General features: G+C 41.7%; 2 pseudogenes; both read right to left on the bottom strand.

The window, feature by feature from the left end:
- Positions 1-26,208: 26,208 nt before the first annotated feature.
- Gm8584 lies at positions 26,209-51,035 on the bottom strand (annotated as a pseudogene).
- Gm8582 (predicted gene 8582) lies at positions 58,655-63,133 on the bottom strand (annotated as a pseudogene).

The raw sequence follows: 72,089 nt of genomic DNA, 5'->3' as shown, positions 1-72,089 counted from the left end.
CTGTGAAGGTTATATTTTTTCATACGGAGAAAAGCAGTCTTTAAGTCTTTATGAAGAACAATGAACTTGACAAGCATAGTAAAACAGAGACTACATATAGATTTAGTTCCCTGATCCCAGATGTTGCAGAGGGTAGCCTGAATCTGCCTTTCTTTTTTTTTTTTTTTTTTTTTTTTTTTTGGTTTTTCAAGACAGGGTTTCTCTGTATAGCCCTGGCTGTCCTGGAGCTCACTTTGTAGACCACGCTGGCCTCAAACTCAGAAATCCCCTTGTCTCTGCCTCCAGAGTGCTGGGATTAAAGGCATGCGCCACCTGAATCTGCCTTTTGAAAAGTGTGGTGTGCTTGTTTAAAAAAAAAATCGTTTAAAAATTGAAGTAGTCCACTTCCTGTCTCTATAATGACAATGGCTATGATGGCAATGAGGACAAAATGCAGATAACTAATTCATACAGAGAGTAAGTTTGTTTGGGCTCATGGAATATAGGTTTTGTGTTTATTGATTGCCCATACTATTTTTGTTCCCGGTGGCAATATAGCATTCCTGGCAGGAATTATGTGACAGAGAATAAAAACTGCTTAGCTCTGGAGCCAAGGAACAAACAGAAAAAGAGGAAGGGTCCCTCCTTTCCAGTAATCCACTTGAGAGCATCCCTCCATAACCTAAAGCCTCATGCTTGGTCATACCTACCAAAGGTTCCATTAATTCTCAGTAGTATTCTTCTGGGGCAAAGCCAATTCCATGGTCAAAAGAAGGTGCACTCTGTCTCCAAATCACAATTTTCATAAGTAGTGTGGTAGTCAAGCCGTTCTCAAAGTTAGAGACCTAAGATTTGGAAAAATATACATTGTTCTTAATTAGCATATTCCTATAATGCTCACTTCAGTCACTTATCACTTAAAATTTATTTATCATTATTAGTATCTGTGTGTGTGCCCACATAAAAGCATGCATGCCATGGCATAGATAGAAATGTTATATAGGATAATTTTAACACAGCAACATGTCTGCTCTGGCAATGTATCACATCTAAAGACCTTCTAAGGTCTGTGTGATCTGGCTAGAATGCAAACATACCACATGCCACTGTGATGGTTTGTATATTCTTGGACCAGGGAGTGGCACCATCTGGAGGTGTGGCCTTGTTGGAATATGTGTGACCTGGTTGAAAAAGGTGTGTCACTGTGGGTGTGGCCAGTTGCGTGGAAGTCAGTCTTCCACTAGCAGCCTTTGGATGAAGATGTAGAACTCTCAGATCTGCCTGTGCCATGCCTGCCTGGATACTGCCATGCTCCCACCTTGATGATAATGGACAGCAGTAAAACCCTAACTAATACAGAAATTGGTACCAGCAGAGTGGGGTATTCCTGTGACAACATGACCATGTTTGGGGGAGGACTGTGGAAGGATTTTGGAACTTTGGGCCAGAAGATCCATTTGTTGCTAAGAGCTCTGTCAGATGTTGTGTATGAGCTTGGAAGATAATGTTGAGAACAGTGCAGAAGATGGAGGTCTGGCTTGTGAAATTTCAGAGGCGAAATTGAAGACTCTTTTCAGGGCCATTGCTATTTTGATTGGAAAGATTCTGTAGTTCTGGTTAGCTGGGGCTGAAGAATCAGCTGTGATTAACAAGATACCACAACTACTAAAGTGAAACTTTTGCATTACTGGGACTATTGATGCTGGTTAGCTGGAGCTAAGAAATTAGCGGTCATTAAGAAGAGACCAGCATCATTGAGGTGACATCTTCTGGGAAGTGTTTTCTGAGAGCACAAAGAGGCTGTGTTCCAGAGATAGCCAAAGTTGTACCTCATGCAGCAGCAGGACTTGGTAATGGGTAAGAGTCACCCAGGTGGTACTGGTTTTGAAGGCATGAAAGGGTCATGCAGAGCAGCTGAGGCTCAGCACTGTGATAAGCCATGGAAGGCAACTGGTGAAGGTGCAGCCTCAGTTGCAATTGATGGCTCAGGACAGAAGGGGTCATGCAAAGGAGTTGAGGCTTGGCACCATGAAGAGAGCCTATAAGAGGCTGTTGGTGAAGCCTAGTTACAGTGGAAGACAGCAGTGTTTTGGAGATGCCAGTACCACGAGATGACCACCAAGAATAGCAGCAGCAGTGGAGTATAGGCAGCTGGAGCCTAGAAGATAATATGTGTGCTACAAAGGGCAAGGCTGTGAGTTGGATCCCAGACACTGGACAGTTCGAGTTTGATTTTGCTTTTCATTGTGACTGTGCCCTGATGCTTTTCCCTCTTGAAGGAAGTATTTTAGTGGAACCCACGGTTAAGAGATTTTTAATTGTAAAGACTTTGGATTTTAAGAGAGATTAAAATTTTAAGAATTTGCAAAGACTGTGGGTCTTTTAAAGTTATTTAGATCTTGGGGATGAATAAGAAACTAAGGGTTGAAGCTTACCAGTGATGTGTTTGTGTATCAAGTTGACAAGGGGTCAATTGTCCTGGCTAGTTTTGTGTGTCAACTTGACAGGCTGGAGTTATCACAAAGAAAGGAGCCTCAGTTGGGAAAATGCCCCCATGAGATCCAGCTGTAAGGCATTTTCTCAATTACTGATCAAGGGGGGCAGTCCCCTTGTGGGTGGTGCCATCTCTGGGCTGGTAGTCTTGGTTCTATAAGACTGAGCAAGCCAGGGGAAGCAAGCCAGTAAAGAACATCCCTCCATGGCCTCTGCATCAGCACCTGCTTCCTGACCTGCTTGAGTTCCAGTTCTGACTTCCTTGGTGATGAACAGCAATGTGGAAGTGTAAGCTGAATAAACCCTTTCCTCCCCAACTTGCTTCTTGGTCATGATGTTTGTGCAGGAATAGAAACCCTAAGATACACCACAAACACCTCCTTATTACATACCTTTAATCTCAAACAATAACATCTAATTGAAGGGCAAAGTGTTGATTCAGAGAAAGATTTGACAGAATCTTTATCCAAGATAGGATATATCCAACTCTCATAAGAACAGACAGGAAAGAGAGGCTAATTAGGAGCAGGGCCAGGAGAAAGAGATAGTTCAGCTTGGTGCCGTTCAGTTGAATGCAGCTGAGCCCAGTTCAGTTCAGAGCAGTTCAGTTTGTGCTGTCAGAAGAGTTTTTTCCAAGTAGAGCAACTCAGTCAGAAGACAAGAGAAACCGGATTGAATCAGTCAGCTTGGAGAGGAGTTTGAGCCAGAACAGCTGAGTTGAACCATCCAGCCAGAGTTCAGAAAGAACTAAAAAGCGTGAGTTTATTCAGCAGTATGTCTCAGAGGCTAGAATACTTTAGGCCTAGTTTTGCAGATGGAGGCTGGAAGCTGAAGCCTTCAAGGCCCAGGTTTACAGAGGATTAGGTTGTATGGAAGCTAGAAACTTCCAGACCCAGGCCTAGGGATAGACAGAAATGCTCTGGGTTCAGCCCAAGCTATGTGTTCATAAAGCTTGAGTACAGCTCTCATCTCATCTCTTCCTCTGATGAAATAAAACCAATATCTATAAGTCAGATGACAACTTTAGGAGTCATTGTCACTTTCCACCTCACCTTACTGAGGCAAGGCTTGTCTTCTTGTGTCTGATGCATTGTTTGTGAGGCAAATTCCAGAGTAACTGGCCAACAAGCTTACAGGCAATTCTATTTCTGCCTCCTATCTTTCCCTGGAAATTATGGAGTCGCAGAAACATGCCATTTCAGCTGGCTTTTTATTTGAGTTCTGGAACAAGGGATGGGATTGGATTGAGTGTGGATTGTTAATTCTGTGCAATAAGTGCTTTTACCTGGTAAGACATACCCCAAGCCTTATTTCAGACATGGTGTCAGATATCTGCACTTATTGCCTAAAAACAGCCCTTTGCATAGTTAATTGGACATTCCATGCAGTAAATGTTTTTGCATATATATATATGAAAATTTCAACTTGCCATTACTTCTAAGATTATATTATTTGCCATTAAGAATTATTCTAAAAAACTCTTTAATTTTAACTAGTGTTGATTCTTCAGGATCCAAAAAGAAATATTAATTCAGCACCTGCTCCATTAGCTAGCTGTCACACCCTAAAACTGTGTGACTGTAAAGGGGCTGACCTCACACAATAACCATTCCTTAACCCTCAATACATCATCAAGATCCATTGCACTCAATTTTATTTTGGTCATATTTATTACTATTCATAAAGATATTTCAGGCCCTTTTCCTTCCAGGGGCCAAGAGAATATATGTTCAATTTTTTTAATAGACCAAAAATCTAGTGAATATTATAATCACCTTATACTTCTCTTGGGTCCTTTTTCAGTCTACATTGCACTATAAAATTTTAGTACTCTTATTTTTTCCAACTTGCAATTTCAGTATACTAAGAATGACGTTTTTAGTTTGGAGCTAAGAAAGGATGGACCATCAAGAGACTACCCCACCAGAGGATCCATCCCATAATTAGCCACCAAACCCAGACACTATTGCATATGCCAGAAAGATTTTGCTGAAGGGACCTTGTTATAGCTATCTCTTGTGAGGCTATGCCAGTGCCTGGCAAATACAGAAGTGGATGCTCACAGTCATCTATAGGATGGAACACAGGGCCCCCAATGGAGGAGTTAGAGAAAGTACCCAAGGAGCTGAAGGGGTCTGCAACCTATAGGTAGAACAACAATATGAACTAACCAGTACCCCAGAGCTTGTGTCTCTAGCTGCATATGTAGTAGAATATGGCCTAGTTGGCCATCACTGGGAAGAGAGGCCCCTAGGTCTTGCAAACTTTATATGGCCCAGTACAGGGGAACACCAGGGCCAAGAAGTGGGAGTGGGTGGGTAGGGGAGCAGGGTAGGAGGAGGGTATAGGGGACTTTTGGGTGAGCATTTGAAATGTAAATGAAGAAAATATCTAATAAAAAATTGAAAAAAATGACTTTTTTATTATTCATTTCCAACAATGGTTAAAAAAAAGATGAAAATAAGGCAATGTAATCATGATAGACTCATCTGGAAGAAGAAAACTAAGAAAGCATTCTGTTGCATCAACTTTGCTTTTCTTGCAGTGTTTCCCAAAGTATTATATTAACTAAAAACAGGAAATGAAGTTCTGGAGAGATGGCTGCTCTTCTAGAGGACCCAGGTTCAGTTCCCTGCATCCACATGACAGATCACAACCCCCTAGAGTTTAACTCTAGGTAATTGTATGTTATATGACACCCTTTCCTCTGACCTCCCTAGGCTTCAGTCAGACATATGGTACACAGTCATCCATTCAGACAAAAACCCATACACATAAAATACAGCAACAACCGTAAAAATAAATGAAAATAGGGATTAAAAGGAGTTTGGAGACATTGTCTTTTTAAAGCTTTTGCTTAGCATAGGGATTTAAAGTTTGCCATTTTGTGTGCATTGTAGCAAAGAAAAGGCCACTGCTGGAGGAAAACAATCTTGTAGGAGCAGTGCAAGAGGACACAGCAGCTCTGGAGGCACCAGTGATGCTGACATAGTTGGTCAGAGACGCTCAACCTCAGGCGTGACTCCTTAAATAAGGTATTGTGGATGAAATCAGTCCCACAAACAGGTCCTTCACACCTAAGAATGAAAAGAACATATGTCTCACCACTTGATTAGCCATTCAACAGAAAAGGCATCACCAAGTAACATCTTTGATGTGATCCTAAATCTTCCCGTTCTTGCCCAAAGGATGTTGAGTACATTGTGCATTGCCTTAAATTTTATTCGGTAGTTTTTAGAGAAAATGAATGTTGAAGACAAGTGTGTTTACACAGGAAATTGAAAGATAAGCAGCACGGAAATGAAAACAATCGGAAGTTCTTTACGTACTTAACATTTGAGGGTCAGAGGACCACACCAATCAGAATGGCTAAGATCAAAAACTCAAGTGACGGCAGATGCTAGCAAGGATATGGAGAAAGAGGAACACTCCTTCATTGCTGATGGGACTGCAAATTAGTACAACCGCTCTGGAAATCAATCAGGTTCCCCAGAAAATTGGAAATAGTTCTACCTGAAGACCCAGCTATATCTCTCCTGTGCATATTCTCCAACGATACTCTGCCATACCACAAGGACTTGTGCATAGCAGCCTTATTTATGATAGCTAGAAACTGGAAGCAACCTATATGTCTCTCAACTGAAGAATGGATATAGAAAATGCAGTTAATTTACACAGTGGAATAATATTCAGCTATTAAAAAATAAGGACATCATGAATTTTGCAGGCAAATGGACAGAACTAGAAAATATCATCCTGAGTAAGGTATCTCAGACCCGAAAGGACATGCATGGAATGTACTCACTGATCAGTGGGTATTAGCCCAGAAGTACATGATACAATACCCATGATATACCCCACAGACCATAAGAAGTTTAACAAGAAGGAAGGCCCAAGTGAGGATGCTTCAATCCCACCTCGAAAGAATAACAAAATATTCACAGGAGGCAGAGAGAGGGAGAGACCTCGGTAGGAGAGGAGAGGGAAGAGGAAAGGGGGAGCAGACTGAGGTTTGGGGGAGATAGGGTCAGAAGAATAAACGGAAATAAAATCCTGTTGGGGATGGGGGCCAGGAGAAACCTCTAGAAAGTCCCAGACACGGGGGATATAAGAGGCCCCCAGGACTCAATGGGAGTGACCTCAACTGAAATGACAAACAGTGGGGAGATAGAATCAGAAGAGACCATTTCCAGTAGATAGACAGGGTCTCCAGTGCAGGGAAGGGGCTACCCACCAACCTTTAAAATTTTGATCCAGAATTGTTCCTGTCTAAAAGAACTGCAGAAACAAAAACGGATCGGAGACTGAAGGAAAGGCCATCCAATGACCGGTCCAACTTGAAAACCATCTCATGGATGGGCACCAAACCCTGATACTATTACTGATGCTATGGTGTGCTTGCAGACAGGAGCCTAGCATGGCTGCTCTCTGAGAGGCTCTACCAGCAGCTGACTGAGACAGATGCAGATACTTACAGCCAACCATTGGACTGAGGTCTGGGACCCCTATGGAAGAGATAGGGGAAGGATTGAAGGAGATGAATGGGATTGCAACCCTATAGGAAGACCAATGTTCTCAACTAACCAGGACCCCTGGGAGCTCCCAGAGACCAAGCCACCAACTAAAGCTCTGTTCTGAGGCCCCAGCACAAATGTAGCAGAGGACTGCCTTGTCGGGCTTCAGTGGGAGAGGATGAATCTAAATCCTAGGGACAACATTTAGGATGTAAATAATAAAATAAATAATTGAAAATTAATAAAATTTATTTATATATTTATGTTTGTTTGTTTAGTGTGTGTACATGTGTTCATAACTGCATGTCATGGTGCACATTTAAAGGTCAGAGGACCAGTTGTGGAATCACATCTTTTTCTACCATGTATGCTCTGAGGAGAGAACTACTCTCAGGCTTCACAGGAAGTGCCTTTCCTAGTGAGCCATCTCTCCTTCCCATAGTCTTACATTTTAAAGACTGCTGCTTTTAACCATTGTGGTTTGATCCCCCAAGGCATGTGTTGAAGGACTGGCTCCTAGTGAACCAAAGCGGTTGTGAGTGTAGTGAGGCATTTCTCTACTAGTGATCCTTGGAGCTGTGCCCTTGATAGGGATATGGAGACCTCAGGCGTGAGTCTTTCTTTCTTCCCAGTAACCAGGAGGTGAGCTGTACCATGTTACATATGGATAGCCTGGGAAAAGATCGAGACTCAAATTTCAAAATATGTTTTCTTCTGACTATGTATTTCTTGTGCACCATCATAAAGATGAAAAAATGTAAACATGTAAAAAGTCAGGATTGTGTGTTCATGTGAATGCATGTGCATGTGTCTGTGCATGTGTGCTTGTATGTGTATGTGCATGTGTGCATATGTGCATGTATATGCATGCGTGTGTATGTACATGTGTGTGTACATGTGTGAGTGTTTATGTGTGTGTGTGTGTGTGCATGTGCGCATACATAGTGTAAGACTAGAAGGATTCTTCTGAGATCTGTGATTATTCCTAGGGAGCAGGGATGGCAGCGATGCTCATTTTTAAAAATTTCCAACATTTCATATCTCTTTATGTGTTTTTACAGGAAGGTGATAAACATACCTTTTTTTTTTTTTTTTTGTGAGACAGGGTTTCTCTGTATATCCCTGGCTGTCTGAACGCACTTTGTAGACCAGGCTGTCCTTGAATTCAGAAATCCACCTCCCTCTGCCTCCCGAGTGCTGGGATTAAAGACGTGCACCACCACACCAGGCAACACACCTGTATTTAAAACATTTTTGTAGATAGAGCATATCTGCTCCGGGTTTTATTTTATAAGCTGGTGTCTACCTTTCATGTCTCCACAACTGCCTTGCGTGTTATACTGAGTTTGCAATACATAAAATTTTATTTTAGGGCCAAATGTGTTTCTAGACTCTTGGCATGCAATTATCATTCTCTGTTTAGAGCACAGAAAGATAAAAAAGTTATAATTGTTTTTAATTATGATCTAAGTTTTTGGTAGTGATGGTCTCACACTGTGTACTCTTTTCTGGGAAGAAGAGAACAAATTTCTACCCACACTAGATAAAACACTGAAGATACACCAAAACCCAGTTTTACTCAAAGGCACCATCATAAACCAATGGATTTTACTGGGGTTGGTTACAGAAGCAAGGTGACTCAATGACCATTACTTCATTGAAAAGTTTGCTTTTCTTTTCTTTCTTTTTTCTTTTGTTAAATTAATTAATTAATTTTTTTACACTCCATATTTTATCCCCACCATCCACCTTCTTACCACTCCACATCCCACATCTCCTCCCCACCCCCTATCTCCACATTGATGTTCCCACCCCCACCCCACCTGACTTCTAAACTCCCTGAGGCCTCTAGTCTCTTGAGGGTTAGGTGCATCATCTCTGAATGAACACAGACCTGACAGTCCTCTGCTGTATGTCTGTCGGGGGCCTCATATCAGCTGGTATATGCTGTCTGTTTGGAGGTCCAGTGTTTGAGAGATCTCCGGAATCCAGATTAATTAAGACTGCTGGTTCTTCTACAGGGTTGTCTTTCTCCTCAGCTTCTTTCAGCCTTCCATAATTCAACAGCAGGGATCAGCTGCTTCTGTCCATTGGTTTGGTCAAATATCTGCATCTGACTCTTTCAGCTGCAAGCTTGCTTTTCAATGCATCCATGGATTCATCTCCCTGCCCTTGTTGACGTCCAGCCCACTGTCCATATGTGTATGTCCAGCTCCCCTTGACCCTCCAAAGTAGATTTTACTGCTTATATAACTTTGGGACTGGTGGAGCATAGCCTTTAAAAAAATTATGACTTTCCTGAGCCTTGTAAGTGTCTTATATTATCTGGGCCTTGTATGTTTCTTTTATTGCATTTTATGAATTTCACTTACTTCCTCCATGTAAGAGGTAATGTTTTAATTTGAGGAGATAGTTTCATAACCAAGAGAGATGCACTCATGGGATGGGAAACCTTTGGACCAATCATTTCAACAAGGAGAAGAACAAAACAAAGCCTGGAGAGTATCTACATTGGCCAAATAAAACAGAGTAATAAAATTGATTAGCCACCAACGTCATGATATCATATCTTATCAACTGAATGATTTAAAACTGTCTCAAAGATTCTCAAATCATGAAAACTTAAAGGCTTTTCCTGTATTTGTTGCTGTGTGTAGGTCTAAGTGCCTACATCTTTCCCACGCCCAGTCTTACTGCAGACAACCTGGTTATAGGAAAAAAACAAAGTTGAATTTCAAATTAATTTCTGTAGACATCCAACTATCGGAATACAACAAGGATAGATACAATAAAATTGCACACATCCAGAATGATTCTCGTCTTGCGCGCGCGTGCGCATGTGTGTGTTTTCATTTCTACGTGATAGCACTTGATTGACTCTTTGCAAGAAACAGTGAATGAATTTCCCGGGCTTCCGAGGTCCACACAGTCCGCCACATACTAAAACAATCATTCTAGGTGGAGACTTTGGTCTGTTAGCTTTACAAAGAGGGCATCCGGGAAATGAGACAGTTCCCAGAAGGGTGACCAGCTCTCACGTGTTGAGGGCACCTCCTTTTGTTCCCCAGCTGCTTCCACCCACCATCTCACTTGAGAGACCTAGCAAGAGTTTGTGCCCAGGCAGGCCAAGCAGAGGTGCGGGAACATAAAACACATTCCAGCTATCCGCATCTGGGCGAGCAGCTGCCAGGCACAGTCAGCGTGTGGCCGCCGGGACCACCGAGGCAGAGCCCACACCAGTACCGCCTTCGGAGAGCTGGCTGCATACAGGCTTGGCTCTGCAGGCTCCATCTGGTCTCCGGCCGCCCCCACCCCCACCCCCCGCCCCCACTCCCGGAGCACCAGTCTTATCTAAAAGTTTGGGAAGAGTGTCCAGGGTGTTGGCATCCTTTTGTGGGGCAAGTGCGTGGTGTGCAGCTTTGGCACTCGGGATCTCAGGAGATGGGGTGGCCCGGTGGGGAGAGTACTTCACATACCGCGGTGACTATGACTCAGGGAGAAGGAAAACCCCAGAATTACCACAAAGCCATCCAAATCCAGGCTTGGCCTCACCAGTCAGCTAAGAGCGATTCTGTTTCATCTGGTTTCAGGGCGGGTGTTTGTGTCTGTGTATACGTATGCATATTTCTGAGAATGAATTCTTCTCCCGGTTTTCTTCTTTGCAAATAGATTGGGGTTTGGAGGCAGGGAGCTTGTAGTGCCTATTAGAACTTCAAGAGTTTGGTTTTCACAGGACAGTGCTTCAGAAAGGAGTCCCTGAAATTATCTGGTAGCCGCTTCTCAGCGACATTTTCTGTGGATTCACTTTAACATTTCAGTCCTTTTGAAAGCTACTATGGTTAAATTAACCAAAATCTAAATTTTAAAAAAAGTTCCTAGATTCTTCCAGGCCTACTTCACATCATCAAATCAGGCCCCGCTGAAGGTCCCATTAAAATGGCAGCTCCCACTGAGAGAGAGACAAAAGCCCCTCACTGAATGGGGATGCTGGAAGAGTGATGGACTCTCAGAACTGATTTATTTATTTATTTATTTAAAATCCATCCAAAAAAAAAAAAGTTACCTCTGCATCGACTGTGAGATAGTATTTATTTAGCTCTCCACACTGTGGGAAATGGAGGCTGTCTCCCTTATAAGGACACCAGCCTTTCTTCAGAGAGGAGAGAAATAGGAAGCTGTAACATGGCTGAACAAATTCCTCCTTGCAACAGAAATCGTGGGATGTTTCAGACGTGAACACCTTAATTTTGGTGTGGTCTGGGACAAATTAATGACTCAAATCCCACCTCACACCAGAGGCTGCTTCTAAGGAAGGGGGTGGGATGAACACATTCATGTTCCTCAAAGTTCTGGACAACACTATCTCCATTAAATTTAAATGTGGCTCCCTCTTCCCCTCCCTCCACAAGAAAGTGATTTAAAAAGAAATGGGGACACCAAGAACAAACTAAAATATATCCAAACAGCTTAGCTGTGTGCCAAGAAGGCTCAACACATGACTCTGTGATATCCTAGGCTACATGAATGGTGTTTTTTTGTTTGTTTCTTTCTTTTGTTTTGTTTTATGTGACAAACTAAAATATCCTAGGATAATCACCTGACGTCTTTGATTTGAGGCTAACTATGTTAGCATGTTCAGTGTTCCCCAGTGCTTCCCATGCAGTCCCAACAGCTGCTATTTCAATTATGCAGGCCTAAGGACTCACAAGAAAGTATTGTCTGATGTTCCAGATGATGGCCTGCACTGTCATCTTAATCTACGAACAAGCCCGGCCCAGGGGGGATGCTTAGTTTGTAGCAGGGAAGGTCAATTACATTCTCATTAAATTGAACACTGATGGCATCCTGTGGAGGATTAAAGGTCTTGGCTGTTATGAAATTGCCTAATTATCACTACTACATTCGGAAGCAGAAGCTACTGTCAAAGTTGGGAACATACTTGTGATTTAAGAAGCACGTGCATGCTGCTCTGAAGGCCCTAGTGGGAAAGATGACTTTCCAGTGATCAATACTAGAAATAAGTTTTTGTTGGCCTTAAAACACAACCTATGATTATTCTTCTGCTGACTTAACGTCCATAACCATAGTGGGTTTGGTAACCATTAAAACACTATTACCTTCCTTCAGCCACTGTTCATCTGGAGAAGTCCCTCCGTTCCCCCAAAACAAACAAGCAAACAAACACAAAAAGCAAGTTGTTAGGCACTTTGAGACAGGTGTCCCTTTTGAGAGGCCAAAGGCTACCCAACCACTTTGGGAGGAACCCAGGACCCAGGTTCATTCCCCCCCTGACTGCAGACCACTGTATGATGCTGTTATCTCCAGAGTCTGTACTGCCTTGGCAATCGGTCTCATGACATTCTAATCTATTTTACTGATCTAAAGCTTTTAAAAGTTGATTTAAAACTTTATTTATTCAGTTGCACATGCATGGCTTAAACACCACCAAATGCATCCTGGAGTTGGACATGAGACGTGACATCCCTGAGCAGTAAATTCCTTGAATGAGTGCATTTTCTCCCCCTGTGGGTGTCTCTTTCTTGGCCATTGTCTGTCTTCTTTTCATGCCTGTCAGGTGGTGGCCATGACTGTGCAGTTATAAAGGTCAGTGGTCCAGCAGAGAGGTCAGGCCCCACAGAAGGCGTGCTGATGAAGCCTTAGAATGCACACTGAATATGTTAGTTAACTCTCTATCTCACTCCCAGGGCAGGCTACAGTTGTTTCCTGTGTGGTATGGCGTTCACCCAGAACTCTAAGGTATGGACCACTCCAGCCAGGCGTCTCCTAACCACAGCCTACAGAGTCAACACCTCTAGCTCCCCATACCACTGAATTCTTCATTTGATTAGTTCAGTCCTCACCAAAATGAAAGAAAATGTTTTTCTCTCATTTTCATAAGTGACATGGAAGGTTTTTAGGGATTATTTATCATGTAGACAGCAAACCACACCACCCCAGCTGGCTTAGTTGGTAAAGTACTTGTTGGGCCAGCATGAGAACTTGAGTTTGATTCCCAGAACCCATCTAAGGATGTGAGAGATGGAACAATGAGCCTGTAATCCCAGTGTTGGAAGGCAGAGACAAGCACATCCCTGTGGTTTACTTGCCAGCCAGCCTAGGCTAATCAGCTATCAAAGAACAGTAAAAGATGCCCTCTGAAGTAACAAAAGAAACAAACAAACAAAGCAATGTGGCTGGCACCTGAGGAACAACACTTGAGGCAGACCTCTTGCCTCCATCGATATACCCATGTACACATAGGCATCCTTACAAAGAAAAATAAGTATGAGCCTTGGTTCCTACTTCACCCCATATCAGTATACAAAGACTAATCAGATGATTCTGGACTTCATGGTAGAGAAGAGAGAGGAGGGAGGGGCCAGCAGGCAAGGCTGGCACAATCGAAATCCTAATCTTGAAAGTATACTGTAGTCCTGGGTGCAAGGAACTGCCTGGTCCAGGCTGATTTTAGCATCCTGCCTCCCTTAATGTTTGTTAATATTTATTTTTAAAGACAAAGTAGTAGATTCCAGAACATCCCCTGCTAACTCTTTTCAGTACTCTCTTTTCTTCAAGATTCTATCTTTGAACTTCAAGGTTGGATTTATTCATATATATGTATATATATGTATGTGTATATGTATATAAAGCATACTCATCTTTAGGACAACTGAATTAAAACTGGAAAAAGGAAAGAAAACAAACAGACTTGAACACTGAAGCAACCTCAAACATCTCTTTATTTTGATGATATATTTTTGTGAAGAAAATAAATAAATGATCAGGAATGTATATAACTAAATGAAATCAAGAAAAAATGACAGTATGCATTTTAAAAGAATTATAAATTATCAGTGCTTGGAATGGGGCTAAGGAAAGTGCTGAAATATAAAAAAAAGGAAATAATGTAGATTGTACCATTGTAAATTTTCACAAGTAGTTATGCTTTACATGAACAGGATTATTATGGATGAGTGTTAAGAAGGTCAGAGCCTGGCCTTCCGGTCTTTGCTCGAGAGTGTGGAAAGAGATACGGCAACCATAGGTCACTAGTCAACAGACCCCAAAACTTGTAAATTTGATGCAAAATGATCATCCAGAGACTGTTCCACCCGGGGATCCATCCCATAAACAACCACCAAACCAGACACTATTACAGATACCAACAAGATTTTGCTAACAAGGGCCTGTTATAGCTGTCTCCTGAGAGGCTTTGCCACTGCCTGACAAATACAGAACTGGATGCACACAGTCATCCATTGTACTGAGCACAGGGTCCTCAATGAAGGAGCTAGAGAAAGCACCCAAGGAGCTGAAGGGGTTTGCAGCCCGATAGGAGGAACAACAATATGAACTAACCAGTACCCCCAGGACTCTCTGGGACTAAGCCACCAATCAAAGAAAACACATGGTGGGACTTGTGTCTCTAGCTGCATACGGAACAGAGGATGGCCTAGTTGGCTATCAATGGGAGGAGAGGCCCTTGGTCTTGGGAAGGTTCTATGCCCCAGTATAGGGTGGAATACCAGGACCAGGAGGCGGGAGTGGGTGGGTTGGGGAGCAGGGGGAGGGAGGAGGGGATAGGGGATTTTTCAGAGGGGAAACTAGGAAAGGGGACAACATTTGAAATATAAATAAAATATCTAGTAAAAAAAAAAGTAGGCTTTGCCTTTCAGCTTCCTCTGCAGTTCTATGTGAAGATTGGTAAATCAGTTTTTACTTGTTTTTACCTGAGATTGCTTGCTCCTCTCTGACTGGGAGTCTCAGATGCACACCCCAGGATGCTAGCGTGGTACAGTCCATATCTGCAGATGGCCTTCATCCTCACTGCAAGCCTGGCCTAAAGGAAATGGGATTATGCTTCACCAGCGGGATTTGGAATAGGAGCAACTTCCTGACTGATGGTTTCCTCCCATAGAATCTTTAAAATTAGACTTGCTTCCTATTTGTCAATTTTTCTTTCTTTCTTTCTTTCTCTCTTCCTTTCTTTCTCTCTTCCTCTCTTTCTTTCTTTCTTTCTTCCTTCCTTCCTTTCTTTCTTTCTTTTTTCAATGGAATAAAAATACACAGGATAGATTTTTTTCAAGACTCTTTCTCCCCATGAATTTATATGCCTGCGTTGTTAAGAGGAGACAGCTTATTACACATCCAAATTTCAAATTAGAGACAACTTAGAATACTTCAATTCTTTTCCGTAACAATTTAGCGGACAGCAAATGCCTTGTTCTTATCTCTTAAAGGACCCAAAAGTGCTTTAGCAAACTAAAGAAATAACAAGAAATACGTTTATGGAACAATAAATTATTGTCCATAAATAATATTATTTTCTCATTAGCAGCTTTTTGAGAGAAACCCTGAAGGACCCCAAACTGAATTTGTAAAGCAAGTCTTTACAGTGCTTACTGAAGATTGACACTCTATGATGCTGACAAATGAAGAAAAATATCAAGTATCACTGCCATCTAGTGGCCACTTTGGGTCACCGCCACCATTTGAAGCAGCACTGAACCTCACTCAGCTCTCACCAGAATGGTTAAGTTGCCCAGGAAGGGTTGAGAGTCAGTTCACTCTTCCTGTTTTAAAAGCCAATCAGAGGTTACTAGTGAGAGCCAATGAGAGACTAGCAAACAGATGCTAGTGTTTAAGACCTTTCACTTTTCATTTCCTAATTGAATTTCATCTTGGTGACAGAATGTGATCGGAGTGGTAAATCGCTTGAGAGCTTATTGAGACTTCCTTTGGAAGTAAACGTGTGGTACGTTTTTGTCACAGTTCTGTGAGCACTTGATGAACATACTATCTTTCTTTTTTCTACTCGTGTGCTTGCTTAAATTTCCATCTTATATGGCAAGTTTAAGTATTAACTGGGTTGCTCCACTTTTTCATAAGCTACGTTTATTCCTGACATCGTTTTCTTCTGACCCAGATGATATATACTTGTCCTCTCTAACTTTTATTCATCTCTTCTTATTGCACCGACATTTATTTTTGCCCCTGTATTTAAAGTGATCGCCCCTGCCTTCAGGCCTTATTTTATCCACTACCAATTTCCCTACTATCGATTGTTTCAGGAAGGAATTTGTCTGGCCTCTGTCTCTCTGTTTCTGTCTAACTTGCACATGGGTGCACACACAAGTGAAGCTTGCCATTTTGACTAGACTGGCTGGCCAGGGAGCCCTTGGCATCCACTGTGTCTCTTCCCCCCGGGAACTGGGAATCAGTCATCATCACCGATGCAATGGTAAGCCCGTGCCTGCCTTTAGCGTTGTGTTACCGTTGGGTTTGACGTTCCTGTTGTCTTATGCACGTCAGGTGGATCATTCTTAGTTCCACATAGTATTCCACTCGTGTGTGTGTGTGTGTGTGTGTGTGTGTGTGTGTGTGTGTGTGTGTTTGTATTTTAAAGAACTTGTTTTTTCTTATGTGCCCCTGTGTGCATTTGCCACATGTGAGCACCTGTAACACGGAGTTCAGAGAAGGGTGTCAGGCTCCTCAGAGCTGGACTTAGTTGTGAGCCAGCCATGTGGGTGCTGGGAACTGAACTCAGGTCCTCTGGAAGAACAGCAAACATTCTTAACTGCTGAGCCATTTCTTCAGGCAGGTCCACATATTATGCCTTTTGAGTATGTGAAGTCTACTCATTCTCTTGTCAAGAGATACTTACTTCTTACTTCAAGCGAGGTTGGACACCACTCATCCGTTCCTTGGTGTACTCTCAAGTGAGAACTTCCCAAGAAAATTTCATTGATCTTCCCTAACATCATCTTGGAAGACAGGGCATGCACAAACACTGACAATTAGAATATCTCAAAGTTTCAGTTTGAATTTGAAGTGGCAAGTTATGTCCTTTTCTCTTATAAATACTATCATTTTAAGATGCAATCACTCAACTATCTAGGCAGGGTGATGAGGGCTCCCACTAACTGGAAGAAACATGAACACACACCTTCAGGGGAGTCTGAAATATTACATTCTTCCCTTTCCCCCTTAGACTCACGTTTCTGCACTTTGATCCTAATTCTTTTAAGCAATAATAGTATGTGTGTTTATTTGTGTGGCAGGAGGCCATGGGCACGCCACGACACTGCGAGGAGGTCAGAGACCTTTCAGGAGCCGCTTCTTCCTTTGTAGCATGTGGATCCTAGGTGTCCAGCTCTGGTGCCAGACATGCTGACAAGCATGGTAACTTGCTGAACATCCCTCGCACCTTCTTAATGAATTATATTTTAACACATGAAAATAGTTTCTCAGTCTCGTTATAGTTCTATAACAAAGTATAAATGAAAAAAAGTAAAACCCCCTCCACTCTGCAGCAACCCAAAGTCCTGAATGTTCAACTGTCTTAGCCTGGATTGAGTTTGGAGGATTATTGGTGCTACTATGTGTTAAATGAATTGAAAATTCTAGCTTGTTCATATAAAAGATGCACAGTCTGGGTATTTGATTTACAAGCTGTGAGCCTAGATTGGGCAGGTTTTGGAGCTATTTTAACTTACATCCCGGTCACATGTCCCCTTTCCTTGCTGTTTCTCCTGGCCACGTGCTCATGGTCAGTCTCCTTTCGTGGCAGCTCCCTCCTCCTTCAGTCTTCTGTTTTCTCTCACTCCTGTTTTTATTTGTAGCCCTGAGCCAAGTAACTGGAAAAAACCCACCTACCTCTATCTACTGCCAATCACAGGCTTTAGCTTTTTATTGACCGATTAACTTGGGGAGAGAGGTTACATAGCATCCCTTGATGTGAGAATCTCCTCATGGGGGCCACCAGATCTTGGGGTGTAAACTTTAGCATTTGAGTACAAGTAGCACCAGACCAACCCCCTACAACTATGAAACTGAGCAAAGCCATGCGGTTATTTTCATGAACATTTATTAGATATTTAAAATTTGGAAACATGTCAGGATGAAGTATATGTGAGCGGCCATTTGGACACCCATGTGGTCAGTGCTATGAAGAGGGGAGCATGGACCCATTTCACTTCTGCTGCTCCTAGGAACTCCTGTTTGCAAGACTGGTGGGTGGACAGCACCGGTCTCACTATGTTTTGTCAATGATTTGAGCTCATGATAAGTAACACTGTTAAAATGTAATGTGTCATGTGACTTGAAGTGCTCTGAAGAAAGCACCCATCATTCTCTGGGACCAATCATTGTGCGGATGCTGCAGCTTGTACTAGAGATTCACCCACTGCAAGAACAATTTAATGTCATAAAAGTTCTGCCAACGATTAATATGATTAGGATTATTTTCCGTTTTACTATCAGCAAATATTTAGATGGTTTCTGGGGAAATTATATGAAATTATATTTCATATAATTCCTGAGACAAAGAGCAAATGGAGAATTGCACCTGCTGTGCTTTGACTAGTGAGAAGACACACAGCCAGAGCGCACAGGGAGCCTCAGAGCAGCTTTGCCAGTGGCAACTTTGGATAGAGTGCCGCTGTTTCACGTCTTAGAGACGTTGCCACAAAGGCACAGCGTTAACTAGCCCACCCACTGCACGTGACAACCTGAATTTTAACTCACAAAGTCTTTGTTAGCTAAATGAAAAAGTCTTGGAAAAAAGGAGCTGTATGTCTAAAACTCAAGTAAACACGTCGACACCAATTTCCAGGCGTGTTGTAAACAGCAGTGAAAGCATCAACAGGGATTCTAGAAACCGGCAGGAAAAGGCTGCGCGAGAAGGGTCACGTGACACAGCTCTACCCTTACAGCCATAATACAATAAATAAAAGGAAAGCAGAGTGGTCACAGTCTTTACTTATTCTGAAACAACAAAATGTAAAATGTGCTTTGTGTGAAACAGGAGTAAGAGAGGACATGGGACTTCATTGGACAGAAAGCTGTGAAGAGCTGGAGAGACGGCTTAGTAAGTAGTTTGTGTAGCTCTTGCAGAGAACCTTGGTTAGGTTTCCAGCACACGCTGGGTGGCCCACAACTACCTCTAGCTTCCTGATTCAGACGTCTCTGGCCTTCACAGACATATGCACTTGTGAGCTCTTCCTCCTATCCCCCGCATACACAGAATTAAAAATAATAAGAACAATTATTTAAAATGTGTGCGACTGTTACCCACTCCGTATGTGTGTGTTGGATGCTGGCTTAACTTCCGGAAGCCTGCAAAACTCAGAATAACTTCAGTAATTTTAGTGAGCATCATAGCCAAAGGTCTCATATTTAGGAGAAAGGGAATATATGTTTGTTGTAAACAAATTAGATTATAATCCAGGGAAAATAAACACAATTCACATTTATAAGTGACAGTATCTTATATATCTTATATAATTGTTGCTATATAAGACCATTATAATTGGCATAGAATTGTTTGAGCCATAAGGTATTTTAGATTATAGATTGTTATGTGTAATATTAAAAATCAATCCACACTATTGCCTGCTAGGCACCGGCCAGTAATCTCCGTCTGTTCCCAGACCAGTACCGAGATGGCATGTTTTCCTTTTGCTAAAGCCTGTCCCAGGCAAGCTGGCTCTGCCTATCCAGAGCTCCGAAATCACTCTCCCCTCACTCTCCCCCCACCCCTTTCTGGCTGCTGACAAACACCCTCAGCACTCTCAAATTTCTGCAGCTAGTTGAGGGTGCACTCTTGCCAAGCTCCCATGCCCCGCCCCCCACCCCCACCCCCAGCTCAGTTGAATCGCCTCAAAATGGAAAACACCAGACAATCTTAGTTTAGACTCAACAGATAACCCAATTACTGGCCGTGGAATCTAGCATCTTAAATTCACCAACTATTCTATGTTAGAAATCTTCCAGTGACAGATCCTGGTGGATTCTGCCCCCAGATCTAACAGTCCCTGGCCTACATTGTGCCTGTTTTGCTCCCACTCTCCAAACAGAAGTCACGTCTTCCTGCCTTCTCTATTCCTCTCCCAGACCCAGAAGGCCCGCCTCCTTCTCGCCCAGGGGTTGGCTTCTTATAGTCTTTATCATTTAATCAATTAGGGGAAAATTCTGCTACAATAGATCACTGGTTAATTATTTAAAAGGAAATCAATATATCAAATTGGCCCTATATTTGATAACCCGAAGGTTTTAAACATAGGGTCAGGCATTGTAGTAATAGACAGAGGCATGTCTTTGTATCAGTCAGTACTTTGTGCATGTGTGTGTCTGTATGTGTGTCTGTGTGTGAGTGTGTGTATCTGTATGTGAGTGTGACTGTATGTGAGCCTGTGTGTGTGAGTTTCTGAATATGTGAATGAGACCTGCCTAGTCCATATAAAGTTACTGGAACATGTGTGATTTGGGGGCTGACCCCGAGTGCCACCTCAGCTTAGCTGAGGACTCCACTTTGTCACCCTGTTGAATGCCAGCTGACCTGCATCCAGGGTGTTGCCAGTTACTATGAAGGGAAATGGTCCCTGGAAGTGTTTGCTCTGAGAATTCAGTGCTCTGCTCACTGAGGCGGGGGAGGGGTTGTTGGTGAATGGGAGGAGGCAAAGGGCAAACTGAGAGCCTTTGTGTGATCAGTGGGCGTTTCCCCACCTGTCACTTTTAGGAGTGAATAGATAGAAGGTTCAAAGTTGTATTTTTTCCTTCATGCCTTTGTATGCCCTGTGTGTTGACACATCTTTCAAAACCATAAATGATATCTGGAAGAGTTTTATGCTCAAGGTGTATTGAGGAAGAGCAATAGCTGGGCTACAGCACCTACTTTTCCTCTTTAAGGGCGAGTGCTGAATGCTTGTGTCTTTATCCCAGGTTTGCTACCTGTGGGCCATGAGCTGCTGCTTTGCAGCTTTGAGTATCTTTTTCCAATCTAGTGGGTGTAATCTATGTCTCCACAATATTCAGATTTGTATTTTCTTCTCAGCTACTGAGTTTCACCATTTCTCTATATATATTAATTGGTTATTCAGGCCCCCTTTTCATAAATTGTTTATCTCTTTTGTCTTTATTTTTGTCTTTTCTTTATATTTCAAAATTGTAATAGAATCAGTACTGGACACTGGTTCCCAAGCTCTGGCCTTCATCTAGACTTTCCCCACCAGGCTCTGGAGTCTTTTATTTTGCAAACTCAGCATCCTCACTTTGGTATCTAATACACATCACACCACTTCTGCCCAGAATTATAATTCTTGCCCTTCCTTTCACGACACACCCATCGGTGGTCTTCACACCTCAGTTACTAGTGGCCACAGCAGCCTTGGTTTTGGAACATAATTGAGTATATTTGTAGAAGAGATAAGGTAGTGGGAACTCGGAATCGATGGGACATTGAATGTAACAGTGAGGACTTACTCGAGTCAGTTGCAAAGCTTTTGAGGATGAATATTGCAGGATAACTCGAGGTCACATAAATCCCCTGGAATACATGGAGAATAGGCAAAAATGAAACAAGAATGGAAGCAAATCTTAAGGAGAGGAACAGCGCAGGAGTGGAGCTGCTTGCAGCAGTGGGTTGCTGGGAAGGGACTTGAGTATAGATGGACACTGGAAAGAGCATTTATTAGAGCAAGTCTTTGCTCTCCATTTAATCTTCTCTGGAAACGTCTCACAGATGAAGTGCAGGATAAGATGCAGGATATAAAAACATATGATGGATATTATAGATGAATTTATGGTTTGACAGACTGGTAGAGTAGAATTGTCAAGATTTGTGGAACTGTGAAACGAACACATTTGGAAACACTCAGAAATTAAGTTTGGGTGCAACAGAGGTTTGTGATACTTACTGGACTTTTTTTTAGTGACATTAAAGAACAAATGCAGAGGAAATAGTCAGAATGCAGAAACAAAGATGTGTCATAAGCACTTAGATTGCTTGACAGTCAAGAAATAAGTAATGAGTATAAGTAACAAAGAGAAGAGCTAAAACTCAGCTCTTGACACAGTTAAAAGATTTGAACTCAGGATTTGGGAGGGTTGGTTTGTTGGTCTTAGTATGAAAGACACAACATATGTCTGCATACACTTACCATCATTTTGGATATATAGGATTTGAAAATGTCACTCTATCATTATATGTAGATAAAGGTAGGGCAGAATCATAAAAATAAATGAAGAATAGATGTCAGTGCTGTTGGAAAAAATAAAGTGTGAAATGTTTTAGAAACCTCAATAGGGCAAGTATGTTGGGAAGTGGGCATGGACCTACCTTCAGTGCTATGGAGAAGAAACTTCCAGTACTGTTTTCAGTGGGGTGGTGCTGTAGATGATTACACACGAGAATTAAAGGAACAAAGTCAGAGAAAATGACCATGTTTTGAAGCAAAAGGGATCATTAAGGGGAGGGGAGACATGGAAATGGTGTTTTAATGGAAGATGTCATGATGAGTTTCTGTTTAAACATTTATAACATTTCAAATTATATAATACACATGTTTATATTATACTTATACGTGTGTACTTTAAAAATAATTGTGAAGATAACACTTACCTAACAATTAGTCAAATGTATTTTAATATCAAAAAACTTGAGGGGCTGTTCTTTCCAATTATGAGTTACCGCTGTGGTTGATCATGAAATAAGTAAAATCACATTAAAATGCAATTAATTGGCTGGGTAAAAAAAATTAAACAGAATAATGCTTAGTATTGGCACAGATATAGAGCATCTGAAAGCTATACAGTTGCAAATGGTGAGAAAACTGCCTAGCATGAAGTTGCTGGCTTGCAGCTAGTTCCTAATCTGCTATGTCATCATTGTCATAAAACAAGAATCCACATGTCACGGTTAATTTTGAATGTCAATTTGACTGGATTAAGAACCACAGAGGACATTAATGAGGCATACCTGTGGGTGTATCTGTGAAGGCTTCTCCAGAGAAGATTAAATTCGGGGTGAAGACTGATGTGGGCAGCAGCACACCCAGGCTGATCATGAATGGAAGGGGAAATATTCCTCTTATCTCCCTGATCTCTCCAGGAGTGAGCAAATTCCTGTGGCCACAGGCAAATGTTGCTCCTGTCACCACACTGAAAAAAAAAAAAAAAATGACATGACTGCCTGGAGGTATGGTGGAAGTGAAGATTTATTGTAGATATGAGGAAGAGCCCAGCCAGAGGCTTCTGGAAGGGTCCAGACTGAACTGGGCCATGACAGGAAATGGGAAGGGGGAGAGAGGAACAAGGAGTCAAGAAACCAGCCAAATGGCTGGGTTATAGAAGGAAGGAAGACTCTGGGATCAGAGATTGGAGATGTTAAGAGTAGTGGGTGAGTAGAGGGCGAGTCTGTGCTGAGGAGCCAGTGCAATGGGTACTGGTGGTCAGTCTCTGCTTTGGTAAGTTAAATAGGCATCTCAGTTAGTCATTTGTTTATTTGAGACCTAATGCATGCCTTCCCACATAAAGGATTCTTTCTTCAATCTAGAACATGGGCCAGCATGAATCCTTTCCTTTAGGTGGCCTGGTTCTTGTCAGGCATTTGTCATTGCAACACTAGGAACTACTACACACTGAAACAGGCGAGCATCTGATGGCCTGATGAATCTGATCCCGTGGTTCATCTTTCAGCTTGGGCTCTCCAGGAAGCACTGCACCTCTGATGGAAGGTTTAGTAGGGAGAATACTGGTGATCAACACTGTGGAAGAGAGATGCTGAAGGAGGTAAAGCTGAAATTCAGGGTTGACAAAGCCTCAGCTAACCACACAGGAATTTCTGAAACCACAATTGTAAGGGTCCATGATTCACTGAAGAATAATACCCCAGACTTAAATAGTATTTAAAGGCAAAGAGTTGTTGTTGTTGTTGTTGTTGTTTTTTCTGCAGAAGTCCAGCATGCTGGGGTCTCCCACTACCAAGATAGACAGAAAACCAAGTAAGCTCACAGGCCAGATTTAAAGTACATTGAAAGATTTCCAGGGAAGGTGATCTTTTTTTTTTTTTTGCTTCATCTCTAGGGACATTCCAGAACCAGTGGAGGATGGAAACTGTTGCTGGGGGAGGTCTGGAAACTGTTGCCAAGTAAGTAGCTGAGGAAGTCTGGAAGTTTGTTGCTGACCCATTGTCTTTGCCTCAGGCCAAGTGACTGGCAGCTCCTAAGGCCTGGGCTTGTCTAGACTTGCCCAGTTCTTAGAAACAGAGCTTTAAGTCTAGTCTCCTGAACTTCCAATTTGAAGCCTGTCATGGGGTCAGTCTAGCTTTCTCAAATGATTCTTCAGGGTTGCTCTGACTTGTTTTCAGTCCCTACTGGGAGTTTGAACACTATACCATAGCATCAACTATAGCCTACCTTGAGAAACTTGGAAATACACATAAACACACACATAATCATGGGCTAGTTCTCTGAAAGTAAAAGGAGCCATGTTCAAATCTTCAAGTTGTTGACATATTTTGCCAGGAGAACATTGGCTGAGTTTTGAAGGAAGAGTAAAGGTTAAAATGTCAAACTCTACACCATCAAGGAAGATGAATAAGGTGTGCAATGGGGTATGAGACAGCCAAACAGAACTGATAAAAGATAACCAATCAGGCACTGAGGAGCAAGGTCCATGTCAGCAGACTGGCTGGCTGGCTTCCATGAATCTCTCCTGGGGAATGTATGCTAGATACCATTGTCCTTATGCCTATCTTTACTTGTAAAGCAGCTGTGTAATAGAATTAATTGTAAATAAACATGGCTACTGACAAAAAGTTTCCACCTAGGATACCACCCCATAGGAAGGAACTAGGTTGTAATAACCAAGAAAAACTTCATGTTGTGTCTGTGATAAAGTTAAAACTCTGTCACGGTAAAGCAGGGAGCTGCTTATGTAAATGTGAGACGGAAGGGGACTTAAGTCTAAGCACTTGGGGTACCAGGTAGAAATGTCAGTAAGTGACTAAAATCTAACAGATAATTACGATCAATAGCTATAAAGCACAAGTCAGAAATGGACAAGGGTGGACTTCAACTACCAACCACCCTTGTCTGGGTGGGAAACATATGAATAATGTATGATCATCTCTGGTTGGGCCAAGGGGACATTTATAATGTATTGACAGGTTATTGTTTTAGCCCATGATAGCCCAGAGAAGTAAACAATCTCAACCGAGATCAATTTAGCCTTTGTCCTCTGTCATGATGCTGCTAAAAATGAATGAATGGATGGGGTATGAATGGGGTGAATAAATAAATAAGAAAGACAAAGGAATTTGATGTTTGTCTGTTTGTTTGAGAATCCTTCTTATTTCTGGTATTTTATAAGTTTAGTATCTTACATGTACTCAAACTCTAACTTTTCTACAATTCTTATTTCTTAATAAATCTTTCTCTCATAATTCCATGAGAATCCACAATTTAAATTTTTATAAGTGTAAGACAATTAACTTTGAGTCATTGTCCCAAGACAACTTTGGTTATCCATGAATATTCAGCATCCTAGGACCTTGGGTCATATACAAATGGATCATGAAAGGGACTATAACCCTGAAAACCCTGCATTCAAAATCTAGGCATGGACCTTCCAGGCCGCTAAAGGAAGAAATCCTTTTAAAAACCTGTAGAGGAATGGTAGTTGGGACCCCAAAAATTCTACTAGAGCATTCCTACACCTGATAAACAACTTCAGCAAAGTGGCCAGACATAAAATTAACTCAAACAAATCAGCAGCCTTCCTTTATACAAATGATAAACTGGCTGAGAAAGAAAATAGGGAAACAACATCCTTCACAATAATCACAAATAATATAAAATATCTTGGTGTGATTCTAAACAAACAAGTGAAAGATCTATATGACAAGAACAAGTCTCTGAAGCCCAAAATTGTAGAAGATCTCAGAAAATGGAAAGATCTTCCATGTTCATGGATTGGCAGGATTAATGTAGTAAAAATGGCCATTTTACCAAAAGCAATCTACAGATTCAATGCAATCTCCATCAAAATCCCAACACAATTCTTCAAAGACATGGGATTCATCTGGAAAGGCAAAAAGCCCAGAATAGCAAAAACATTTCTTAACAATAAAAGAATACTGGACCACCAACTAGGCAGCATATACCAGGTGATATGAAGTCCCAAACACATACACAGCAGAGAACTGCTGGGTCTGGGTTCAGTCAGAGAAGGTACACTTGGGTACCCTCAAGAAACTAGAGGCCCAGGGAGTGGAGAGGTGTGGTGGAGTAGGGATTGAACAGGGTTGGGGACATGCTAATGGAAATGGCAGGTGGGGTTGGGGAGGAGATGTGGGATGTGGAACAGTCAGAGGGTGGACCAAGAAGGGAATAAAATCTAGAGTGTAAAAAAATAAATAAATAAAATAAAATAGAGTCCATAGTTACAAATCAATTTTTTTATTCATAAGAAAAAAGGCTTTAAATACAGTTAATATAAACAGTGAAAAGCATTAGCAAAAATGAAAAGTAAGAACAAGAACATATAACATCCCAATAACATAACAAAATGAAAAACAACGAAAAGCACAACTTCAACCAAATGTTAACAGAAAATTATGTGAAGCAGCATTCTCTTGCTGCACATTTAACAGCCTGTTTCTCTTCTAGGACACTTGGTGGCAGGGCAGTCACCTCAGTCCTCTCTCAAGGGGTGTTGCCAGAACAGGAAAGGGAATAACACCCTGAATCAGCTGGCTCACTGGCTTCCTGCTATTCACACTGAGGAATGAACTATATGGAGGAAGATTCATCCAAGGAAGATTGTGGATGCTGGGGATGGTGCTGAGCAGGGGCCTCCTGGGGTGGCAACTCATTCTGCAGGATGCTCTCTTCTGCTTTGGCCAATCCCAGCTCTCTTGCAGTTTCTGAGGGAGAGGAAGGCAGTTACTGAGACATGGTGGGCTTGGTGGGGACCTAAATGTCACCTCAACTAGACTATCAACTCTGATCTTTTAACTAACCATTTCTGTTATGTCTGCAGGCAGGGCAAAGTATCCAGCAACACTCATAAAACAAGAGCTGACAAGCTGCCACTCAGATTTCTAACCGTGCAAACCAAGAACTGGGCAATGGAATGAGACCTCTTTGGGTTGCAGGAAGAAAGCAGAAGGCCACATGCCACCCAGGTTGATGACATTTTGAAGCACTCATTTGATATTTGCATTTGGCTTTTATCTCTGCAAGGTGCTTCCCACCTGGGAGTTCACATGACTCCTGCATGACTCCTGTCACAGGACCTAGAGCTTTCTCAAGATCTGCATAGCATCCCATCTATCATGAGGACATGCAGAATTATGACATGTTTTTCATCTGCTACCCTTACTGGACTGCAGCTTCAAGCAGAGCAGCAAGGTATACTTGCCAATAATTCAGTGTCTCATAAGATGCTAACTTCTCAGAATACTTGTGCATAGACAGAGCAATAGATAACTACATTCCATGAGATAGGTGGCTGCTTGGGAGCATGGATTAGAAAGGTGGTGGTGGGAAGCAAGAATGATGCAATAGGCAAATGGTGTCAGAAAGTATTAACCTGATTGAGCTGCTTGCCCCTACCTGATGTTCTTGTGTCTCGAGGTTGCTGGTCTCCTCCTGTTCATCTTTACCACTCAGGTTCAAGTCCACCAAATATTGATGAATGAGGGCCCAATCAGCCTGTACTTCCTTGCTTTTCTGCTTCAGTGTGACCAACTTCTTCATAAGACACTTCTCCATCAGGAGCCAGCTGTGCAAGTTGCTGGAAACACCCTCTGTGTAGTAAGATCCTGCAGCCTCCTCCTCCCATTCCTATGTACAGGCCCATTAAGTTCACCAGGACCCTGGTTTCTATGAAAACCAAATACAATCCATTTCAATACATGCATGACAGCTGCACAAACAGAAAACAGCCATTTCAGGGAAGAAGAAATTATAGCTGCAGCCCAAATACCAATAAGGGTCCATGTTTCTCCAAAAGAAAGAGAGATCTCCAAATATCCATGACAGCCCAATGCATTGGGGCAACATCAATTAGTAGAAGACAAGTACCCTTAAGGAAGATGAGTAGAACAAAGGGAGGTCATTCTATCCTTGTGTTTCATCACACTCAGCTGTTAAACCCTGACTGAGCCCGAGAGCCCCAGAGTCCCAGTACTGCATAATAACCCTCTCATGGTCTGAATCACTTTTCTATCTAGAGGCTCCTGAGGATGCCTGGACAACACTGGAAGGGGTAACAGTCTCTTAGAGACTTAGGAAACCTGAATCTAAAAGATCCAATGCACACTGATGGCTAAAAAGCAGGAGGGATAGAATCAGACCCGCAGACTCTCCAGTCCAGAAACAAAGGAAGGCAGAAATTGCCATTCTACAACCAGTAGCCTCACAACCAGTGGCCTCACAACCAATGAGTGACCGGTCCTCACTGAGAAAATTTAATCTCCTTCTCGGGCTCCTGGAAGTTCCCTCAGTCTCAGTGTTCTCCATCTCTAAGCTGTGCAGAAATGACATAACCTCCTTCTCCTTTAACTTCAGTTTTTCATAGAGCAGATCTAGCCTGAGGTAGGGCCTGGCCCCAGGAAGACAGAACTCCATGAACAGGGGCTTTTAGGAACACAAAAACTCAGGCAGGGTCCTGGACTACCCCAGCCATGGAAAACACACTCTGCATTCTACATACTGGGATCTTCTTCAGCTTTGGGAACTTGCCATCCTGGCCCCAGGACAGCAGAAGCTAGGCATCCAGATGGAGGGTCCCCTGGCTCCCTGTGTTCACACAGTAGGGCTGGAAGAGCAGACTAACCAGTTATGTTCTCAAGAGCTTAGGCTACAAGTCTTTGCCCACCAGACACCTGTGATTATATTTTTTCTGTTTTCACAACAGGAATTCTAAATCCTGGATAAGTAACACTGCAGTGGCAGACCTTACACATAATCCTGGAGATGAGACCAGCCAGCACCACAGCTTTATAATCTTCCCAAGGTATACAAATGTATGGACAATTGTGACCACATAGGCAAAGAACAGTGTTGAATTATGTGGGGGCTCCAAGACCTTAGCACTAACATCATCTTGAAACTCTTATACAGGTAAATCCTCAGGCCAAAACACAGACCCCTAGATTCCAAAGTGTGGATGGGAACATAAACATGTAAAACATAAGCACATGCATGTGCACGTGGGCACAGAGACACACAAGAAAGAGAAAAAGAAACAGTGCCAGAGAATGAGAAAGAGAGACAGAGTCAGAAACAGAGAGAGCACAATGAGATGTAGAAGAAATGCATGCAACATTAATGTGGCAGAGTATAAGGCACACAGACAAAGAGGAACAGGCATGAGCCTCAGGCCTTCTAGTCAAGCACTGAGAAGAACAATGTGGGACCAGACACCTCCAGCTGCTACCAGGAGCTTCCAGCACCCAATCACCTGCCAGGCAAGTACAAACATTCACCGTAAACTCACATCACCTAGAACCTCACAAAACCACATTCTGTCAAGGGTTTTTCAAGTGCATGCTGGGAATTTACTCCCCACTGCCTCTATCCCTGAGTTATTTAGTCAGACCCCAAGTTCAGCTTTTCAATTGGAGTGAACCGAAGACTCCACTTCCCATCTCACTCCTGACAAAACTTCAGGTTCTACCTCTCCTCTAAGAAGCATTTACAGATATGAGGTTGAACACAGGGACATTGTGGAGGTACAGCTTCCTAGATCCCACTACCTTAAAAGGATGAGGGTGACACTGTAGACCCCAGACTGACACCACAGGGTTTGGAGCAATGCATACCTCTTGTTCATGGATCCCTCTGTGAGGGAGGTCAGGCAATCTCTCAGTTTGTTTCTCTCCTGAGTAATGAGCTACAGCTCTGTGGTCAGCCTCTCCTCTTCCTTCTGGGCTGGCTTTTTGCTTAGGACAGTTGCAGGAAATGATGTCTGTCTGCCAGCCTCTGTAGGTAGAAGAACACAAGTGAACGTACTTGGTGAGAATGCATAGAGTGTAGACAGAACACCCTGAGGCCCAACCAGAAAGAGAACATGCCAGGAACCCAGTGACACCACCAAGAGCTTGGTCCTGGCTTGAGATGCCTCCTCAGTGGATCTCAGTTCCACCATCCCTCTAGAGAGACCAGAAGATGTAGGCAGCCAGGTCTTTCCTCTGCCTCCCTATGTATTCTGCCTCCCTATGATGACCACAGAGATGTCTTCTCTTGGCTTATTAACACCTGAACAATGTGCCATTTGGCTTCAGAGCCCTCAAGCCTGTGGTTTTAGAAGTCAGATCATGAATTCAATGTCCACAATACTTGGGTGCTCTGGAGATACTCAGATCTTTAACCCTGTCACTCAAGGCCCATGTCTTTGGATTAAAAAGTAATGCAGGGGGAGCACATGGTCAACACACTGATCAATTCTCCTTACTTAAAGACCAAACACCCAGATTTGGTAATAGGATCCAGTTTCTGTCTGGGTGTATGTAGTCTCCCCTCCCCTAGCCTGAAACCTGCTTTCTCGGGATGGAGCTTCCTGCTCATTCGTTTTGCCACGCCCACTGCTGGAACCTGAGGAGCCACACACGTTCACCTTTCTACTGGACCAGATATTATTCGGCGGGAATCGGGTCCCCTCCCCCTTCCTTTATAACTAGTGTCGCAACAATAAAATTTGAGCCTTGATCAGAGTAACTGTCTTGGCTACATTCTTTTCTCTCGCCACCTAGCTCCTCTTCTCTTCCAGGTTTCCAAAATGCCTTTCCAGGCTAGAACCCAGGTTGTGGTCTGCTGGCCGGACACAACAGGTGTATCAACTCTGACAGGTGTATGGTGATAGTAAAGAAGTGCCTGTCACCCACAACAGCTGATAATGAAAGTTAAGGTTCACATTGTCAGGGAGAGGAGGTCAGAGGAGTTCTGAGAACATGAGGTCATGGCCTAGAGGACAATTCTCTCCCTAGTACTACTGTCAGATAGCCACTGAAGCTAAAAGAAGCCATGAGAGTGAAGTTCAGTAATGCCCTGATCTAAACTGGCATAGGATAGACACTAGGTGACTCCTGATTATCTCATTATGTCCCTATGTAACATCCACGATCCCCAATAAAAGTAAAAACTTGAAGTTCACAGCATAACAGCTTTAACCTTGCCAACTCCTGCCTTAGGGGATGGAGAGAGTAATGTTCTGAAATCCTTGATGTTCAAGAATTGTGATAATCATGGAATTTTTTTCGAGACCCAGAGTCTCCAGTTCCACATTACTAGAAAGGCCAGCTCAGGCCACCCCTACCAGGGAGCTCAACATCCACTTCTCAGGACTTACTCCACATTCCCCAAGTCCACCTCCTTCGTCCTTCATTACTCTCAGATGGAAGGCCAGCATCCTTCCTCCTCCCTCTGGTCTCTCTCCCACCCACACTGGCTCTCCCAGAAAGTTTGCTGAGTCAGACAAACATGTCCATGGACGTATTCTCTAGCCACTGACTGAGAAACCTCAGTGTACTTGTTACTACAAGACTGGTGACATCACAGGGGATGCCAAGAACTCTCCAAGAAGGGACTGCTGATGTCAGGGGGTACAGCCTTTGCCTTCCTGCTAATATTCCTCCTTGTAGTGACAGGAAGCTGAGGTGCCCTTTCCTGGAGACTCTCCTGGGGCATAGCCATCCAACACCTCCTCCTTCCAAAGCTAGAGTTTGCTGAAGGCTTGATTGACAACACCAAAGTCATTCCTATGTATGGAACTGAGTGTTTCCTTTCCAAACCTAGCCCAGAAATGTCTCATTCCTACCTCAAATTTTCTTTCCACAGGAATATGAGCCATTAACTACTGCTGACAAATCACAGCAGGATGAATGTGGATGAGGAAAGATCTCCTGCCTTATCATGTGTATAGGTGCTTAAAAGCACATCCAGGCACAGCCTGCAGGGCAGGTTGTAATGTGCTTGTGGATTAGGGGTTACAGTCATAGAAGCCATGTGCTTAGCATTTGAAAGTTGCTCCAAGATCCTTTAGGAGAGAGATATGCAGCCATCATGGTGCTGACAAAAGTGTGGAGATCTGTTGACATAGGACACCGAAATAGTGGAGGCATCAATGAAAAAGACCTTGGGCTGAGAGTGGGGCTCTCCTCTGTGCACCAAACACACCAAAGCAAGATTGCTTACAGGGCTTTGTGATATAACTATGAGATTATGTCTGAAAAAAAGAATATAGTGAAGAGGTGTGGGGTAGTGTGATGCAGGCAGATGATGTAGGACAATACTACAGACATATTTCAATTGATAGTCTAAGGGACTAGCATGTAGTTCTGATTTCTGAGTAGCCTCCAAACCACCCAAACACCTATCTAGGCCAATCAGGAATGGTTTATTGAATATACACCCTAATACTGATTGATCAGAACCATAGCTTAGAATTAGGGGCAAATTCACGGCCCCAAACATATGTCTTTGTTAACATGTAAAGGAAAGAATGTACAAAAACACAAGTAGCTCATATGAAGGTACAGGAAGTGCTGTCCAGTGGTTAGCTCTGATGGAGGTAATTTTAGATATAAGTGTGCATATTAATAATTAATTTGATTGGTACTATGTAAAGCTTTCTGGAATTCGTTAAGATTAGCAAATGTCATACAGAACATACAACATAACAGGATGTGATCAACATGACCTTGTCCTGAGTCAAAGTTTTTGTTTTTGTTTTTGTTTTTTCCTGTATCAATGATTGGCAGGTATATTACAGCAACAACATGAAGTAGTTGGCAGGCATGGAACTAAATGGTTACATCTATACTAGGTGGGGAGTGCAGACCTCAACATTAGGAAATCTAGGTCTCAGTGACTAGTGCTGTCCCCACAGTCCTTGGAGGCCCTTCTGGTAAGCCTACCTATTGGAAAGTGGAATCAGGATTATCTGAGCTCATGGTTAACCTGGCAAGCCAGGTAGAGAGCAACTTGGGATACTTGAGAACCTGTCTAAAAACAAAACTGAAACACACCCTACATCCAAGGCCTCGTCTACCAATCCTTTACCTCTTACCATTCTTGCCCTACCAGTCTTTCATTCTGGGAAGATGGAGAGGATTGGCAATGATCATTGAATTCTAAGAGTCTATCCCTTATAATTGTTTAGGTTCACAGAAAACCAAATGAGAGTAACCATCACCATCTTAACTACTGAGTAATATCCAGTGCTGCCAGCATAGTACTGTGTGTATGAGAAATTCTGCCTTCCCTGAATGATGGTGTCACTGCAGGATGTGTCTTGTCCTGAATCCAGACCCCACTGATCACTTCAAGGGGCTATACAGAAAACATCAGAGTTGCTCCACTTCCTTGTCCTGAGATTAAATCAAACTGACACAACGTGACCCTGGTTGTCTATTTAACCATACATCTTTCTCCTACCCCCACTTTTCTAAGTTCAGTACAGGGCAGAGTTTGTGAAGATCCATGCCAGATTTTTCTTGGTATATTTTCTAGGGCCCAGATTTGTTATAGAGTTGTGTGTAGTCAAGCAACAGCTCGTTACTGGGTGTGGTTCACCCTTTAAGAGGTGACAACAATCAGTAATGAGGTGACAGTAATGTATTTATTTACAAGAGTACATTAGTGGAGAATCCGGCATAACTGAGAAGTGGGGAAGCAGCCTTTGTGGGCCTAGACCTGGCCCACAGGGAAGGTGGGGGCACACCTTGGGATCCTCTGCGGGGAAAGAATGAGGTGGAATGGGCACCGAGCAGGCTGAGCAACACTGCTGAGACCCCCTCACTTCAGGTAACAAACACATTCACTTTTCCCCATCTTAGGAGCTCTGGTTGAGGCCATGGACCAAGTCTGACCATGATAAGGTTATGAAGACGTCTTTTCTAATGATACAAAGTTGTTCCTGTGGAAGCTTATCTTTCTTGCATAGCTGTGGCCATCTTGTTCCATGCCTGTGAGCTAATTCATACTGTTGCTGTATATGTCTGCCAGGCATGTATGAAAAAAAGGTACTCAGAGCAGAGTCATGTTGACCATATACCCAGTTATGTTCTGTATGTTAAGTGGTTTGTTAATCTTAGGAAATTCCACAAGTATAAACGCCAGGTAGGATCCATCCAATTCAAAGTCAACATGAACTACTATATCTAAAAAGGCTTGAGTCTGGGCCATTTCCCAGGGCACCTGTGCATGAACTCATTGTAGTTTTTAGAGTTAGCTGGCCCTATGAAATGTCCATAAAACAGCCTTGATTTTTTTGTCCTGGTTAATCAGTCTTGGGGCGTGCATTCAATAAACTATGACTGATTAAGTGAGAGCAGTGTTTGTGTGGTTTGTGGGGTGACTCCTGAATCCCTACTTTTCTATTCAGTAGCACTTAGGACAATGAGCCAGTCAGAAATTGTGGCACCTTGCCATTAATTATGTAACAAAAGGGATGGAAAATTCATTTGTGTCAAAAATCAGGGGTTTCTGGGCTCAAAAGATGGTTCAGAGTTTAAGAGCACTGTGTGCAGTTCCAGAGATCCTGAGTTCAATTTCCAGCAACCACATGGTGGCTGATAACCATCTAGAGAGCTAACCATGAGATCTGGTACCCTTTTCTTGCCTGCAGTAAAACATGCAGATAGAATATTGTAAATGTAATGAATTAATAAATCTCTAGAAAATAAATCATGGTCTCCTAGGTGATTTTGGGTCCCTGATGGTCGTGTGCAATAGCTTGAGGAACCCACTTCTGATTTTCCTTGAAATTCCCATGATGATACACTCAGACATGCCTGAAAACAACCAGAATTGTGGTCAGAAAGCTCCATTTATATAATGAACAGGGCATTACTGGTTAATGTTGCAGGTTATTTGATTACACTTGAACCCCAGGATTGTGTTTCCTTCTGAAAAACCCTTGCTGTAGTGTAGCTCACCCCTAGCACAGACCTTTTACCCAAGAGCTGTCTGTTTACTGTAAACAAAAGCTTTCTCTTCTGTTGTGGCCCTAGCACACAACTTCATTCCAAAGCTAAATAATATCAACCACTAATCAATAGGCATAGCATGTAACCAGCTGAAAGGGAAAGAAGATAAGCAAACAGAAAGTAGGTTCTTTGAACAAAGGGTATTTAAGACAGCATAGAGGAGCAGAAGGGACTAAACCACTGAGCAAAGAGTACACATGGAGGGACCTATGGCTCCAGCTGCAAATGTAGCAGATGATGGCTTTGTTGGACATCAATGGGAGGAGAGACCCTTGGTCCTGAGAAGGCTCTATGCCCCAGTGTAGGGAATGCCAGGGCCAGGAAGCAGAAGTGGGTGGGTTGGTGAGCAGGGGGAAGAGGGATGGCATAGGGTTTTTTTTTTTTTGGAGGGGAAACCAGGAAAGGAGATAACATTTGAAATCTAGATAAAGAAAATATCTAATAAAAATACCTAAGATGAAAAAAAATAAAGATTATAAAAATTTCAAAAGGAAATGTAAATAAATATCTAATAAAAAAGAAGAGTATTAGACTTGTGTAACAGTGGAGGAAATTAAGGAAATACATAGAGAGACAAGAAAAAAAATGTTTCCCATCTAGATGTCCGTCAGTGGAGTAGTAGGGTCAGGTGGGTGTTTTCCTGTGTCTCTGAAATAGCAGCCTTTCACCCCCACATCTGGCTCATGTGTCTTCCTTGGTAAAATTTAATTGATGGGAGTTGTGTTTGTTAAAATAACATTTTGATGCTCCTGATTTTTGGCAAGACCCACGGACATAGAGATCACTTCTGCTGTGGACAAACTGAGGAGCGATCAGATTTTGGCAAGTCACCTAGGTCTTCAAGGAGAGAGGTAAGATTGGTAAGAATCATATTGTGGGGTTTGAGGACCTTGAAGAGTGCTACTCTAGATGGCTTGAAAATAGTAACAGAAAATGAAATGCTAAATGACTTCACTGCAATTGACTCAATACAGATTACAGTTCTTACCATTTTTGTATCTTATACTTCATTCTTAATAGCTATAATAGTTTTTCTTTAAGAGCCCAAAGGAAAAGTGGATTGGTAAGATACAAGCCTTAGAAGGAAAATTAGAGAGACTTATAAACAACAACAAAAAATACTCAAATGCTCTGACACAGAGGAAGGTTTATAGACTAGAGCCTAACATGCCACAGCATAGTAAAACTGAAAATGGGTGTTCGAAGACTGTTAGAAAAGCAACCTTTGTTTATCCAGTTGCTACACAAGGAATACCATGAGGAAATAGGTACAGCCGAGGTTATGGAGAAATTAAATAGAATCCTTTAGACATATCAGATCTAGGAGTCTTAAGCAAGCAGTTGTTTCCCATAGGATGCATTCACGTTATGTGAAGATGTTAAACTCATGAACAACTCAGAACAGAACTGCTTCCCAAGTCTGGAAAGATTTTACAATCATAATATTGGAAACTATGCTTCAGTTACAATGAAAAGAAGAAGCCCAGGCTACAGAACAAAAAATTCAAACCAGACACATTGATATTTCCCATGACCTGTTACTAGGTAAAGGTAAATATGCTGAGTTATAAAGTCACCTTGGATTGGATGATGATACCTTGGTACAATGTCATTTAGAAGCTTTATATGTGTGGAGCAACTGGGATAAATTCTCAGGAAAGAGGTCCGAATCACTTACTAATATTATTCAAGGCCCAAAGAAAGCCTTCACAGTTTGTTTTGTTTTGTTTTGTTTTGTTTTTGCAAAGATTAACTTCAGTTGGAAATAGGATAATATCAGATCCAGAAATGTGAAGAATATGGATTTTATCTTTGGCTTTTGAAAATGCTAATTTACAATGCAAACTGATGATTACACCTTTAAAGGCAAGATCAGCACTAATAGAGGAATGGATTAGAGACACAACTGATACTGGCTCTCACCTTTATGATGCTAATTGGATAGGAGAAGTAACTTCTAAAAATCTTAAGTGAAGATGGTAGATGTTTTAATCCTGACAAGCAAAGTCATTTGAAAAGAGATTTTGTTTGTTTGTTTTTTTGTTTGTTTTTCTTTTTTTCCCATTTTTTATTAGGTATTTAGCTCATTTACATTTCCACTACTATACCAAAAGTCCCCCATACCCACCCCACCCCCACTTATTGCTCTATATTATAGTTTAAATAGGGAATAAGTGATACCTTCACAAGCTCTTCCATTGTACCAGATTGTTTTAGCTATTCTTGTGTGATGGTTTGTATATGGTTGGCTCAGGAAGTGGCACTGTTTGGAGATGTGGCCTTGTTAGAGTAGGTGTGTCACTGTAGGCTCAGGCTTTAATACCTTACTCCTAGCTACCTGGAAGCAAGTATTAAGCTAGCAGCCCTCAGATGAAGATGTAGCTTCCCTTCTACCATGCCTACCTGGATGATGCCATGTTCCTGCCTTGATGATACTGTACTGAACCTTTGAAGCTGTAAGCCAGCCCCAATTAAATGTTGTCCCTTATAAGAGTTGCCTTGGTCATGGTGTCTATTCACAGCAGTAAAACCCTAAGACCGAAATTGGTACTGGGAGTGGGGTATTCCTGTGAAAGACCTGACCATGCTTTTGTCTGGAACAATGTGGATTTTGTCACATTGGATATGAAAAGCAGTGGAATGCTTTAAGTGGGTCTTTATGAGCTGTTCTAGTAAAACTATGAAAGACATCATTGCTGAGATTGAATTGAACTGTACAGACCTGGCCCAAGAGGGTTCAGTAGAAAAAAATTTTTGAGTATGTGGCCTAGACACTGTTTATGTGGTATCATGGTGAAGAATATGGCTGCTTTCTACCCTTGACTGAAGATTCTATATAATGCTAAGCAAAAGCCTCACTCATGTTTTATTATTAATTATAACAAAAAAGCCCAGCATAGAGTTTATTCTCTGGTTAAGTCTCATGAAGAGCATTTTGAACAATCATTGCAAGTTTTCAAAGGAAAAATATAAAGTATATGGATCATGTATTAAAGTGGCACTAGGAAGTGAAATAACTCTGTGTCCTGTATTCAAGGATACTAAATTGAATTAACAAAGTTGTGTCCTTGGGGCAACATCCTACCCAGCTAAGTTAAGATCCAGGTATGGTGGTACATAGCTTTAATTCCAGGATATAAATCCAAGCAGATCTCTGAGTTAAATGTCAATCTACAGAACAAGATCCAGAACATCCAAGCACAGAGAGGGAAGGAGTTGGAAAACAGAAAACTAGTGATAATTTTGCTCCAGATCCTGAAAACAGCAGAACTTGGCAGCTTCAGCCATGTGTCTCTGGCTTTATAGTCAAGAGGAGAATGAGACTACTGCAACAGTTGATGCTGGTTAGTTTGATCTAAGAAATTAGTGGGGATGAAGAAGAGACCAGCATCACTGAGGTGATATCTTCTGGGAAGGGTTTTCTGAGAACACAAAGAAGCAATGTTCCAGAGGTAGCCAAGGTTGTACCTTGTGCTGCAGTGGTACTTGGTAATGTGTAAGAATTACCCTGGTGATACTGGTTTTGAAGGCATGAAGAGATCATGAAGAGCAGCTGAAGCTTGGTACTGTGAGAAGCCATGGAAGGCCATTGGTACAGAGGCAGCCTCAGTTGCGTTTAACAGCCCTGAACTAAAGGAGCCATGCTTGGCACTATGAAGACAGCCTGTGAGATGCTATTGCTGAACCTACTTGCAGCTGAATATCCCAGTGTATTGGACATGCCAGGACCATGGGATGATCACCAAGAGCAGCAGCAAGAATAGAGTGGATCAACTTAAGCTTAGAGTGCTACAGAGTGCAGAGCTGAAGAAATAAAGCAAGCCCATTGGAGGAGCCCAAAAATTTATGTGTGGATCCCAGACATTGAAACAAGAAGGTATATCATTAAAGTTGCCTTGGAGAACCAAGATGTTCTACATGCCAGAGCCATAGTTATCTGCTGAAGAAAGCTGCTAACAGGGAGTGGAACCAGCCAAGGAAAAGGAAGTTTGCAGTAAACAAAGATGAAAATGGCTTTGGAGATTTGAAGACCACTTTGATATCAGACAAGGAGATGTTTGGAGTTTGTCCAGCTGGTCTCCTGTCTTGCTTTGAGGATTCCAGTTAAGTGACTGGATGAATCTCAGAAGAGAGTTTGAACTTTGGACTTTTAACATTGTGGGGACTGCTATAGACTGTGGGAACTTGGAAGTAGGACTAAATGTATGTTTTTATTTGCTATGGCGAGACATGGCCCCCACAGACTCATGTGTTAGAACAAGCCTATGGGGGCTAGGGAATGGAGTGAAATGGTTTGTAAATACTCAGCCAAGGGAGTGGCACTATTTGGATTTGTGGCCTTATTGGAATAAATGAATCACTGTGGGTGCAGGCTTTAATCCCCTAGTTCTAGCTACCTAGAGGTTAATATTCTGCTAGCAGCCTTCAGATGAAGATGCAGAACACTATGCCTGCCTGGATGCTGACATGTTGAAACCTTGATGATACCAGACTGAATCTCTGAAACTGTAAGCAGCCCTATTAAATGCTGTCATTTATAAGACTTTCCTTGGTCATGGTGTCTGTTCACAGCAATAAAAGTTTAACTAAGCCACTGGGTGTGGTTGTTTGAATATGCTTGTCTTGGGGAGTGTCATTATTAAGAGGTGAAGCCATGTTTAAGTAGACGTAGTCTTGTTGGAGGAATTGTGTCACTGTGGGGGTGGGAATTGAGACCCTCCTCCTGACTATCAATGACAAAGACTTCTCATATTCAAATTCTTAGTACAGGATGTAAATTCTTAGTACATAGTTCAGTCAAATGCTGTGACTATCTGGAACTAAGAACTAATAAGCCAGCTCCAATTGAAACTTGTTTTTATTAAAGTTGCTTTGGTCATGCTGTCTCTGTACAGCAATAGAAACCCTAAGTAAGTCAGACGTTGCCAACTAGAGTGAGATATTGACATAGTAGGCCTGACCATGTGTTTGTTTGGAGGAATGTGGATATGAGAACTTTCGATTTGCAAAGTGGTGCAATTCATTAAGCAGTGCCTTTGTGCCATCCTACAAGAAATATGAAAATAGTTGGTGCTGAGGGTGACTCATACTGACTCAAGAGGTTTCATAAGGCGAACGATGTCAGTATGTGACATAGAAACTGTTTTGTGGTATTTTAGTGAAGAATCTGGCTGCTTTTGCAATTATCTGAAGAGATTGAGAGGCACGGGCTAGCATGAAGAGAGTCAGAAAAATTGCTTGACAAAGGAACTCTAAGAAGAGCCCATCATACACTTTGCCCTCTGGTTTACTCTCATGAAAAGTGTTTTGATGAAGTTTACCAAAATGATGATAAAGGAAAAATACAGAATATGAAGTGCAAGACATAAAGGATCACTAGGAAGTGAAATGGAGCTGGATCCTGTGTGATAACCTGATGAGATAACCAGATTACAGGAGTGATGATCTCAGGGCAAGATGCCAACCAGCTAAGCTTACACTGTTTGCACAAGAACTAGCAATAGTTATGTCATATTCAGCATTATTACCTGGGTATTGCTTTTATTCATACTTTATTTGTACTTTTAATGTGGCATGAACTACTATCCAGAAATGGAGGATCCTCTTATGATCCAGAATTTGAGGCAAGATGCACAGGCTTTTGATTTTGATCCTGAAGAACAGTGGCCATGAAAAGCTTAAGGGATCTCCAAGTTCAAGGCCAGTGTAGAACTGAGAGAGTTGCAGGTAGACAAAAGCTCTGATCCATGCATGGTAGATCTTGCCACTAATCCCAGCATTTAGAAGATATAGCCATGAAGATCTCTGAGTTCAAGGTCAGTCTACAGAGCAAGGTCCAGGACTGTCAAGCTTAGTCAGCAAATAAAATCATTAAAAATGGAGATTTGGTGATGATGTAATAGAACAAGGAGTGCATTTTCCAGCACCAGCAAGAAGCAGGATGTGGCAGCTTCAGTACATGGCTCTGCTTTTAGGGTCAAGAGTAGAGGGGGTTCCCGGAACAATTGATACTGCTTAGCAAGAGCTTAGAAATTAGCAGTGGTTATGAAGAGACCAGAACCAGAGATGAAATATGTGGCGTGTGTTCTGAGAGCACAGAGAAACTGTTCCAGAAAGTGAAGGATATACATCTAGTGCAACTGGACTAAGTAATGTGCAAGAATCACCCAGTGGTACAGGTTTTGAAAATATGAAGGGGACATGGAGGGCAGCTGAGGCTTGGCAGTGTGAGAGGCATGGGAAGGCCATTGGTGAAGGTAAAGCCTCAGTTGCAGCAGATGTCCCAGCACTAAAGGGGTCATGCTAATATGTTTAAGCTTGACACAATGAAGAGAGCCTTGGAAGGATATTAGTGAAGCTAGATTGTAACAGAATATTCAAGTTTATTAGTGATGTCAGCTTATTATGGGATGACTATCATGAATAGCCCCAGTGGAGTGGAGACAACCATGAGAAGGTGGGGAAGTGACTTATGCTCATGGAGCAGCCCAGATCATCACATGTGGATTCCAGACATTGGAACAAGGAGTTGTAAGGTTGAAGTTGCCTTGGTATGATGGCTATTCCTGGTTGTCAACTTGATGATTTCTGGAATGAATTAAAAGCCAGAAAGAGAGGGGACACCTGTGAACCAGAGCGAGAGGATGGGGAGGACACAGGCTTCTTATTCGGATCTTGGCGTGGAGATACTGAAGCAGATTGGCCATGAAAAGCTTAAGTCCAGGCAAGGTATACATGCTTTTAATGACAGGAGTCTGAGGAAAGCATATCTGAGTTCATGGCCAGCCTGGAACAAAGCAAGTTACATATTCAGGTGTTTTGGCACACATCTCTAATCTTGGATACACCTTCTACTGGAGGCCCACATATGGACATTGAAAGAAGGGAGACTCACTCTTCTTCACCTGTTTGTATTAGTTTGCCAGCATATATCTTGGAACCTACTTCTTCAGGGTTCTAGCTTATACAGAGGTTTGGATAAAAGACTAGCCTTGTGGTACTGAGCAACTACTAGGTTTTTGAACTTCCCATTCACTACTGCCCATTGCTGGGTTAGTTGAACTACTACAGACTCAATCTCTTAAAAATCGGTTGCCTTGTTATAGACTGAGCATGGCAGATATTTCCTTCTAATGTTTCTTGCTTCACATTTGAAGTTTTTGTCATATGCATTTTCCATTTGCTTACTTGGAGTTACACTCTATATTTTTATGACTATATCAAAGTGTGTTGCTTTCCTCGTTTCTTTCTCCGTTTATCATTTTAATAAAGAGTGCTAATGTTTTTTTTAAATTCATTTTGTTTCTAGATCAGTTGTAGGTGATCTCTGGTAGGCCCTCTGGCATCACTTACATGTACTATGATATTATGGGCAAAAAGCAATCCTTTGACTTCTTCTTCCTTATTTCCATCCACTTGATCCCCTGTCTTATTATTCAATCTAGAAATTCAATTACTTTGTTGAATAGATAGGAAGAGAGTGAGTAGCTTTGTCTCAGCCCTGAATTTAGTGAAATTGATTTAAGTTCATTTCCATTGATTTGATATTGTCTATTTCTTTGGTGCTTATTGCTTTTATTATGTTTAGGTATGTATCTTGTATTTTTCTATGCTGGAGGACATTTTTTTAATTTTTATTTTCATTTTTTATTTTTTATTAGATATTTTCTTTATATACATTTTATATACTATCCCGAAGGTTCCCTATCCACTCCCCCCACCCTGCTCCCCTACCCACCCACTCCTGCTTCTTGGCCCTGGCATTCCCCTGTACTGGAGCATATAAAGTTTGCAATAGCAAGGGGCCTCTCTTCCCAGTGATGGGTGACTAGGCCATCTTCTGCTATATATGTAGCTAGAGATACGAGCTCTAGGGGTTAGTTCATATGGTTAGTTCATATTGTTGTTCCACCTATAGGGTTGCAGACCCCTTTAGGTCCTTGCATACTTTCTCTAGCTCCTCCATTGGGGGCCCTGTGTCCATCCTATAGATGACTGTAGATCCACTTCTGTATTTGCCAGGCACTGGCAAAGCCTCATACGAGACAGCTATACCAGGGCCCCTTCAGCAAAATCTTGCTGGCATATGCAATAGTGTCTGGGTTTGGTGACTGATTATGGGATGAATCCCTGGGGTGGGTAGTCTCTGGATACTCAATCCTTTCATCTTAGCTCTAAACTTTGTCTCTGTGACTCCTTTCCTGGGTATTTTGTTCCCTATTTTAAGGAGGAATGAAGTATCCACCCATTAGTCTTCCCTTTTCTTGATTTTCTTGTGTTTTGCAAATTGTATTTTGGGTGTTCTATGTTTCTGGGCTAATATCCACTTATCAGTGAGTGCATATCATGTGAGTTCTTTTCTGATTGGGTTACCTCACTAAGGGTGATATATTCCACATACATCCAATTGTCCAAGAATTTCATGAATCCATTGTTTTTAATAGCTGAGTAGTACTCCATTGTATAAATGTACCACATTTTCTGTATCCATTCTTCTGTTGAGGGACATCTGGGTTCTTTCCAGCTTCTGACTACTATAAATAAGGCTGCTATGAACATAGTAGAGCATGTGTTCTTGTTACCAGTTGGAACATCTTCTGGGTATTAGCTCAGGAGAGGTATTGGTGGATCTTCTGGTAGTATTATGTCCAATTTTCTGAGGAACCTCCAGACTGACTTCGAGAATGGTTGTACAAGCTTGCAATCCCACCAGCAGTGGAGGAGTGCTCCTCTTTCTCCACATTTTTGCCAGCATTGGCTGTCACCTGAATTTTTAAACTTAGCCATTCTGACTGGTTTAAGGTGGAATCTCGAGGTTGTTTTGATTTGTATTTCCCTGATGATTAAGGATTTTGTACATTTTTTCAGGTGCCTCTCAGCCATTTGGTATTCCTCAGTTGACAATTCTTTGTTTAGCTCTGTGCCCCATTTTGTAATGGTGTAATTTGGTTTTCTGGAGTCCAGCTTCTTGAGTTCTTTGTATATATTGGATATTTGTCCCCTACCAGATTTAGGATTGGTAAAAATCCTTTCCCAATCTGTTGGTGGCCTTTTTGTCTTATTGGCGGTGTCTTTTGCCTTACAGAAGCTTTGCAATTTTATGAGGTTCCATTTGCCAATTCTTGATCTTACAGAACAAGCCATTGCTGTTCTGTTTAGGAATTTTTCCCCTGTGCCTATATCTTCAAGGCTTTACCCTACTTTCTCCTTTTTTAATTTCAGTGTCTCTGGTCTTATGTGGTGGTCTTTGATCCACTTAGACTTGAGTTTTGTACAAGGAGATACGAATGAATCAATTCGCATTCTTCTACATGATAAACGCCAGTTGTGCCAGCACCATTTGTTGAAAATGCTGTCTTTTTTTTCCACTGGATGGTTTTTATGCTGGAGTAGTTTTAACTGGAAGTTGTGAAGTTGTGTAGGCTTTTTCAGCATTTAATGAGAAGATAATGTGGTTTGTGTGTTTGTGTGTGTGTGTGTGTGTGTGTGTGTGTGTGTGTGTGTGGTTATTTTGGTGCTTGAGTTGATGGATGTTCCTATATAGATCCACACCTGAATCCCTGAAAGGAAGCTTACTTGACTATCCTAGATGCTGTCTTTGATGTATTCTTGAATTCTGTGTGTGATAATTGAATGAGTCAATTTTCCTCAATGTTCATGATGGAACTTCTCTGATTCCCTTTCATGTTGTATCTTTGTGTGATTTAGTTACCAGGTTGTTTGTGGCCTCAGAGAAGGAGTTTGGCAATGTTCCTTCTGTTTCTCTTTAGTAGAGTCATTGGAGGACTATTGGTATTATGTCTTCTTTAAAGGTCTGGGAGAATTCTGCACTAAAACCATGTGGCCCTGGCTTTTTTTTTTTTTTTTGAGTAAATTACTTTTCATGGCTGTTTCTTTTTTCTTAAGGGTTATAGGATTACTTGGTTACTTTACCAGATCTGGATTTAAGTTATGGTAATTTGTGTCTGTCTAGAATATCACCCATTTCATATTGATTTTTCAATGTGTTGGAGTACAGGCTTTTGAAGTCAGATCTAATGATTTTTTAAATTTCCTCAGTGTCCATTGTTATGTTACCCCTTTACATTCTTTTCTTTCATTTTTTAATAGATATTTTTCATTTACATTTCTTTTATTTTTCCAATTTTTATTAGGTATTTACTTCATTTACATTTCAAATGCTATCCCAAAAGTCCCCTATACCCTCCCCCCTGCTCCCCTACCCACCCACTCCTGCTTCTTAGCCCTGGCATTCCCCTGTACTGGGGCATATAAAGTTTGCAAGACCAAGGGGCCTCTCTTCCCATCGATGGCCGACTAGGCCATCTTCTGCTAGAAATGCAGCTAGAGACATAAGCTCTAGAGTACTGATTAGTTCATATTGTTTTTCCACCTATAGGGTTGTACACCCCTTCAGCTCCTTGCATACTTTCTCTAGCTCCTACATTGGGGGTCCTGTGTTCTATCCTATAGACAACTGTGAGCATCCACTTCTGTGTTTGCTAGGCACTGGCATAGCCTCACAAGGGACAGATATATCAGGGTCCTTTCAGCCATATCTTGCTGTCGTATGCAATAGTGTCTGCGTTTGGTGGCTGATCATGGGATGTACCCCCTGGTGGGACAGTCACTGGATGGTCCATCCTTTCGTCTCAGCTCCAAACTTTGTCTCTGTAACTCCATCCATGGGTGTTTTGTTCCCAATTCTAAGAAGGGGCGAAGTATCCACACTTTGCTCTTCCTTCTTCTTGAGTTCCATGTGTTTTGCAAATTGTATCTTGGGTAGTCTAAGCTTCTGGACTAATATCCATTTGTCAGTGAGTGCATATCATGTGAGTTCTTTTGTGATTGGGTTACCTCACTCAGGATGATACCCTCCAGGTCTATCCATTTGCCTAAGAATTTCATAAATGCATTGTTTTTAATAGCTGAGTATTACTCCATTGTGTAAATGCACCACATGTTCTATATCCATTCCTCTGTAGAGAGACATCTAGGTTCTTTCCAGCTTCTGGCTACTATAAATAAGGCTGCTATGAACATAATGGAGCATGTGTTCCTATTACCAGTTGGAACATCTTCTGGATATATGCCCAGGAGAGGTATTGGTGGATCTTCCGGTAGTACTATGTCCTGTATTCTGAGGAACCAGCAGACTGATTTCCAGAGTGGTTGTACAAGCTTGCAATCACAAAAACAATGGAGGAGTGTTCATCTTTCTCACCATCCTTGCCAACATCTGCTGTCACATGAATTTCTGATATTATTCATTCTGACTGGTGTGAGGTGGAATCTCAGGGTTGTTTTGATTTGCATTTCCCAGATGATTACGGATGTTGAACATGTTTTTTTCAGGTGTTTCTCAGCTATTCAATATTCCTCAGTTGAGAATTCTTTGTTTAGCTCTGTGCCCCATTTTTTAATAGGGTTATTTGTTTTTCTGGAGTCCATCTTCTTGAGTTCTTCATATATATTGGATATTAGTCCCCTATCTGATTTAGGATTGGTAAAGATCCTTTCCCAATCTGTTGATGGCCTTTTTGTCTTATTGACAGTATCTTTTGCCTTACAGAAGCTTTGCAATTTTATGAGGTTCCATTTGTCAATTCTCAATCTTACAGAACAAGCCATTGCTGTTCTGTTTAGCAATTTTTCCCCTGTGCCCATATCTTCAAGGCTTTCCCCCCACTTTCTCCTCTATAAGATTCAGTGTTTCTGGTTTTATATGGAGTTCCTTCATGCACTTAGACTTGATCTTTGTACAAGGAGATAAGAATGGATCAATTAGCATTCTTCTACAGGATAACCACCCATCATGCCAGTCCCATTTGTTGAAAATGTTGGGTTTCCCCCCTCCCCCCCCCCCACTGAATGGTTTTAGGTCCCTTGTCAAAGATCAAGTGACCATAGGTGTGTGGGTTCATTTCTGGATATTCAATTCTATTCCATTAGTCTACTTGTCTGTCGCTATACCAGTACCATGCAGTTTTTTTGTTTTTGTTTGTTTGTTTGTTTTTATTTTTTGTTTTTTGTTTTTATCACAATTGCTTTAGTACAGCTTTAGTTCAGGCATGGTGATTCCAGCAGAGATTCTTTTATCATTGAGAAGAGTTTTTGTTATCCTAGATTTTTTGTTATTCCAGATGAATTTGCAAATTGCCCATTCTAACTCAGTGAAGAATTGAGTTGAAATTTTGTTGGGGATGCATTGGGTCTGTAGATTGCTTTCAGCAAGATATCCATTTTCACTATACTGATCCTGCCAATCCATGAGCATGGGAGATCTTTCCATCTTCTGAAATCTTCTTGATTTCTTTCTTCAGAGACTTGAAGTTCTTATTATGCACATCCTTAGTTAGAGTCACACCAAGGTATTATATATTGTTTGTGACTATTGTGAAAGGTGTTGTTTCCCTAATTTCTTTCTCAGCCTGTTTGTCCTGTGTGTAGAGAAAGGCCACTGGTTTGTTTGAGTTAATTGTATACCCAGCTACTGCACTGAAGCTGTTTATCAGGTTTAAGAGTTCTCTGGTGGAATTTTTAGGGTCACTTATAGATACTATCATATCATCTGCAAATAGTGATATTTTGACTACTTCCTTTCCAATTTGTATCCCCTTGACCTCCTTTTGTTGTCGAATTGCTCTGGCTAGGACTTCAAGTACTATATTGAACAGGTAGGGAGAAAGTGGGCAGCCTTGTCTAGTCCGTGATTTTAATGGGATTGCTTCCAGCTTCTCTCCATTTACTTTGATGTTGGCTACTGGTTTGCTGTAGATTTCATTTATTATGTTTAGGTATGGGCCTTGAATTCCTGATCTTTCCAAGGCTTTTATCATGTTGGATTTTGTCAAATGCTTTCTCTGCATTTAACGAGATGATCATGTGGGTTTTTTCTTTGAGTTTGTTTATATAGTGGATTACATTGATGGATTTCCATATATTAAACCATCCCTGCATCCCTGAAATGAAGGCTACTTGGTCATTTGTAGGCTTTGCAAGGATTTTATTGAATATTTTTGCATCTATATACATAAGGGAAATTGGTCTGAAGTTGTCTATCTTTGTTGGGTATTTATGTGGTTTAGGTATCAGAGTATTAGCTTTGTTTAATTATGTTGTTATTGAAGATCAGCCTTAGTCCATGGTGATCTCATAGAATGCATGGGACAATTTCCATTTTTTATCTGTTATTGCCTGTTTTGTAACCAATTATATGGTCAATTATGGAGAAGGTACCATGAGGTGCGGAGAAAAAGGTATATCCTTTTCTTTTAGGATAAAATGTTCTTTAGATATCTTGTTAAATCCATTTGTTTCATAACTTCTGTTATTTCACTGTGTCTCTGTTTAGTTTCTGTTTCCAGGATCTGCCCATTGATGAGAGTGGGGTGTTGAAGTCTCCCACTATTATTGTGTGAGGTGCAATGTGTATGTTGAGCTTTACTAAAGTTTCTTTAATGAATGTGGATGCCCTTGTTTTTGGAGCATAGATATTCAGAATTGAGAGTTCCTCTTGGGAGATTTTACCTTTGATGAGTATGAAGTGCCCCTTCTTGTCTTTTTTGATCACTTTGGGTTGGAAGTCGATTTTATTAGATATTAGAATGGCTACTCCAGCTTGTTTCTTCAGACCATTTACTTGAAATATTGTTTCCAGCCTTTCACTCTGAGGTAGTGTCTGTCTTTTTCCCTGAGATGGGTTTCCTGTAAGCAGCAAAATGTTGGGTCCTGTTTGTGGAGCCAGTTTGTTAGTCTATGTCTTTTTATTGGGGAATTGAGTTCATTGATATTAAGAGATAATTAAGAAAGGTAATTGTTGCTTCCTGTTATTTTTGTTGTTAGAGTTATGATTCTGTTCTTGTGGCTGTCCTCTTTTAGGTTTGTCGAAGGATTATGTTCTTTCTTTTTCTAGGGCATAGTTTCCATCCTTGTATTGGTGGTTTCCTGTTATTATCCTTTGAAGGGCTGGATTTGTGGAAAGAAAATATGTGATTTTAGTTTTCACATGGAATACTTTGGTTTTTCCATTTATGGTAATTGGGAGTGTTGCTGGGTATAGTAGCCTGGGCTGGCATTTGTGTTCTTTTAGTGTTTGTATAACATCTGTCCAGGCTCTTCTGGCTTTCATAGTCTCTGGTGAGAATTATAGAGTAATTCTAATAGGTCTTCCTTTATGTGTTACTTGAACTTTCTTCCTTACTGCTTTTAATATTCTGTCTTTAGTTAGTGCATTTGTTGTTCTGAATACTATGTGTCTGGAGGAATTTCTTTTCTGGTCCAGTCTATTTGGAGTCTTGTAGGCTTCTTGTATGTTCATGGGCATCTCTTTCTTTAGGCATGGGAAGTTTTCTTCTATAACTTTGTTGAAGATATTTGCTGGTCTTTTAAGTTGAAAATCTTCATTCTCATCTACTCCTATTATTCGTAGGTTTGGTCTTCTCATTGTGTCCTGGATTTCCTGGATGTTTTGAGTTAGGATCTTTTTACATTTTGCATTTTCTTTGATTGTTGTGCCCATGTTCTATATGGAATCTTCTGCACCTGAGATTCTCTCTTCCATCTCTTGTATTCTGTTGCTGATGCTCACATCTATGGTTCCTGATTTCTTTCCTAGGGTTTCTATCTCCAGAGTTCTCTCCCTTTGGATTTTCTTTATTGTTTTGCTTCCATTTTTAGATCCTGGATGGTTTTGTTCAATTCCATCACCTGTTTGGTAGTTTTTTCCTATAACTCTCTAAGGGATTTTTGTGTTTCCTCTTTAAAGTCTCTAGCTGTTTACCTGTGTGTTCCTGTATTTCCTTCTTAAAGTCCTCCATCACCATCATGAGAAGTGACTTTAGATCCATGTCTTGTTTTTCTGGTGTGATGATGTATCCAGGACTTGCTAAGGTGGGAGAGTCTGGTTCTGACGATGCCAAGTAACCTTGGTTTCTGTTGCTTCTGTTCTTATGCTTGCCTCCTGCCATCTGATTATCTCAAGTGCTTGCTGCCCTCAATATATCTGATTGGAGCCTCTTTTTTCTATAATCCCAGTTGATTCAAGACTCCTCAGAGTTCAGCTTTCTCTGTGATCCTTTGATTGTGGGCTCCTATGAACCTGAGATTCTGGGTATGTCAGAATTTTTGGCAGTCAAGCTTCTTCTGAGACCCTGAAATACTGGTGTGCCCCAGCTCCTGTTATCCTGGGATCCTGTTGTCCTAAGATCCTGAGCGTGTTACAGTGCTTGGAATTGGTGTCTCCTTGGAGGACTGTAAAGCTGTCTAGTCAGTGATCCTAAGATTGCACGGAGAGTCCTCTGGGGACTGTGGGGGTATCCGCTGACTCCGCGGCCTAGGTGGCCCCTCATTTACATTTCAAATTCTATTCCAAAAATCCCCTATACCCTCCCCCCCACCCTGCTTCCCAACCCACCCACTCCAGCTTCCTGGCCCTGGCATTCCCCTGTATTGGGATCAACAATATGAACTAACCAGTACCCCACAGAACTGTGTCTCTAGTTGCATATGTCCCCCTTTTCTGATTTTGATAATCTCTCTGCCTTTTAGGTCATTTGGGTAAGGGGTTGTCTGTGTTCTTGATTTTCTTAAAGAACCAGCTCTTGGATTCCTTGACTCTTTTTATTATTCTCTTTGTTTCTAATTGATTGATTCCTGTTTATTTCCTGCCATTAAATCCAACCAGCCTCTCAATGGGATGAAGCTTTGCCTCACCTTGGGAACTGGAGCATGTAATAAACAAAGCTCTTGCTGTTCTCTGTGGTGTGTGATGCACATGACAGCCTCATAAAAACCCTGCATAGCCAGGTTTAAGGGTGTATTGAAGTAGTCTACTATATCAGTGTTACCTGCAAGGAGCCATTAACAGAGGTCTGTTGCAGACTGTCCAGCAGCTCGAAAGAAACGGAACATGGCTGAAGAGGCAGACTCGGGCTGAAAGAGAGGGAACTAGACAGAAGAGAGAAAGAACGGAGCTAGGTCAAGATTCTGATCAAAGCTCAATTTTAATATCCGGGAACACAGGCTTATAAAGAAGGGGGAGGGGCCCATTCCCTCCAAATCACCTTTGGAGTCCAGCTGCAGGTGAACACGTGTAGACTCTGGAACAACTGCTAGGTGGCAGGTAGCAGCAGTGGGAGTGGCAGAACAATAGGGTGGCAGGCTCCACCCTCGGTGATCTCCTAGAGATAACAGCCAAGCCTGCTCAGCCTGATTTCAGGCTGTGCGAGGGAGGTTACATCTCCTCCCTGTTGTTAATATAAAAAAAGAAAGGCTGGGATGAGGCATAAAATTTATTTATGCCCTATAGTTCTGCCTGAATTCTTAGGGTCTAATGAAGAAACCTGTCTCAGTGGGATTCACTAACTTTTCTCATGGCAAACCTTTATTTGGTTAAGACTGTCCTTTATGTCCTAGTAAACATTTTGCAGACTAGCCCTGAGCTGTTGGCTCTGTCTTTTGCTAAATTAGTTACTGAATAGGTAACTTCCTTGCTGAATTCCTACTGAATTCCAAGTTGTCAGTTTTACAGTCTTTCTAGGACGTTAGAACATTGGCAAAGACTTAATTGTATCAGGATTCAATTTTAAAAGGCACTATGATAAGATAACACTAAAGGAGAGCACATGGATCCTCCTTAACAGCCTTGGGTGACAGGCAGGGAACAGGGAGGAGGGGGTGATGACCAGCTCCTTAGCACAAGACCATTTGGCTTGTTAGGGTGGGAGACTGTGAAGGGCTTGCCTTTTCACTGTATGGTCTCCAACCTCTCCCCCCTTTGAATTAAATTTAATAAGGCCACATTTAACTGAGGTGATCAAATGATTTTCTCAACCTTGGATGAGCAGGCATTAAACATGGCTGGGGGAGCATTGACCTGATTTCTCCCATGGGTGCTGTCACGACCCACAATCATGGCTCTTGGTATCTTTTAGGGGAGGGGAGGCAGAGCCTCAGAAAGATTCTTTTGGTTGTAACTGGAACTAGATACCAACCTCCATCCAAACTGGTGTGTCTCTCAGGGAACTCAGAAATGGTCAAGTTGGACCTGCCCCTGCAGTATTTAGCCTCGTACCCACGCTGGTGCCCATACTAGATTTGTATTATCACGAACCAGCATGCACAGTTCTGAGCCCTGTGCAGCTCCTAAAGGAGAATTGTCAACCTCAGATTCAGCAAGGCCTCTACAAGAATTATGCCACTTGTAATACCACAATTTGTGGCTCTTAGGTTATATTAGGAGCTGGAAGTCACACTCCTCGTCCCTATTATCGCCAAAGCCTGAGGAACCAAGGGGAACTTGCATTTGCAGCAAGGGTGGAAAACTGGAGACCAGCTAAGAGACTAAGCTCGTCTTATCAGAATAAAAACCATATTCTTCTAATATTTGAAATTTCTGCCTTTCTAGCCCTCCTAGCAAACCTTAATCCCAAATCAGACCAAAAGTCACAATATGTACTGGAATGCTTTTAGAATGAAAATTAGTAGCTGCCACCTGCTTGCTCTTGGGGGCGGAGATGCACGCCCGCCACAGTCAGGCTGAAGAGTGTTGATTGACCTGCTTGAAAAACAAAATCCAGACAGTGAAAGGTAACAGTACAAAAGCTTCTTTTGGGGAAGTCCAGGTACTTTATTCAGTTGCAAATTAGCAAGGCTCAAGCTCAGTATCTGGCCTCCTTGTGGGGGAGATGGCTTTGAGAATTGCAGGAAGACCACAGCTTCTCTGGGAGTGGAGCCTGTGCTCTGAACTGACTTTTTGGCTAAAGAGGATTTTAGCCATAATCAGAGTCATACTTACTAGAAGATTCAGTTTCTGTGTCCAGTTGACGAATTAATCTCTCAGGCAGCCATCGTGCTCCATCTTCTTCCTGTGAAAAAACAGACCACACCTCTTCTCCAGATTAGAACCAGATCAGGACCCTTCCAATCTTTAGTTACTGGGTCCCTCCACTTAACCATGAGTAACTGGATGCCAGTGGCGATCAGCTGCAGACTGACCTTTAACATCAGTTTTCAAAAAATTTAGAACAAATAAAGCAAAGGCAAGATGTGCCTTTGGTGACCTTGAGGGATATAACTGCCCCTGTTTTGTCTTTAAAAGCCAATTTTTAAGGTGCAATGAGCACGTTCAACTATTCCTTGTCCCATGGGGTTGTAAGGAATTCCAGTTTTGTGTTTGATGCCAAATTCTTTACAAAATGAAGTAAAATTTTTACTAGAATAGGATGGCCCATTATCTGTCTAAATAAGTTTAGGCAATCCCATGGCATTAAAGGCTTGTAGGCAATGATCAATTACATTTTTAGAAGCCTCTCCTGTATGCAGAGAAGCAAAAAGAAATCCTGAGCAAGTATCAATACAAACATGTATATATTTTAATTTTCCAAATTCTGCATAATGAGTTACATCCATTTGCCAAATATGATTAGGCATAAGACCTCTAGGATTGACTCCTAAATGTGGCACTGGAGATAATGTAATACATTTAGGACATTGTTTTACAATCATTCTTTCCTGCTCCTTAGTGATCTTATGTCGGAACCTGGAAGGAACCCAGATGCCCCTCAACAGAGGAATGGATACAGAAAATGTGGTACATCTACACAATGGAGTACTACTCAGCTATTAAAAAGAATGAATTTATGAAATTCCTAGCCAAATGGATGGACCTGGAGGGCATCATCCTGAGTGAGGTAACACATTCACAAAGGAACTCACACAATATGTACTCACTGATAAGTGGATATTAGCCCAAAACCTAAGATACCCAAGATATAAGATACAATTTCCTAAACACATGAAACTCAAGAAAAATGAAGACTGAAGTGTGAACACTATGCCCCTCCTTAGAAGTGGGAACAAAACACCCTTGGAAGGAGTTACAGAGACAAAGTTTGGAGCTGAGATAAAAGGATGGACCATGTAGACACTAGCATATCCGGGGATCCATCCCATAATCAGCTTCCAAATGCTGACACCATTGCATACACTAGCAAGATTATGCTGAAAGGACCCTGATATAGCTGTCTCTTGTCAGAGTATGCCTGGGCCTAGCAAACATAGAAGTGGATGCTCACAGTCGGCTATTGGATGGATCACATGGCCCCCAATGAAGGAGCTAGAGAAAGTACCAAAGAAGCTAAAGGGATCTGCAACCCTATAGGTGGAACAACATTATGAACTAACCAGTACCCCGGAGCTCTTGACTCTAGCTGCATATGCATCAAAAGATGGCCTAGTCGGCCATCACTGGAAAGAGAGGCCCATTGGACACGCAAACTTTATATGCCCCAGTACAGGGGAACGCCAGGGCCATAAAAGGGGAGTGGGTGGGTAGGGGAGAGGGGGTGGGTGGCTATGGGGGACTTTTGGTATAGCATTGCAAATGTAAATGAGCGAAATACCTAATAAAAAATGGAAAAAAAAAGAATATCAAATAAAGGTTTCGACTCCCCTATAGTAAGCTTTAAATAGGGGCGAAGCCAATTAATATCACCTATTTTTGAAAATCATTTAAGGTTCTTAAGTTGTCTCTGCGAATAACTATCTTCTGGGGAAAACAGCTTGATTAGTAAGTCTAAAGCCCAAATAATTATAAGGATCCTGAGTTTGTATCTTTCAGGAGCTCTTTGTAATCCTTTTTCAGCTAAAGCTTTTTGTAAATCTCTACAACACAAAAGCAAATCCTGGGGGTCTTTTCCTGCCATCAAAACATCATCTGTGAAATGAGTGATGTAAATCATTGGCCATTGTTGTCTCACAGGCTGAATGGCCTGTGCCCCAAACCTTTGGCATAAGGTAGGACTATTAGCCATGCCCTGTGGGAGGACTGTCCATTGATATCTCTTCATAGGTTCCTTAAAATTTATAGAAGGTACACTAAAAGCAAATCTTTCACAATCCTTTGGATGCAAAGGAATAGTAAAGAAACAGTCTTTCAGATCTATCACAATTTTATAATATCCTTTAGGAATGGCTACTGGGGAGAAAAACCCAGGTTATAAAGGTCCCATAGGTATCATAGTCTCATTAACTTTCTTAAATCTTGTAACAGTCTCCATTTACCAGATTTTTTTTCTTGATAATGAAAATTGGTGTATTCCAAGGAGAGTGAGATTCCACTAAATGTCCTGCTTCTAATTGCTCCTGCACTAGTGAAGAAGCAGCTTCTATTTTTTTCTTTAGGTAAAGACCACTGATCCACCCACACCAGAATATCATTAAGCCATTGGATTTTATTGGCGTGGGATGCAGGCTAGATAGTTGCCACTACAGAAAATACTCTAAACCTCTTGTGTTAGAGTGAGGTTTAGGATCCTCAAAAGTCTTAATTCCTTGTCCCTTCTTTTTTAGTCCATGACCAGGCAAAAGTCCCTGCCTGAATGTCTGCTTAGTCACCATCTCATTAGGACTGTACATTATAATGCCCATCTTTGACAAGAGATCTCTTCCCCATAGAGTTACAGGCAAATTTGACATAACATATAGCTGAATTTTTCCTGATTTTCCATCCCCATCTCTCCAAGTTAGCAATTTGGAACTTTGTTTTGGGTTACTTGCATACCCCAAGTCCTTGAAAATGAGTGAGCTTATCAGTCAAAGGCCATTTTGAGGGCCAGTCCTGCCCTCTAATGATTGTTACATCGGCTCCAGTATCTATTAATCCTTCAAACCTTTTTCCATCAAACGTCAATTTAAGGTTAGGTCTCTGATTAGCAATAGATTGAACCCAATTCACACCAGAAGAGTCAAAGCCACTTTGTCCTCTCTCATTTTTAAAGTATCTATATGGTGACTGATGTAAAGGGATTAAAACAAGTTGAGAAATTCTCTGATTAGCGGGTACAGTTATAACACCATGAGGGGAAGCAGCTATGATTTTAATTTCTCCCTCATAATCATTATTTATAACACCTGGATAAATATGCAGGCCTTTTACAATAGAACTGCTTCATCCTAAAAGAAATCCACAAGTTTCTACAGGTAGATGTGCAAAGACTGGTAGGCAGAGTTTGGACTTCCATTTCTGGGGTTAATACTGCGTGGGTGGTGGAACAGAGGTCCAATCCTCCTGGGTTTGACCTGACAAGCTCAAAAACTGATCTTTTTGTCTGGGCAGCAGATTTATAGCCCCATACGCTGCTCTCTTCGAGTAAGTCGGGGTCTGGAGCTGACCCCTTCCCTCATTTCCTGGCGGCCCAGAATGCCTGGCTTAGACTTGCACACCCTAGCCCAGTGGTTGCCCTTTCTGCACCAGAGACAAATTCCTGGGGCATGGCCTGCTTGCCCACTCTCCTTTGTTCTTAGGACACTTACTTTTAAAATGATCCAAACTTCCACACTTAAAACATGTGCAAAGTTAAAGTTTAAAGTTGCGCAAAGACGGACATATCCTGCTAAATCTGTCTGTCCTTTGTGCAGCTGAATGGCAGCGCAACACATTGGGTTAGCATTCTCATAAGCCAATTGCATAATGAAAGGACTTCCCATGTCAGACTTTCCAAGGATTCTACTAGCTGCTATCAACAGCCTATCCACAAAGTTCTGGTAAGGCTCATCAGAACTCTGCCAAATGCTAGCTAAACTCCCACCAATATCCCCTCTAATTGGTAACAGTCCCCAAGCACGGTGCACAGCCGCTGCGATTATGCATGTACACTGCAATGGGAAAATCAATCTGATTTGTCTGGCCCTCATATGGACCCTCTCCTAGAAGCATGTTGCTATCCCAGTCTAAATTACCGATCTGAACTTTGAAAGTAGCAGTTTTCTTACTTACTGGCGTCTTGCCATTCACAATCCCAAAGCAAAAAAATCTCCTCCTGACAGGGTAGCCTTACAAAGAGTTTTCCAATCTAGGGGGGTTAAGTGTGACTCCATGACTGTATCCAGTAATGCTTGAGTGAAAGGGGCTGAAGGGCCATTTTGCACAACAGCTGTTTTTAACTCCTTTATCAACTTGAAATCCAAAGTCTGGTAATGTCTGACTTTAGTATCTTGCTGATCAACTACCTCGACCACAGGAAAGGCTAACATATCAGACGTATTCTGTCCTCTCCCACAAGCCTGACTCACAGCTCTTTCTAGCTGCACTTGGTATATTTCAGAAGAGTTACTCTTCCCCGCTTTTGACATCCTTTTTAGCTCCCGAAGCTCATTAGTCAACTTCTGAAGCCTAATTTCAAACTCTAATTTGCTTAGTCGTGTGTCCCTTTGAGTAGCATCTCCCAAGGTGGGGACCATAGGTGGAGTGGAAGACTCGCAAGAAGGACAATTCTCATTAAAATAATTGGCAGCCCCTCTTTCTGAGTGATCTTTGTCTAAAATTAGTTCATCATCAGAGTTTCCACATCTATCAAATTTAGAGTTAAGAGGACTCTTCTCTAAGAAGGCCCTCTCTGATAGGCACTCTTCCTGAGATTCTACAAGCTCTGCCTGGGTACAATCTGACCCCTGAGAGATCATCTTTTTAATAACATCTTTTATGAGCGCCTAGAGGCCTAAGGTGAAATTATCTGCCTGAGTGATTTTCAAGGCCTCACCAAGTTTCTCCCAGGTTCTGTAATCTAGTATTTCTTCTTCCTTGAACCATGGGCAACAAGAATCTATCCTATCTAAAAAATTTCTTACCAATTGTACTTCAAGCCCTACTCCTTTTGCCTGACGCAGCTCTTGGAAGCTGACAACCGCCTGATTCCAGTTTCTAGTTCCGATTAATTTGCTGCTGACCTAAGCAGATCCAGCGTTGGGTTAGCACTGATTCAAGCTTAGTTCGTATCCTACCACACCCTCAGCAACACGTTAAAAAATGAAATTTTAAGCTAGCGCTAGCATGTGTACCTGTTTGTTGCTCTGGTGCCCAATACAAAAGACCCTTTACTTTCCCATGGAGCTCCACACAGACAGCGTTCTCTCAGCGTCCTTCTGGCATTCTTCAGGTCCCTGTTCAGGCGCCAAACTGTTGCAGAGTGTCCAGCAGATCGCAAGAAACGGGACATGGCTGAAGAGGCAGACTCAGGCTGACAGAGAGGAAACTAGATGGATGAGAGAAAGAACAGAGCTAAGTCCAGATTCTGATCAAAGCACAATTTTAATATCCTGGAACACAGGCTTATAAAGAAGGGGGAGGGGCCCATTCCTGCCAAATTATCTTTGGAGTCCAGCTGCAGGTAACCACATGTAGACTCTGGAACAACTGCTAGGTGGCAGGTAGCAGCAGCGGGGGTGGCAGAACAATAAGGTGGCAGGCTCCACCCTCGGTGATCTCCTAGAGATAACAGTCAAGCCTGCTCAGCCTGATTTCAGGCTGTGCAAGGGAGGTTACAGAGGTCTGTACATACCTCCACAATAATTTTTACCATGGTCTTTCAAGTCCTATTGGAAAAAATTATAATGGGATCATGAATGCACACACACACACACACACACACACACACACACACACACCACAGACAAAAATCATTTGTGGGAGATATGTTCCTTCCACCAGCGTGGATACAGTATGGCAGTGATTACAGTATGATAAAGTGTGTTTATATGGGAAAAGCACATTATTCACAAGAGACCATCGTCTTGTATACCCCTTGGTGACATTGACTTCACTCTGTAGCCCAGGCTACCTGGCACTTACAGAGATGCTTCTCTGGCTGTGGGTTCTAGGTTTACAGGAGGGGAGAGAAAATCTGAATAAGGAAGATGGTCTTAAGAATCAAGAGTTTTAAATCAATTTTTATTCATAAAAAATACAATGTTTAAAAACAGGCTTTAAAAGTACCATTAATATAAATAGATAAAATTAAAAACCAAACATGAACAACAATGATAAGAACATATAACTTCCCAAAACTCTAAAAAAAGAATAAAACAATAAAAAATAAAAAGCAAAACTTCAACCAAAACTCTAACAGAAAATTATTGTACATCAGCATTCTCTCACTGCATATTAAGTAGTACAGACCTACAGCCTATATCTCCTCTTGAATTGCTGTTGGTAGGGCAGTCACCTCAGTCCTCACTCAAGGGATGTTGCCAGAACAGGAAAGGGAATAACACTCTGAATCAGCTGGCTCACTGGCTTCCTCCTATTCACACTGAGGAAATGAACTGTGTGGAAGAAGATTCATCGAAGAAAAATTGTGGATGTTGGGGATGGAGTTCAGCAGGGGGCTCCTGAGGTGGAAACTCATTCTGCAGGAGGCTCTCTTTCTGGGCTGTGGAAATTTCAGCTCTTGCTGGAGTCTCTGAGTCCTAGGAGAGGAAGGCAGTTCTTAAGACACAGGCTTGGTGGAGACCTAAATGTCAGCTCTCAGACTGCAGTCTCCCACGACCTCAACAGGACAGTTAACACTGATCTATTAACTGAAACCATTGCTGTTCTATACAAGCAGGGCAAAATGTCAAACAACACTCACAAACATATGGACTGGCAAGCTGCCACTCAGACTTCTATCTGTGGAAAACAAGAATTGGGCAATGGGAAGAGACCTCATTGGATTACAAGAAGAAGGGAGAAGCCCACATGCCCCCAAGATTAATGACAAAGAGAAGCACTCATTGGTATTTACATTTTGATTTTAACCCTGCAAGGTTCTTCCCACCTCAAGTCACATGCCCCTTGCATGACCTCTGTCCCAGGACCTAGAAGCTTCTCAAAGGTCTGCATAGCATCACACATATCATAAAACTTGCAGGAATGTGGCATATTATTTTATCTGTCACCCTTCCTAGACTTCAGATTAAAGCAGAGCAGCAAGGTACACTTGCCAATGATTAGTTTCTCACAAGAGACTAACTTCCCAGAATATGTGTGTATAAAAAGAGCAATGAACAACTAGATTCCATGAGTTGGGTGGCTGGTTGGGAGTGTAGATTAGAATGGTGGTAGGGGAAGGCAAAGATGGATCTAATGGGCAAATGGTGTCAGAGAGTATTAGCCTGACTGAGGTGCTTGTCCCTACCTGAAGTTGTTGGGTTTCAAGGTTGCTGGTCTGCTCCTGTTCCTCTTTACCATTCAGATTCATAGCAACCAGACATTTCTGAATGAGGGCCCAATCAATCTGTACTTCTTTGCTTTCCTGCTTCAGTAGGACAGGCATCTTCTTAATAAGATTCTTCTCCATCATGAGCCAGCTATGTAGGTTTCTGGAAACACCCTCTGCATAGTAAGATCCTGCAGCCTCCTCCCATTCCTATGTGCAGGCCCATTAAGCCCATCAGGACCCTGGTTCCCATGAAGACTTAATACAATACATCTCAATAAATCCAGGACAGCAAACAGCCATTTCAGGGAGGAAGAAATTATAGCTGCAGCCCAAATACCAATAAGGGTTTATGTTTCTCCAAAAGAACTCCATCTATCCATGACAGCCCAATGCACTGGGGTAACATCAATTAGTGGAGTGCAAATACCATCAGGGTAAGTCAATAGAAACAAGGGGAGGGCATTCTATCCTTGTTTTATGTGACACTCACCTCTCTAAAACACTGCCTGAGAACCAGGTGATCAGTAGTGCATAATAACCATGCACAATTACTTGTCTATTGAGAACCTTCTAAGGATGCCTGCACAATGCTGGGAGGGGTAACAGTCTCTTACAGATTTATGAAAAATGAGTCTAATATCCCAAGACACACTGATGGCTAAAAGCAGAAGGGGTAGTACCAGAACTGCAGACTCTCCAGTCCAGAAACAAAGGAAGGCAGAAATTGCCATTCCACAATTGTTGGGGTCACTGACTGGTACTTACAAATAGAAGTTTATCTCCTTCTTGAGCTCCTGGATGTTCTCTCGGGCCTCAATATTCTCCACCTCTAAGTTGTGCAGAAATGACAGGACCTCCTTTTCCTTTAACTTCAGTTGTTCATAGTGTGGATTTAGCCTCTGGAAGGGCCTGGATCCAGGATTATAGAACTCCACAAACATGGGATTTAGGAACACATAAACTCAGGCTGTGTCCTGGACTACCCCAGCTGTGGAAAGCATATTCTAGATTCTATATACTCGTATGATCTTCAGGTTTGGAAATTTGTTATCCTGGCCACAGGACAGCAGAAGCTAGGCATCCAGATGGAGGGTGCCTTGGCTCCCTGTGTTCATTCAGTAGGGCTGGAGGTTGCAGTCTAACCAGTTATGTTCTCAAAAGCCTAGGCCATAGGTGTTTGCCCACCAGAAACCATGGATTACATTTTTCCTGTTTTCACAATGGGGATTGTAAATCCTGAATAACTTATACCATAGAGACAGACCTTACACATAATTCTGGATATGAGGCCAGACATCACCATAGCCTTATAATCTGCCCCAGAGATACAAGTGTGTGGACAATTTTGACCACATAGGCAAAGAACAGTGTTGAATAAAGTGGGAGCTCCAAGACTTCAACACTAACATCACTTTGAAAAAGTTATAGATATAAATCCTCAAACCAAAACACAGACTCCTAGATTCCAAAGTGTGGAGTTAAAGTTTAACATACAAAACTCATGTGCATGTAAGTACACATATGTACACACAGACTCAGAGACTTGAACAAGTACACTCACAGGAGGATAAAAGGAAACAGTCAGAGAATGAAAGAGACAGAATCAGGGAAAGCACAATGAGATGCAGAAGGAATGTTTGTAACATTATTGTCTCAGCGTATAAGCTACATAGACATAGAGGAACAGGAATGAGCCTCAAGCCTTCTTAGACATGCACTGAGAAGTACTATGTGGGACCAGGACCCTCTAGAAATTACAAGGAGCTTCCAGCACTCAGTCACCTGCCAGGCAAGTATAAATACTCACCATAAACTCACATCACCTAGAACCTCACAAAACCCTGTCAAGGGCTTTCCAAATGTATGCTGGGAACTCACTCTCCACTGCTTCTATCCCTGAATTCTTCACTCAGAATACAAGTCCTTCTTTTCAATTGGAGGAAGCAGAAGATTCCATTTCCCATCTTACTCCTGGCCAAGCTTCAGGTTCTGCCTCTCCACTAAGAAGCATTTTATGGATATGTAGTTGGGCATAGGGAGGATCTGGTGGTAAAGCTTCATAGAACCCACCTCCTTCAAAGGATAAGATGAAGCTGACATTGCAGACCCCAGACTGACACCACAGGGTTTGGAGCAATGCATACCTCTTGTTCATGGATCCCTCTGTGAGGGAGATCAGGTGATCTCTCTGCTCATTTCTCTTCTGGGTAATGAGCTGCACCTCTGTGGTCAGCTTCTCCTCTTCCTTCTTAAACTGCTTCTTGCTTAGGACAGGATCAGAGGATGATGCCTGTCTGCAAGCCTCTGTAGGTAGAAGAACACAAGAATACTTTCATATGAGAATGCAAAGAGTGTAGACAGACCAACCAGAAAGAGAACATGCCTGGAACCAAGTGACACCACCTAGAGTTTGGTTCAGGCTTGAGATGCCTCCTAGGTAGATCTCAGTTCTTCCATCACTCTAGAGAAATCAGCAGATATAAACAGCCAGGTGATTCCTTTGTATACCTAAACATCCTTATGATAACCAGAGAAATGGCTTCTCTATGATTAGTATCAACTGCACTGTGTGCAACTCAGCTTTAGAACCCTCAGTTTCGTGCTTTCACAAGTCACATGATATATTCACTATTCACAAGTACTTGAGTGCTTGGAGATGCTGAGATCTCCTACCCTGTTACTTACTCTAGTCCCAGGACTTTGACTTAAAAACTCACACATGAGGAGAACATGGTCATCACACTATCAATTCCCCCTACTGAAACATAACAAAGGATCCCATATCTGTCTGAGTATATCCCCTCTGAGAGGTCTTTGGTTACAGCACAGGAATGTTGGCCACCCACAACTGATGATCAACTGTTGTGAACTGTCAGTGAGAGGAGGTGAGAGGAAGTCTGAGAAAATAAGGTCATGTCCTGGAGCACAGTTCTCTTTCTGGTACTACTGTCAGATAACCACTGAAGCTAAAAGAAATATGGGAGAGAATTGCAGTGATTCCCTTCCCTAAAATGGTGTAGGTTAGACCCTCTATGACTCCTGATGTTCAGTGAAAGTAAATACTTGGATTTCTCAGCATAACAGCTTTGGCCTTGCCAACTCCTGCCTTAGGGGATAGAGAAAGTAATGTTCTGAAATCCATGGTGTTCAAGAGTTGTGATAATCATGGAAATTTGTTGGCTACCCAGAGGCTCCAGTTCCTGTGCCCCATTACTAGAAAGGCCAGTTCAGGCCAGCCCAGCCAGGAATCTCAACATCCACTTCCCAGAACTTACTCCACATTCCCCAAGACTACCTCCTTCATCCTTCATTACTCTCAGATGGAAGGCCAGCATCCTTCCTCCCTTCTCTGGTCTCTCTCCCATCCACACTGGCTTTCCGAAAATGTTTGCTGAGTTGGGCAAACATGTCCATCAACGTAGAGTCTAAACACAAACTGAGAAACCTCAGCAAGCTTGTTGTTACTATAACAGGTGATGTCACAGGGGATGCCAAGAACTTTCCAGGAGACAATAGAATGTCTAAGAAGAGAGGAGAGGTGTCCAGCCGGCCCAGGAAGGCATTGCCAGAGCATCTGTGGGAGACATCTTGTTTCCCGGATCCTGCAGGGACTAGTTTACACAGGTGAGAGTGTGGACTACAGAAGCTAACAGCTTCTGGGACAGGCAGGAGCCACAGAGCTTCTAAGGCAGGCCCCATTTGGGGCTCCAGACATCCGGGCACATTCCCTGCCAGAGGAGAGGTGTCCACTCTGCCTGGGAGGGCTTCGCTGGAGCATCAGCGGGAGTCATCTTGGTTCCCGGACCCCGCGGAGACTAGTCTGCACAGGTGAGAGTGTGGACTACGGAAGATAACAACTTCTGGGACAGGTCCTGTTTTGGGCCTTCATCTTCTGCCAGGAGGCAAGTCTGAACGCCAGACATCTGTACAGCTTCTCTACAAGAGGAGAGCTTGCCCACAGAGAGTGTTCTGACCACTGAAGCTCAGGAGAGAGCTAGTCTCCCAGGTCTGCTGGTAGAGGCTAACAGATCACCCGAGGAACAAGCTCTAACCAGAGACAACTATAACAACTAGCTCCAGAGAATACCAGATGGTAAAAGGCAGACGTAAGAATCTTACTAACAGAAACCAAGATCACTCACCATCATCAGAACACAGCACTCCCACCTCAGCCAGTCCTGGGCACTCCAACACACCAGAAAAGCTAGACCCAGATTTAAAAGCATATCTCATGATGATGGTAGAGGACATCAAGAAGGACTTTAATAACTCACTTAAAGAAATACAGGAGAACACTACTAAAGAGTTACAAGTCCTTAAAGAAAAACAGGAAAACACAACCAAACAGGTAGAAGGCCTTAAAAGAAAAACAGGAAAACACATCCAAACAGGTGATGGAAATGAACAAAACCATACTAGACCTAAAAAGGGAAGTAGACACAATAAAGAAAACCCAAAGTGAGGCAACGCTGGAGATGGAAACCCTAGGAAAGTAATCTGGAACAATAGATGCCAGCATCAGCAACAGAATACAAGAGATGGAAGAGAGAATCTCAGGTGCAGAAGATCTCATAGAAAACATCAGACAACAATCAAAGAAAATGCAAAATGCAAAATGATCCTAACTAAAAACATCCAGAAAATCCAGGACACAATGAGAAGACCAAACCTACGGATAATAGGAGTAGATTAGAATGAAGATTTGCAACTTAAACAGCCAGAAAATATCTTCAACAAAATTATAGAAGAAAACTTCCCAAACCTAAAGAAAGAGATACCCATAAACATAGAAGAAGCCTAGAGAACTCCAAATAGACTGGACCAGAAAAGAAATTCTTCCTGACACATAATAATCAGAACAACAAATGCACTAAATAAAGATAGAATATTAAAAGCAGTAAGGGAATAAGGTCAAGTAACATATAAAGGCAGACCTATCAGAATTACACCAGATTTTTCACCAGAGACTATGAAAGCCAGAAGATCCTGGACAGATGTTATACAGACACTAAGAGAACACAAATGCCAGCCCAGGCTACTATACCCAGCCAAACTTTTAAAGATGGAAAACCAAAGTATTTCATGTCAAAACCAAATTCACACATTATCTTTTCAAGAAACCAGCCCTTCAAAGGATAATAACAGAAAAAAAAAACCAATACAAGGACAGAAACCATGTCCTAGAAAAAGCAAGAAAGTAATCCTTCAACAAACCTAAAAGAAGACAGCCACAAGAACAGAATGCCAACTTTAACAACAAAAATAATAGGAAGCAACAATTACTTTTCCTTAATATCTCTTATTATCAATGGACTCAACTCGCCAATAAAAAGACATAGACTAACAGACTGGCTACACAAACAGGACCCAACATTCTGCTGCTTACCGGAAACCCATCTCAGGGAAAAAGACAGACACTACCTCAGAATGAAAGGCTGGAAAACAATTTTCCAAGCACATGGTCCAAGCTGGAATAGCCATTCTATTATCTAATAAAATCGACTTCCAACCCAAAGTCATTAAAAAAGAAAAGGAGGGGCACTTCATACTCATCAAACGTAAAATCTTCCAAGAGGATCTCTCAATTCTGAATATCTATGCTCCAAATACAAGTGCAGCCACATTCATTAAAGAAACTTTAGTAAAGCTCAAAGCACACATTGCACCTCACACAATAGTAGTGGGAGACTTCAACACCCCACTTTCATCAATGGACAGATCATGGAAACAGAAAAAACAGGGACACAGTGAAACTAACAGAATTTATGAAACAAATGGATCTAACAGATATCTACAGAACATTTTATCCTAAAACAAAAGGATATACCTTCTTCTCAGCACGTCATGGTACCTTCTCCAAAATTGACCATATAATTGGTCACAAAACAGGCCTCAACAGATACAAAAATATTGAAATTTTCCCATGCATCCTATCAGATCACCATGGACTAAGGTTGATCTTCAATAACAACATAAATAATGGAAAGCCAACATTCATGTGGAAACTGAACAACACTGTTCCCAATGATACCTTGGTCAAGGAAGGAATAAAGAAAGAAATTAAGGCCTTTTTAGAGTTTAATGAAAATGAAGCCACAACATACCCAAACTTATGGGACACAATGAAAGCATTTCTAAGAGGAAAACTCATAGCTCTAAGTGCCTCCAAAAAGAAACTAGAGAGAGCACACATTAGCAGCTTGACAACACACCTAAAAGTTCTAGAACAAATGATGCAAATTTACCCAAGAGGAGTAGATGGCAGGAAATGATCAAACTCAGGGGCAAAATCAATCAAGTGGAAACAAGAAGAACTATTCAAAGAATCAACCAATCAAGGAGCTGGTTCTTTGAGAAAATCAACAAGATAGATAAATCCTTAGCCAGACTCACTAGAGTGCACAGGGACAGCATCCTAATTAACAAAATCAGAAATGAAAAGGAAGACATAACAACAGATCCTGAAGAAATCCAAAACACCATCAGATCCTTCTACAAAAGGCTATACTCAACAAAACTGGAGAACCTGGATGAAATGAACAAATTTCTAGACAGATACCAGGTACCAAAGTTAAATCAGGATCAGGTTAATTATCTAGACAGTCCTATATCCCCTTAAGAAATAGAAACAGTCATTAATAGTCTCTCAACCAAAAAAAAAAAAAAAAAGCCCAGGACCTGATGGGTTTAGTGCAGAGTTCTATCAGACCTTCAAAGAAGATATACTTACAGTTCTTCACAAACTATTCCACAAAATAGAAGCAGAGGGTACTCTACCCAACTCATTCTATGAAGCCACTATTACTCTGATACCTAAGCCACAGAAAGACCCAACAAAGATAGAGAACTTCAGACAATTTCCCTTATGGATATCGATGCAAAAATACTCAATAAAATTCTCGCTAACCGAATCCAAGAATACATCAAAGCAATCATCCATCCTGACCAAGTAGGTTTCATTCCAGGGATGCAGGGATGGTTTAATATATGGAAATCCATCATTGTAATCCGTTATATAAACAAACTCAAAGACAAAATCCACATGATTATCTCATTAGATGCTGAGAAAGCATTTGACAAAATCCAACACCCATTTATGATAAAAGTCTTGGAAAGATCAGGAATTCAAGGCCCATACCTAAACATGATAAAAGCAATCTACAGCAAACCAGTAGCCAACATCAAAGTAAATGGTGAGAAGCTGGAAGCAGTCCCACTAAAATCAGGGACTAGACAAGGCTGCCCACTTTCTCCCTACCTATTCAACATTGTACTTGAAGTCCTAGCCAGAGAAATTCGACTTTATATGGCTCAGTACAGGGGAACGCCAGGGCCAAGAAGGGGGAGTGGGTGGGGGAGGGTGTGGGGGACTTTTGGAATAGCATTGGAAATGTAAATGAAATAAATACCTAAAAAAAAAGAATGTCTTAGAAGGGATTGATGATGTCATGGGCTACAGCCTTTGACTCCTTGCTAATGTTCTCCCTTTAATGAAAGGAAGCTGACATGCCCTTTCCTAAGCCATAGCCATTGAGCACATCCTCCTTCCAAAGCCAGTTTGCTCTAGGCTTGATTGCCAACACCATAGTAATTCCTGTGTATCTGAGTGTTTCCTTTCCAAACTCTTCTCAGAAATGTCTCATCCTACCTTAAAATTTCCTCAATTAACAATTTGAGCCATTAAAATCTACTGAGAAATCATACCAGTTTGACAATGCAGCCAAAAACTTCTCCTGTCTCATCATGTACAGGTGCATGAAATCACATCCAGGCAGAGCCTGCAGGGCAGGTTGCACTGTGGGTGTGTGTTAGGATATACACTCATGAAGCCTTGTGCTTAGCATTTGAAAGTTGCCCAAAGATGCCTCAGGAAATTGTTGTGTAGCCATCATGATGCTGGCAACAGTCTGGAGATCTGTTGGCAGAGGAAACTAAAATACTGGACCCACCAATGAAAAGACCCTCAGGATGAGTATGGGCTCTCCACTCTGCACCAAAGTCCCCAATCAGGATTGCTTACAGCCCTCTGTGAGATATACCATGAGATTTTGTCAAAAAAAAAAAAAGTCATCAGAGGTGAGGAATGCAGGCAGAAGGTACAGGAAAATACAATAGACATACATCAGTTGACAGAGCAAAGGCCTAGCATCTTATGTGTGGTTCCATGATTGGCTCCACAAACCACACAATCACCTATCTCAGTTAAACAGGGATGATTTATTGAATGTAGACCTTAGTACTGATCGGTTAGAACCATAGATCAGTTTTGGGTGTTGACCATGGCCCCAAACATCTATCTTTGTTAACTTATAAAGAAAAAAAAACAAAAACCATAAACCACAGGGAGTGCATATGAAGTGATCAGTTCTGATCAGGCCATTTTAGGAATAACAGTGCATAGTGACTCTGAATAAATGGATCCTAATAAAGTTTTGTGGAACACTGTAAGAGTAACAAATGTTATTCAGAACATAACAGGATGTGATCACCATGCCCTTACTCTGTCGTTATTTTTATTTTATTAAGTGATTGGTAGGCATGTTACAGCAACAATCTGAAGTAGGGGCTGGACATAAAAAGAAAAAGTGGTTGTAGCTATAGTGGCTGGTGACCACTGGACACCAACCCTTGCATTCAGAAGCACACAGGACAATGAGCCAAGGTCAGAAAATGGTGACATCTTGCTATAAATTTTGTGGCAAGAGGGATGAGAAACTTATCCCTTATTGTAAGGATCAGGGGTCTCCTTGGTACTTTTTAGGTCTCTGATGGCCATGTGCAACAGGTTCAAGAGCCCAGTTCTGATGTGCTTGGGATCCTGGTGTTCCCATGATTATGCACTCAGACATATCTGGAAATTTCCAGAGCAGTTGTCAGAGGGCTTGATTTCTATGATTGAGGGAGCATTGCTGACTTCTGTTGCAGGATATTTGATCGCATTGTAAACTCAATATTGTGCTACTTGCTACAAAAGACAAAAACAAAAAAGCAAAAAACCAAAAATTTTATTGTGTAGGTCATCCCTGGCACAGAACTTCAACCCAAGGACTTTCTCTTAATTGCTCTTTCTTGTCTGTGGCTCAGCCCTTGCACACACCTTTACTGCAGAGCAAAAGAAAGTGAACTCCAGGTCAAGAGGCAGAGCAATTAACCAGTTCAAAGGGAATGAACATGTCTCAACCAAAGGAAGGTTCTTATGTTGCAGGATATTTAAGACAGTGTGGAGAGGGATGAAGAGTGCTTTCCTTCTGAGAGATCAGCAGAGTAGGAAGGTCAGCTGGGTGCTTTCCCTGATTCTCTGAGCTGGCGTGTTTTCACCCCAGCATCAGTGTTTGAGTTTTTATTGTTAAAATTAAATGAATTGCATATATGTATTTTTAAAATTTATGTATTAATCATTCCACTCAATTACATCTCAAATGGTATACCACATTCTGCCTACCCTTCCACCAACCCTTCAAACCCCATCTGCCCTGTTCCCTTCCACTTTGCCTGTATAAGGATGCTCCTGCACCTTCCCACCATCTCGTGCCCTACTGTTTCAGCACCCTACTACACTGGGGCATCAAACCTCCACAGGACCAAGAGCCTCCCCTCCCTTTGCTGGCAAGCAAGGCCATTCTCTGCTATAACATATCTGGAGCTATAATTTCTTCCCAGTACACTTCTTAGTTTGTAAACAAGTCTCTGGGAGACTTGGGTGGTCCTGCCAGCAGATGTTGTTCTTCCAATGGAGTTGCAGTCCTTCTCTGCTCCTCCAGTTTTCTGGAAGCTCCCCTATCAGATTCCCTGAGCTCAGTCTAATGGTTGGCTCCAAAGGTCAGTTGCTGGCCACACCTCCCAAAGAACCATCATTGGAGGTTCCAGTCAGTAAGTGCCCCTTGACCGCAGCAAGAGTGTCTGGTTTAGTGTTTGCAGACATTGTGGATTTCCAGGTAGGGCAGTCCCTGGATGGCCATTCCTTTAATCTCTGCTCCATTTGTTGTCCTTGTTCTTCCTTTTGACAGGAATATTTCTGGGTTAAAAACTTTGAGATGGGTGGGTGGCTCTATCCCGCAACAGAAAGCCATGCCTAACCTCTGGATATGGTCTCTACAGGCTCTCTCTCCCCTTTGTTGGGTATTTCAGCTATATTTTAAACTAAACCATAGAAGAAAAATTTCCTATTCTAGAGAAAGTAATACTTGCAAAGGTAAAAGAATCGGGCCGAAAACCAGTTAATTAAAACAGAAAAGAGACTCTCCTTGACATATAACAACCAAAACACTAAGTACACAAAACTAAAAGAGAATATTCAAAACTGCAAGGGAAAATGGTGGAGGAACATAAAAAGACAGACCTATCAGAAATCAATAACACAAGTGAGATTATGAAACAGGAGGAACAGTCCTCCGTTGCTGGTGGGAGTGCAAACTTGCACAGCCATTATTAGAATCAATATGGTGGTTCCTCAGAAAGTTGAGAATCAATCTACTTCAAGATCCAACTTGGGTCTACACCCTAAGGATGCTTAATTTTAGCATAAGGACATGCTCAACTATGTTTATTTTTGCTCTAGTTATATTAACCAGAAACTGAAAATAGCCTATGTGTCCTTCAAAGGAAGAATAAATAAAGAAATTGTGGTACATTTACACAATTGAGTATTACTCAGCTGTTAATAATGACATCATGTGTAGAATTCATTAGGCATGATAGGTTTTTCTGTGACTGTGGTACCAGAATACTGTCCAATCCTTGTACATTAGCTGGTGAGCCTACACAGGATACAGATAACGTCATGTGACTCTGCTCCACCTGTAACATCTCATATGTTGCAGAACAATTGAATTCCTTCCCTAAAGAAAAAGTCCTGCTATTCAAACATAACTTAAAACATCTTTGGGAAGATAAAATACTTGCCCGTGCTACAGAATGAGACTCTACTGAGAAAAATGGATATACAAGGTCAGCTGTCACTATGAAACTCAAGCTACCAAAAAGAAAGTGGCATTATATTGACTCAGGATCTCAGAGCTCAGGATTTTAGCTTTACTGCGTAAAAGTTTTGAAGGGACAGAAGTGAAGAAATAAGCCACACTTTTGTACATATACCAACTTCTGAAAACGTTGGTGTCTTTACAATGAGCATTAAATGCAGTCTGATTTGCAGTAGTAATCTTCAATAGATAAGTTGCTTTGTTGCTGCCTTTATGGACATGGGTATCAATTGCTTTTGGTAATATGGTAAAAATGTGAGCTAGCACTTCTGCATTGATTTTATAACATGTATTCAGATTGAGAATGTGATTTTAATGCTTAAACCTCATGGAGTTTGTTTTTAATTTCAAACAAATCTTATTGTGCTTGAATGTGCTCTGGTTTGTTAGCACACCTAGACTTGCTGTAACTGCACTCATGTAACAGTATGTACCTTCCCTCTAGGAAAGAGAAAAACACTAGCCTTAGGTTGTATCTAGTGATTTTCCTTGTGTCCTTTAAGAAAAAATAAGACTATTATTTCCTTCCCTTTCCTGTGCAGCATTCAAAAATCACCCCTAGAAAAAGTGAGTGCTTTAATGAGACTTCCTAGGAAGGGATGCAAGGTGAAACAAAAGTATGCTTGTTTCTTAGTTTTGTGAAAGTTAAAGCTACTATGTTTTAAAGTATAATTTAGAAAGTCTCTTCAAAACAGACCTATATTTTAACTCTATTCATAGTTTTTTATTTGAACAGTTTAGACAAAATTGCTGGAAATTACAGCAATTTCCTGCATTAAGCAGTACATATACAGCTCTATTCAGCTTCATAGCACCTGCCACACCCATTTATGTGTACTGGTGAAAGTGGGCATAAAAATCCTGAAAGTGTATGCATGTACCAAAACTTCTAGACTTAATATATTGTGGAGTGTTCAATAACTATTTTTAGATGGTAGATAATAATTAAAATGGTTTAATTTCCTAGAAATAAAATGGAAAAAGGGTCATTTTTAAAAAATAAAGTTTATTAGATCATAAAAATGACATCATTAAGTTTGCATGCATACAGATGCAATTACAAAAAATAATTCATTCTGAGTTAGTAATCCAGATACAGAAATATAAATATAGCATGCATTCCCTTATATATGGATATTAGCCATTAAATAAATGAAAACCAACCTACAATTTGTAGACCTCAAAGTTTAGACATAGAGGAAGGGACTTGAGGAAGGCTCATTGAACTCCCTGGGAGAGGGAAACTTAGTAGATTTCATAGGTGGATTGTGGGCAAAAGAAGATAGAAACAGGAGGAAAGAAGGTGAAGAGAAGGAGAGAATGATGGAGAGAATTGAAAGGCATTTGAGGAATTATATGGAAACACGGT

The sequence above is a fragment of the Mus musculus genome, chromosome 14 (genome assembly GCF_000001635.26).
Source record: "Mus musculus strain C57BL/6J chromosome 14, GRCm38.p6 C57BL/6J".
NCBI lineage: Eukaryota > Metazoa > Chordata > Mammalia > Rodentia > Muridae > Mus > Mus musculus.
This window is presented reverse-complemented; position numbering and strand designations above follow the sequence as displayed.